The sequence below is a fragment of the Oncorhynchus keta genome, chromosome 22 (assembly GCF_023373465.1).
Source record: "Oncorhynchus keta strain PuntledgeMale-10-30-2019 chromosome 22, Oket_V2, whole genome shotgun sequence".
Classification (NCBI taxonomy): Eukaryota; Metazoa; Chordata; class Actinopteri; order Salmoniformes; family Salmonidae; genus Oncorhynchus; species Oncorhynchus keta.
Window position 1 is genome coordinate 33,893,953 of NC_068442.1, and position 60,948 is coordinate 33,954,900.

The window sequence follows — 60,948 nt, forward strand, 5'->3', positions numbered from 1 at the left end:
TTGTTTTACCACTATACTATTTATTACTATTATACATCAATAACCGTTTTTCTTGACAGATCTGAACAAACATGAAGAGACTCACTAGGATAACTGTTCTGCTCAGAGAGAGAGAGAGGAGTGACTTTGAAAATCGGACAACAAAGAGCAAAAACAAAGTAAAAGGTTTTTCAGGAAATCTAGAACTAGGACATTTCAACAGATGATTGTCTTTGGTGACATTGCATGAGCGAGAGAGAGAGTTCCTATGGCTGTGCCACTGAAATGCAGCAGTCCATTCCTAACATCCAGAGACCACCCAATAGTCCTTTCTGATATAATGACTATTCAGGCTTCATGCCTATTCACAGACCTGTCTGTCTCTCAGCTCTGCTCTGTTCTGGGCGGTAGGGTGGAGGGCCTTGTGTTGTGTTGTGCTGAGGGGATCTTGGCTGGGGAATGAGGAGAGCTGGACTGGCTATACGCTGCGGGCTGCCTCAGCAGGCTTGAGTCAGGGCAGGGGGGGGGTGACTGTGGGTTGAGTGAGTACAGATAGTTTACTGAGTAACTGTTGGGTTTAACTGTGTGAAGACAATGGGACAAATGCATTTCTAAAAGTGTTTCAGTGTGTGGGTGAACACATGATAGGGGTGAGTGAGTTTATTTTTGACTATTAATTTAGTGCATTCATATTTACGACATGGGGAGCCCAGCCGGGGCCCTTGAGGCCCTTGCAGATGGGAGCAGGGGCCACCTGAGTGGAGCTTCACATTTCTTCTCCCAATGGCTGGCATTAGGGGCATTAGGGGAAACCATGCAGCAGCTAGATCGGAAATTGATTCAGATGGTGTGCATCGAGAACGATGACCTAATTACCTTCCAATGCATCTGTGAAAGCATCCTCCACCAACCCCCTAACACCACCCCAATGTCCCGTCAAAACATTTGAATTTCCTCCCTCAGATTAAAGGCCTGTGTGATGTTTCCTGCGGTACCTGACATCAAGCCACGGAGTTACAGAATCCTGTATGGTGGGTTCATGTTTCAGTGCAACTTCAACTCAAGGTGAAGCAGAACAGACCAGCAGTCAATCTTAGAAGCCACAGTAACTCTAATGATCAATATTCCTCCAGAAACAGACCTTGTGTAAATGAAGTGATCATGGAGTTAACTGTCAGTTTAAGAGGACATGGCATTAGTAGAGGAGGGATAAAGATTGATTCCAGTTGCAACAATGGTAGCTCTGTTCAAGATGGAATAGGAAACTTGGAAACTGTCAGTATGCGTAGCTTGGAATCACTTCAACATAGCCTGTAATTGAGTCTTACAGATAGATTTTACTGGCTGTTCTTAATCGCTCTCCACTCCATTGCATGCATCCATACCATGGAGACAGTGAAACATCTTCAACTACCTGTATGGACTGGAGAATGCAGTGTACAAGTGCATGTTCACTGAGTAGTTATTGTTTTGTAGTTTGTTATGTTGATCATTTTCAATGTAGTGATGGATATACTGTATGCTGTATCATTGTTCTGTGGGGAAGACTGAATTAAGAAAGGACTCGCCTTTCCTTCCGTGTGGACCGACCAAGGGTGAAGTGGGTGACCAAGATCTTATCTGGAATAACCGGAAGGCGGAACGAACAAAGCCTTGCCTATAGTTTTCACATTTAGCATCAGCTTGAATACACACACAGACACAAACGTAGCCACACACCTAGACACACACCTAGCAACATACCTAGCCACATACCTAGATACACACAAGCAGGCAGGAAAGGACGCATGCACACCAGCACACACACAGACACACACATACCTACACACATAGATTGCATACTGATTAGTGCTCTGTCTGGTGGGAAAGCTGATGTCTACAAATATTTTATGTTGAAGCAGTACTGCAACAGCTAGTGTATTGTGAAGAGATATCAGGGCTTCATTCAGTGTGGGGTTCAGTGAGTGCGTGTGCATTTGGTCCTGTGTGGCATCTCCAAGCCATGCAACGTCACCCAAGAAATACATTCTTTAAAAAGGCCCATCTCTCAGTCCCACCCCAGGAGAGAGACCCCCCCCAACACAACCAGCAGCCCTCTCCTTGAGTAACTAGCCCCAGAATGCTGATCAGTCCACCATTCTACCCCGGTTGGATCATATTTATGTGGAGGGTCCATTGAGGTCAGTCTCCTTTTCAGGCTAACTTTAATCCTTGCATCTGTGTCTGTGGTGGCTCTCCACAGAAGGCCTATTATTCCGGGCCTTATTACTGCGCCCCTCACGGCTTATCTCCTTCCTGGTGACAGTCTTTTCAAGCCCTTTCCCTAATGACCAGGGGAAGCTCACATGCTCAACTTCCCAGGGATGCGGGGGCCCCGGTGATGTCAGTGGGGGCGGCCCATGCGCAGGGGCTCCTGGGGGAAGAAAGGAGAGAGGAGTCCCGCAGCCTCACAGTCACAGTCACAGTCACAGTCTCTCTCTCTCTCTCTCTCTCTCTCTCTCTCTCTCTCTCTCTTTCTCTCTCTCTTTCTCTCTCTCTCTCTCTCTCTCTCTCTCTCTCTCTCTCTCTCTCTCTCTCTCTCTCTCTCTCTCTCTCTCTCTCTCTCTCTCTCTCTCTCTCTCTCTCTCTCTCTCTCTCTAGGACTCCTCGACCAAGGCTCAGGGAAACAGGTCACATTATGAGATGTACAGTACTACCATGTTTTGGAATCCAGTATAGTAATTAGCCATTAATTAGTTTGTTACCACTACAAACCTTTGACTGTTATTCAACATTTCTCATATTGTCCTTGTTTAAGTCATTCCTCAAATGTTACAGGCACTGCTTTATATTGAAATTCAGGAGCAGCCCAAGTTCTGTGATGCACATAGTAACTTTATGTCTTGATCATGTCTCAGTCAATGGATCTGTCTTAGTCAATTACATCTGTATGAGTGAATGCTATTCATTCTGCTTACATGGAATTCTGTGTTCCAGTAAATGAAAAGAACAGATCCTCCCCAGCAGGACCTCCTCTACAATTCATTCTATAGAAAAGTAGATTACTCCCTCGAATAACTTAGTATTACTAATATCCTCTACTTAAAATCGTTTGAAATTACTAGCACAGTTCCAACTGTCTTTATCCATGTGATGGTGATTGTGAGTTAACAGGAGTTCCAACTGGTGCTTGCTGTGCACTTACTCATTATCATCACCATCTCCCAGTCAGCTACCCCACTGCCAGGGGCTATATAGGGTTTGGGTTGAGCAGAGCTCCTCTATTATCCACTCATTCTATATGAGCTGGGCCCCTGGAGGGCATACTGACAGATTGGACCTGTGTTAAGACTGTCCTTATCACGACTCAGGATATGACCCAGATGCAGACACAGCAGGCGGATAGTTCGATACTCAGAATATTTATTATACAAAGGGGCAGGTAAAGGGCAAGAGGGGTGGCCCTGGAAACAGGAGACAAAGGGCTGTGAGACAGATGTTTAATCCTAGACACATGGAAAGTGGGATGTATATGTATGTGTGGGGCAACAGAAGATGAACAGCAGTGGGGCTAAGGACTTTAGAGATAAAGGGCCGATAAAGAGGGGGGAAAGTTTACGGGACTCCAGCCGGAGGGGCAGATCCCGAGTGGAGAGCCATACCCTCTGCCCAAGACTATAGTGGGGAACTGGGGTTCTGGTTCTCTTCCAGGTACACCGACAGCGACAAACGAACATCTGAGCCAAGAGTATGTTGACCTCTTCCACTTGCTCAGTGAAGAGCGGGGGCTAATAACCCACCGAGCACTCGAAGGGCGAGAGACCAGTGGCCGAGCAGGGAAGGGTGTTCCGGGCATGCCCCACCCACATGAGTTGCTGGCTCCAGGTGGTGGAGTTGGCAGAGACGAGGCACCGAAGAGTCGTCTCCAGAGTAAACGGCATCAAAGAAAGGGGTGTGTTCCTGCACTGGAGTAAACGGCATCAAAGAAAGGGGTGTGTTCCTGCACTGGAGTAAACGGCATCAAAGAAAGGGGTGTGTTCCTGCACTGGAGTAAACGGCATCAAAGAAAGGGGTGTGTTCCTGCACTGGAGTAAACGGCATCAAAGAAAGGGGTGTGTTCCTGCACTGGAGTAAACGGCATCAAAGAAAGGGGTGTGTTCCTGCACTGGAGTAAATGGCATAAAAGAAAGGGGTGTGACAATAATGGAAATAGTTTTGACATCCAGGATTAAGTAATTATTGGATTTAAATAAGAGGGGAATCCCATCCGATGTAAGGTAAAACAAATAAAACCGGGGAATGCATTTTATTCCACAGGCAGAAGTGCCCCCCCTCTAGCCTCTAGCCAGGGATGTTAAATGTTATATCATGTACAGTATGCCATCAAATTACAAACAATGGAAACTTGCATTTACATCCTTGTAGTCTATCTGAAAGGTCAGCAATGGGAGACAAGACAAGCTCTCAGATATGTCCTACATGAGTGAAAAATAAATTTCTAATAGGAAATGGTAACTTTACAACAGCAGGGTGTTGACATCATACGGAGGGAGACCAGTGGCAAAGTCCAGGGAGATATGGGACCAGGGGCGATGAGGAACAAATCAACTCAAATTTTATTTGTCACATACACATGGTTAGCAGATGTTAATGCGAGTGTAGCGAACAAGGGGTGGTTGAAGGAGGCCGGCTGGAGCTTGCTGCGGAGTCTAATTCTGAGCACACACCATGCATGCGGCGGCGAATGCGGAGACGTCAGAAACCATAGTGGGCCACCAAAAATGTTGTCGGAGGAACGCCAGGATGGTAGGTTGGATTGGAGGAATGAGCCCATTCCAGCACCGGGGACTGGGAAGAATCCGTGACAAACAACAGCTGCGCCTTGCTTGAGCAGGCCCTTCGACACCCCAGATGAGTGTCACTGATAGACAGGAGGTAGGGAGGATAGTCTCTGGGTCAGACAGAGTAGCAGCGGAGCTTTACAAGTGAGAGAGGGCATTAGAATTCACATTCGTGTACCCAGGGCGGTAGGTGATGGTGAAATTGAAAAGAGTGAACTTCAGAGTCCAAAGAGCCTGCCTTGAGTTGAGACGCTTGGCAGTGTGGAGATATTCCAGATTTTTATGGTCAGTCCACAATAGGAATGGAAGTTCCGCCCCTTCTAGCCAGTGTCTCCATTCCTCCAGTGCTAACTTGACCGCAAGAAGTTCCCAGTTACCAACATCATAGTTCTCCTCCGCAGGATTAAGACGATGGAAAAGGAAAGCATAGGGATGCAGCCTTTGGTCCTGGGCAGAACGCTGGGCAGAACGCTGGGCAGAACGCTGGGCAGAACGCTGGGCAGAACGCTGGGCCCCCACTCCAACATCTGAGGCGTCGTCCTCCACCACGAACTGATGGGACGGGTCCGGATAGATTAAGATGGGGGAAGTAGTGAACCGATGCTTGAGATCCAAAAATGCCCGGTCAGCAGCTGGGGATCACGTGAGAGGAACCTTGGGTGAGGTGAGTGCTGAGAGGGTGAACGCCAGGGTGCTGTAGCCCCGAATGAAGCGGCGGTAGAAATGAGCAAATCTCAGGAAACATTGCAGCTGCACTCTGGATGTGGGTTGGGACCAATCCACCACCGCTCTCACCTTGTCAGGATACATCTGAATGTGCCCGCTAGCTGTGTTAAAGGCTGTCTTCCATTCGTCTCCTTCCATTCGTCTCCTTCCCGTATCCGAACCAGATGGTAGGCATTCCGAAAGTTCAACTTAGAGAATACGGTAGCCTCTTGGAGAGGCTCAAAAGCCGAGGAGAGGAGTGGTAGCGGGTAATGTCATTAAGGCCCTGGTAGTCCATACACAGTCGCAGGGTGTTGTCCTTCTTCTCCACAAAGAAGAACCCTGCGCCAGCAGGGTAGGAAGAAGGACGAATTAACCCTGCCCTCAGAGAGTCCTCAATGACTCTTCCGTGGTCTTGGTCTCCGGACCAGACAGGGAATAAAGCTGCCCACGAGGCAGTGTACTGCCAGAGAGCAGGTCAATGGCACAGTTATAGGGTCGATACGGAGGAAGAGATGTGGTGCGGGCATTGTTGAAAACCTCTCGGTGGTCCTGATACTCCGCGGGAACGGCGGAGAGCTCTGGGGGTTTACCCAACCCCGCAGGAAGACATCCAGGGGCGGGCTGCATTTCCTTAAGGCAATGCGCATTGCAGAACAGGCTCCAACCCAGGATAGAACCCATAGCCCCGTCGATCAGGGGGTTGTGCCTCAGGAGCCACGGCAATTCCAAAACCATGGGTGAATTAGGAAATTCAATGAACAGCAACCACATGGACTCACTGTGATTCCCTGACACTCGCAGGTTAATTGGAATCGTACTGTGAGTGACCCTGCCAATAGAGTGTCCGTCCCATGCTCTGGCGTCCATGGGAATGGAGAGGAGTTGTATGGAGATACCCAGCTCTGACACCAGGGTAGTGTCCATAAAGCTCTCGTCGGCCCAAGAGTCCACGAGCACCCAGAGAGATTTCGACCGGGCGCCACACAACAATATAGCATGGAGAAGAGTATGAGTAATGGGAGCTGGGAGACTCCCTGTATACATATTTACCTGGTTTGTTTGATTTTAATAGTTAGAAATGAATACTTAACAAATAGGACATTTCTGTTCTGTTTAATTTTGTGTTTTCATGGGCTCCACTCTAGTTCCCTGCAGCTAACCTGGGCATATGGTCACAAGATATGGCTTGAGTTGAAAAACGAGTTAAAGACTGCATTACATAGACAAGAATGTGTTTTACTAGAGATAGCTTAGGAGTAGAACAATCCCTCATTGTCTCAAAATCATCCTTGCATCTGGCAAACTAAGCCAGGGTGGGTTTAAGACAACAACCCACGTGCAGATAACAACAGGATGAACCCAGAGTGGCTTATGATGCTCCTTGTTCTGCATGAGGGGGGTTGAACTAACCATGACTGACCATTGTTAGTGTCAGCTATATGGAGTACTCTGCCTTTGTGTAAAGGTTAGGTTACTCGGTCCAACACTCAAGGGTGAGAGGACGACCAGCCACAATATTTCAATAATTAATCAATATTAAATAAAGATGATTGTTTGAAGAAATGACCGAGTCTCTCTCAGTACTGAATTTCCGCGACACAAGACGAACTGGCAACAAAAAAACAGAAAACGCAGGTATAAATACACAGAGGATAATGGGGAAAAATAGGAGACAGCTGGTGGGAGGTGTGGAGACAAGCACAAGACAAGTGAAACAGGTCAGGGTGTGACAGTCCTGGGCCTGGCCGCCGCTAGCTGCTCCTCCACAGGAACCCTGGGGAATGTGGCGCAGGAACTCCATTGTTCCTCTCTCTCTCCCTTTCTCTTTCTCTCTATCGCAGATGTCACACAGGCCCTGTGCTGTGTGATTGTTTCTTTAAAATGTAAACTACTTAAGATCTTGTGAAAACATGCTGAATTGGTCCAGCAAGTAATGACTTTAGTGAAGATATTTACAGCATAGAGTGAGAGAGACATAATATAACACTGTACATAGCCATAATATACCATTTCAAATGTCTCTATCCTTTTGAAACTTTTGTGAGTGTAAGGTTTATTGTTCATTTCTGATTGTTTATTTCAATTTGGTTTATTATCTATTTCACTTGCTTTGGCAATGTAAACATATGTTTCCCATGCCAATAAACCCTTTACATTGAATTGAGAGGGGGCAGGAAACATTCAAGGCAAGTCCTGGAGGAAGACTGGGCATCACGACATCTCTGCCAGCCTACTCTCTCTCCATCTGGTTAGTCTTTAGAGCTGTGAGACACACTGTATGTACCGTAGTGTTACTCTACTGTACTGTAAAAACTCACAGGGGGTGTATACACGACGGTAGCAAATATTTATTTATCAAAATCTTAGCTGACAAAAGCAAAGGATATTTAATTTTGTTACGTTTGAAAGGAAGCTTTTGTTAAACAGCTTTTCCATAGCTAGGGGACAGACAGTAAGGAGTGGTTTAGGAAGTGATGACATTGCTGGAGGATACCAAGACATGAGCCTGTAAGTAGATATGTACAGCTTTATTAATTATTTTTCAAGTTCCGTCCAGGTGCGATCTTCATTCCAAAAGGTGGTGGTCATTGTTTTGAGGTTCTGTCATAAACACAAAGCAACAACCACCATCATCGTCTCCCACCCTTACAACTATCATATCACACGCTACATTGCCTTCCATCTGCAGAAAATGGAACCGCTCAGTGTTGGAATCAGCAAAGCCTCTTGGAGCGAACCCATCAATGACCTTTATGCTTTAACTGAGTTGGTGCTTTTATCCCAACCTAAACCCACTTGACCTCTACATCAGCAAGCGTGCCGGAGGTACAAAAGAATGCACCGCCACAAAAGTGAGGAAACAAGATAATGTTACAGGCAAGATGTGATGGTGAATAGAACTAGCCCGTAATTTCACACCCAATCAATGGTTGCTCAAACCACAAACCCAAAACCTTAACAATACACCTAAACATTTGTGAAAGGAGAAGGATTATGCTTAAAAAGCACTATTAGGTTATTTTAATTGTGACACTCCATTACTGGTGGGAATCATTGGGACCTTGTACAATCTAAGTAGCTTCTCTTAGAATTGGTAAGTGCCACATGAATAAGTGCTATTAGTTATGTGCATCACTAGCTGAATTTACAAGAGACACAAGACAGTTAAAGTCTTAAATGTTTAATTAGCTCTCTGAAGCCTGAAGGGATTTTCCACAATTTAGAGTGATAGTTACATAAATAAAGACTAAACATTGCATCCTATTTACTATAAGAAACAACGTTCTCATTACAAAAATACAACATAACTCCTCATAAATGATGGCATAGTGCCAGAGGTACTTTTTGTTTATTTGTTTTTCGTATCACAGACTCTCTGCATTGTATTTTTAAGAACCTCGAGAGCACAATCGCTCTACATACCACTCAGTAATTCACAACTCATTTCTTGGCACATTTAACCAACATGGAAAATAAACACAAACAACATCTCTGAAACACTTAATTATGCATTAAACCTTAAAATATTCAGTTAAAGAAATATTGTCAAGTAAGCAATCTATCCTGAGATCAGAGGCATATCCCTTGGGATGGACATAACAGCTGTGGTTATGAATCTTGACAAGTGAGCTGAGCTAACAAAGGCCTTGGGAGTGTGTTCCTGCACTGGAGTAAATGGCATCAAAGAAAGGGGTGTGTTCCTGCACTGGAGTAAACGGCATCAAAGAAAGGGGTGTGTTCCTGCACTGGAGTAAACGGCATCAAAGAAAGGGGTGTGTTCCTGCACTGGAGTAAACGGCATCAAAGAAAGGGGTGTGTTCCTGCACTGGAGTAAACGGCATCAAAGAAAGGGGTGTGTTCCTGCACTGGAGTAAACGGCATCAAAGAAAGGGGTGTGTTCCTGCACTGGAGTAAACGGCATAAAAGAAAGGGGTGTGACAATAATGGAAATAGTTTTGACATCCAGGATTAAGTAATTATTGGATTTAAATAAGAGGGGAATCCCATCCGATATAAGGTAAAACAAATAAAACCGGGGAATGCATTTTATTCCACAGGCAGAAGTGCCCCCCCTCTAGCCTCTAGCCAGGGATGTTAAATGTTAAGATTACATCATGTACAGTATGCCATCAAATTACAAACAATGGAAACTTGCATTTACATCCTTGTAGTCTATCTGAAAGGTCAGCAATGGGAGACAAGACAAGCTCTCAGATATGTCCTACATGAGTGAAAAATACATTTCTAATAGGAAATGGTAACTTTACAACAGCAGGTCTAGTTTGGACCAGCAGCTATGAGAAGTTTGTGTGTAAACAAGACACTGTATTTCTTTGGACCACCTGTGGCTGCGCTATTCCGTTCCCTGCAGTACGGTATTTTTGAAATGCAACCAACTCTGACTAATCTTTTTCCATATTCTCTACGGTGTGTTCTTTAATTAAGAATCTTAGATCTAAAATGTAAAACAGCAACGAGTAATCATCGACCTGTGAACCATTTGTCTATTTTTCTAGAACTTTCACAAGCAGCTGGAGACAAATATAAAAGAAACTCTGACTACACACACACACATACAAACATACAAACACACACACACACACACACCGAACTACAGAGCACAGCTTGCCATTGAAATACACCTAATCTAAATCAGAGCCATACATTTATCTACAGTGCATTCGGAAAGTATTCAGACCCTTCTACCTTTTCCACATTTTGTTAGGTTACAGCCTTATTCTAAAATGGATTAAATTCATATTTTTCCTCCTCAATCTACACACATTAGCCCATAATGACAAAGTGAAAACAGATGTTTTGAATTTTTTCAAATTTAATCAAATATAAAACAGAAATAACTTATTTACATAATTATTCAGACCCTTTGCTATGAGACTTGAAATTGAGCTCATGTACATCCTGTTTCCATTGATCATAGTTGACATGTTTCTACAACTTGATTAGAGTCCACCTGTGGTAGATTAAATTGATTAGACATGATTTGGAAAGGCACACACCTGTCTATATAAGGTCCCCGAGACAGGATTGTGTCGACGCACAGATCTGGGGAAGGACATCAAAAAAATTCTGCAGCATTGAAGCTCCCCAAGAACACAGTGGCCTTTCATTCTTAAATGGAATAAGTTTGGAACTGCCAAGACTCTTCCTAGAGCTGGCCGCTCGGCCAAACTGAGCAATCGGGGGAGAAGGGCCTTGGTCAGGGAGGTGACCAAGATCCTGATTGTCTCCAGATGGAAGCCACTCCTCAGTAAAAGGCACATGACAGCCCGCTTGGAGTTTGCCAAAATGCACGTAAGGACTCTCAGACCATGAGAAACAAGATTCTCTGGTCTGATGAAACCAATATTGAACTCTTTGGCCTGAATGCCAAGCGTCACATCTGGAGGAAATCTGGAACCATCCCTAAGGTGAAGCATGGTGGTGGCAGCATCTTGCTGTGGGGATGTTTTTAGCGGCAGGGGCTGGGAGACTAGTCAGGATCAAGGGAAAGATGAACAGAGCAAGGTAAAGAGAGATCCTTGATAAAAACTTGCTCCAAAGCGCACAGGACCACAGACTGGGGCAAGGGTTCACCTTCCAGCAGGACAACGACCCTAAGCACATAGCCAAGACAATGCAGGAGTGGCTTCAGGACAAGTCTCTGAATGTCCTTGAGTGGCCCAGCCAGAGCCCGGACTTGAACTCGATCGAACATCTCTGGAGAGACCTGAAAATAGCTGTGCAGCGACGCCCCATCCAACCTGACAGAGCTTGAGAGGATATGCAAGGATATTTACTAAGTAAAGGGTCTAAATACTTATGGACGTGATATTTCAGCTCTTTATTTTTATTAACTTTTCAAAACTGTCTAAAAACCTGTTTTTGCTTTGTCATTATGGGGTATTGTATGTAGATTGAAAACAATTTAATCCATTATAGAATAAGGGTGTAACATAAAAAAATGTGGAAAAAGTCAAGAGGTCTGAATACTTATGACGCCGATCTAGTCTATGTAAAAAGTATGATAGTCATAATTAATCCCATAAAGAATGTAGATTTCTTGTAATCTTGACACCAGACATTAACATCAGATGTTGCTGTTTGTTTCTTCTCAGAGTTCACTGCGGTCTAAATTATGTAAATAAGGTTATAAGGAACAAGCAACTTCAAACAACAAGAATAACCAAAGTGTCAGGAAACTTCAAAGTCATATGATGGTCATAATCAGTCATGTAAAGGATTTTGATGTCTTGTAGAAATGTACTTAAGCTATCTAACCTGGCCTGTTTGTTTTTTCTCCGAGTTCACTGAGGTCTGCATTGATTCAGTTCCAGTTTTGGAACACATCCTCAAACAGAAAGGGCATATGCGACCCGGTGCTTTGGCAGAGAGGTCAGGGGGACCCAAACAAAGATATGAGCAAGCTAGTAAACTCTCGGTTCCGGGTTGGAGCGAGCGGTCGCATTCGCACTTCGCTCTGCAGGTTGTATAACTTTTTCATTACATTTCATTATAGTACAACGGTTGATTTGTCTAATCTTAGCAATTCTTCTTAGCTAGCTACATAGCCGTCCTTGTATCAGAGATAATTGCATAATTATCGTATTTCGTCGCCCTAACGTAGCCTTCACTGCTATTCGCCCAGGAGCTAGCAAACGCTAGCTAACGCACACAGATTAGCATCAATGTAGTGCTATTCACTCAACTGTACGACTTGATTAGTTTAGTGTTAGCTAGCTACATAATCTTAGCAATTCTTCTTAGCTAGCTACATAGCCGTCCTTGTTTCAGAGATAATTGCATAATTATCGTATTTCGTCGCCCTAACGTAGCCTTCACTGCTATTCGCCCAGGAGCTAGCAACGCTAGCTAACGCACACAGATTAGCATCACTGTAGTGCTATTCACTCAACTGTACGACTTGATTAGTTTAGTGTTAGCTAGCTACATAGCTGTCTTTGTTTCCAAGATAATTGTGTAGTTTAGTGTGTGTAGCCTTGGAGTGATTATCTTAATTCACTGAGGTTCGCTAGCCAGCTATTTGTCGTCCTTAACGTAGGAGACTCTGCTAGCTAGCCAACAGCTAACAGCTAACAGCTAGCCAACGTCACCACACGTCTACTGATTCGAATTCAATCACCGGTCAGGTAGTATCACATTTTCATTTCATTTCATTACAGTACAACGGTTTGATTTGTTTGATCGTAGCTAGCTACATAGCTAGCTACATAGCCGTCTTTGTTTCAAAGATAATTGTGTAGTCTAGAGCGATTTCCTAGGTTAGCTAGCCAGCTATTGTCGTTCTTTTAACTCAACGTAACGTAAACAACACTGCTAGCTAGCCAGCTAGCCCCCGAATAGTAGCACTGTAGAAACTATTACACTCAACGGAACGACTTGATTAGTGTAGTGCCAACAACGCAGCTACTGCCAGCTAGCCTACTTTAGCAGTACTGTATCATTTTAATCATTTTAGTCAATAAGATTCTTGCTACGTAAGCTTAACTTTCTGAACATTCGAGACGTGTAGTCCACTTGTCATTCCAATCTCCTTGCATTAGCGTAGCCTTTTCTGTAGCCTGTCAACTATGTGTCTGTCTATCCCTGTTCTCTCCTCTCTGCACAGACCATACAAACGCTCCACACCGCGTGGCCGCGACCACCCTAATCTGGTGGTCCCAGCGCGCACGACCCACGTGGAGTTCCAGGTCTCCGGTAGCCTCTGGAACTGCCGATCTGCGGCCAACAAGGCAGAGTTCATCTCAGCCTATGCCTCCCTCCAGTCCCTTGACTTCTTGGCACTGACGGAAACATGGATCACCACAGATAACACTGCTACTCCTACTGCTCTCTCCTCGTCCGCCCACGTGTTCTCGCACACCCCGAGAGCTTCTGGTCAGCGGGGTGGTGGCACCGGGATTCTCATCTCTCCCAAGTGGTCTTTCTCTCTTTCTCCCTTACCCATCTGTCTATTGCCTCCTTTGAATTCCATGCTGTCACAGTTACCAGCCCTTTCAAGCTTAACATCCTTATCATTTATCGCCCTCCAGGTTCCCTCGGAGAGTTCATCAATGAGCTTGATGCCTTGATAAGCTCCTTTCCTGAGGACGGCTCACCTCTCACAGTTCTGGGCGACTTTAACCTCCCCACGTCTACCTTTGACTCATTCCTCTCTGCCTCCTTCTTTCCACTCCTCTCCTCTTTTGACCTCACCCTCTCACCTTCCCCCTACTCACAAGGCAGGCAATACGCTTGACCTCATCTTTACTAGATGCTGTTCTTCCACTAACCTCATTGCAACTCCCCTCCAAGTCTCCGACCACTACCTTGTATCCTTTTCCCTCTCGCTCTCATCCAACACTTCCCACACTGCCCCTACTCGGATGGTATCGCGCCGTCCCAACCTTCGCTCTCTCTCCCCCGCTACTCTCTCCTCTTCCATCCTATCATCTCTTCCCTCTGCTCAAACTTTCTCCAACCTATCTCCTGATTCTGCCTCCTCAACCCTCCTCTCCTCCCTTACTGCATCCTTTGACTCTCTATGTCCCCTATCCTCCAGGCCGGCTCGGTCCTCCCCTCCCGCTCCGTGGCTCGACGACTCATTGCGAGCTCACAGAACAGGGCTCCGGGCAGCCGAGCGGAAATGGAGGAAAACTCGCCTCCCTGCGGACCTGGCATCCTTTCACTCCCTCCTCTCTACATTTTCCTCCTCTGTCTCTGCTGCTAAAGCCACTTTCTACCATTCTAAATTCCAAGCATCTGCCTCTAACCCTAGGAAGCTCTTTGCCACCTTCTCCTCCCTCCTGAATCCTCCCCCCCTCCTCCCTCTCTGCAGATGACTTCGTCAACCATTTTGAAAAGAAGGTCGACGACATCCGATCCTCGTTTGCTAAGTCAAACGACACCGCTGGTTCTGCTCACACTGCCCTACCCTATGCTCTGACCTCTTTCTCCCCTCTCTCTCCAGATTAAATCTCGCGTCTTGTGACGGCCGGCCGCCCAACAACCTGCCCGCTTGACCCTATCCCCCCTGCCCGCTTGACCTTCTCCCTTACCTCACCTCGCTCATCAACTCATCCCTGACCGCTGGCTACGTCCCTCCCGTCTTCAAGAGAGCGAGAGTTGCACCCCTTCTGAAAAAACCTACACTCGATCCCTCCGATGTCAACAACTACAGACCAGTATCCCTTCTCTCTTTTCTCTCCAAAACTCTTGAGCGTGCCGTCCTTGGCCAGCTCTACCGCTATCTCTCTCAGAATGACCTTCTTGATCCAAATCAGTCAGGTTTCAAGACTAGTCATTCAACTGAGACTGCTCTTCTCTGTATCACGGAGGCGCTCCGCACTGCTAAAGCTAACTCTCTCTCCTCTGCTCTCATCCTTCTAGACCTATCGGCTGCCTTCGATACTGTGAACCATCAGATCCTCCTCTCCACCCTCTCCGAGTTGGGCATCTCCGGCGCGGCCCACGCTTGGATTGCGTCCTACCTGACAGGTCGCTCCTACCAGGTGGCGTGGCGAGAATCTGTCTCCTCACCACGCGCTCTCACCACTGGTGTCCCCCAGGGCTCTGTTCTAGGCCCTCTCTTATTCTCGCTATACACCAAGTCACTTGGCTCTGTCATAACCTCACATGGTCTCTCCTATCATTGCTATGCAGACGACACACAATTAATCTTCTCCTTTCCCCTTCTGATGACCAGGTGGCGAATCGCATCTCTGCATGTCTGGCAGACATATCAGTGTGGATGACGGATCACCACCTCAAGCTGAACCTCAGCAAGACGGAGCTCCTCTTCCTCCGGGGAAGGACTGCCCGTTCCATGATCTCGCCATCACGGTTGACAACTCCATTGTGTCCTCCTCCTAGAGCGCTAAGAACCTTGGCGTGATCCTGGACAACACCCTGACGTTCTCAACTAACATCAAGGCGGTGTCCCGTTCCTGTAGGTTCATGCTCTACAACATCCGCAGAGTACGACCCTGCCTCACACAGGAAGCGGCGCAGGTCCTAATCCAGGCACTTGTCATCTCCCGTCTTGATTACTGCAACTCGCTGTTGGCTGGGCTCCCTGCCTGTGCCATTAAACCCCTACAACTCATCCAGAACGCTGCAGCCCGTCTGGTGTTCAACCTTCCCAAGTTCTCTCACGTCACCCCGCTCCTCCGCTCTCTCCACTGGCTTCCAGTTGAAGCTCGCATCCGCTACAAGACCATGGTGCTTGCCTACGGAGCTGTGAGGGGAACGGCACCTCAGTACCTCCAGGCTCTGATCAGGCCCTACACCCAAACAAGGGCACTGCGTTCATCCACCTCTGGCCTGCTCGCCTCCCTACCACTGAGGAAGTACAGTTCCCGCTCAGCCCAGTCAAAACTGTTCGCTGCTCTGGCCCCCCAATGGTGGAACAAACTCCCTCACGACGTCAGGACAGCGGAGTCAATCACCACCTTCCGGAGACACCTGAAACCCCACCTCTTCAAGGAATACCTAGGATAGGGTAAGTAAGGGTAAGTAATCCTTCTCACCCCCCCCCTTCTCCCCCAATAAGATTTAGATGCAAGTGGCTGTTCCACTGGATGTCATAAGGTGTATGCACCAATTTGTAAGTCGCTCTGGATAAGAGCGTCTGCTAAATGACTTAAATGTAAATGTAAATGTAAACAAACCCATGAAGGAAGCAGACTGCAACAGTCCCACATTTATTTGCTTTGTTGCTGAAACACATCCATGATAAAAGTTACTGGCCTGTGGAATGTAATCACTGAGAGGTCTGGGTTTGATGTTCTCTGCTCTCTCTCTTTCCAATATCATGTGTGCTGTCATCCTCAGTACTGTTATAAAAAATATTTTGGACAATTTGAATGGAAATCTATTACATTAAGGTACTTCATTGTTACCCAGAAATGATTTCATTTTGATATAAAAATGGCTGCATTGGGCCTTTAAAGAACAGCTGATACATGAGATCTCTAAGGGCCACAACACCTCAATTTGTCTTCCTTGGTCCCTGAGGGTGAGTGTAAAGCATGTCTCTATAGAGGGGATATTATGTGCTTACGACAGATAATGAATGATCTGCTTTGCAATGACTAGTCTGACCGGAGGAAGAAATACGTTTAGGCTACAGTTGTCGTGAGAGACGTTGAACATCTGAGGATGAGGATGACACATGCACCACCAGTCCAAGCTCTTCTCTATCCTGGCACCTCATGAAGTTAGGACAGCATCCCTACCCATCTTCCAAAAGCACCTGAAACACCTCTTCAAAGAGTATCTTAAATAGTCACCTCAACAACCCCCCTCCAAAAGAAATATTTCCTGAATCAGCACTTGCACTTGACCCCCCCCTCCTTCTAGCTTCGACTTTGCTGATAGCTACTGTGTTGAGGAAAGGTGTAGTTACTATGCCTGTGATATGGAATGGTCCCACCTAGCTATCTTAAGATGGATGCACTAACCGTAAGTCGCTCTGGATAAGAGCATCCGCTAAACGCCAAAAAATGTAAATCTAAAAATGGTTGAAGGTTCACTGGTTCGAATCCCTGAGCCAACTCGGGGAATCATTGGTTGATGTGCCCGTAAGCAAGGCACCTAAACATAATTGCCCCTGTAAGTGGCTCTGGATAACAGCATCTGTTAATTTACTAATATGTACAAAACATTAGGAACACCTGCTCTTTACATGACCTAGACTATCCAGATAAAGCTATGATCCCTTATTTATGTCACCTGCTAAATCCACTTTAATCCATGTAGATAAAGGGGAGGAGACAGGTTAAAGAAGGATTTTTAAGCCTTGAGACAATTGAGACATGGATTGTGTATGTGTACAATTCAGAGAGAGGGTGAATGGGTAAATCAAAAGATTTAAGTGCCTTTGGACTGGATATGGTAGTAGGTGCCAGGCGCACTGGTTTGAGTGTGTCAAGATCTGCAATGCTGCTGGGTTTTTCACGCTCAAAAGTTTCTCATGTGTATCAAGAATGGTCCACCACCCAAAGAACATCCAGCATTGGTGTAAAAATGGGCCAGCATCCCTGTGGAACGCTTCCGACACTTTGTAGAGTCCATGCCCCGACAAATTGAGGCTGTTCTGAGGGCAAAAGGTGGTGGAACTCAATATTAGGAAGCTGTTCCTAGTGTACATTTCTGCTCGTGGTCCAGAGTCCTGGTTATAGCGTTCTAACATTATCTGTTATCTTGGGGCTCAGATCTGGAGCCCTCCCCTGTCTCTAACAACCAGGAAATGAGAGGCGTCCAGTGCAATTAGGAGCAGCTAATAAATAAACCCCTGTCCTGTCCAGCAGCGTGGCTGCAAGACATTCCTGATACTGATAGGATCTGTACAGTGTCGGCTCTCGCCTTTTGCAGCCAAAACTCAACAGCACGCGCCACCAGGCAAGATCTACCTTTATGCTTTGATTGAAACAAAATACAAGAAATGTTAATAGTTTGTTAATACCATCTAATTCGCTCATTCGTCATTCAGGAAGATCTAAATGCAAATTCCAATAAAATTGATTGAGATCAAATTATTGGCATGCAGATGCCATTTGGACAGGGAAGCAGGGGTGTGTAATGATGGTGGCAGGAGTGCGTAGTGCTGGGCAACCAGGCACCCTCAAGCGACAGGGAGGGAGAGAGGGAGCAGGCGTGACAAACTTGGCGTTTGACGGTATGAACATAACATGTTCTTGAGACAATATGTGTGGGCATAGGCAGACGTTTCAATTGGAGGATGCATTTTATGCATACTTTATAATTATATTCAATAGGCTACATCTGTCAGTACAAACTTTGATTGATGATGACATTGTAAAACATTTTGGGGAGCTACCGTTCCTAAAAAAAATTGCACTATACCACTCCTCAGGGGCAAAACATTTTAGTGGCCCCCAATTGACAGCAGAGATAAACATTTACGTTTTAAAGTACATTTCCTGCAGTTCTACAAATTTTGCCATGGGGCGTAGAGAAAATCTTGCAATTTTATAACACATTTCATGCAATTCTACACATTTTGCCATGCGGTGTAGAGAACGTTTTTCAGTTTTAAAGCTAATTCACTGCAACTGTCCGCCTGGAGGTCAGGGCCCCTGGACATGTGCCCTGCGTGCCCGGTCGGTACTCAGCTATGATTATTACAAGTTTAGTTGGCTAGACTAATTTACCAATCTAAAAATTGTTAGCTGACATGGATAATTGAGTGACTGTCAGTGACTGACAAGAAAAAATGCATGATGCACTACCAAACTTGCACCTTGTGTATTCTACTATTCTAACTCTCAACAATAAGTTAAAACCCTGACTGAGTTTCTAAAAAAACATATATATTTGTTTTGGGGGGGATCTGGGGCCTAAAGCGACAGTGTTTATGCCCAGAGCTAGCCATGGATCTGCACACTCTCACAGCCAGGAGCAATGACAGACAGGGTGTGTCCACTGCCTCAGACAGAGCAGAAGAGCTAAGGGGCTGAAAGACTGACTGGAGGGGCTAGAGCAGGACAGGCCATTCAATGCGATTCATCTCCAGTCTACTCTCTGAGGAAATTGGCCCACCGACCATAACTTACACTAACCCACACTTTGAAGTGGTTGTGAATTTAGCCTACCATTTACATTCTTGTGACCACGTGTGTAACAACCTCTCAACTTCTGGGAAATGGTAAAACACAGACCATGGTAGTTATGTTGTCTAAACATCACGTGATGAGCATAAAAGATAATGGAGGTGAATCTCCGGTTGACTGCTTCTTTACGGGAATGACAGGAACTGAGACACACAGACGTAGCACAGATTGACTCTAATGAATAGGATTTTTTGAAGACATTCTGACTCACCTATGACAACTTTAACCTATCTTTAGTCCTCCCAGAGGTTTCTCATAACACTTCTACAGATTGGCCAGGTTAGAGGAGGATTTGCACCTCATTCAGCTACAGTAATGATATTCTAAGGCCGATTATCTCCTGAACACAGGCATGTTCCCAGCAGTCCTACTGCACCTCTGTCTCTATACTGGCCTGGCTGACACTTCTGGTACCACTGCTGGCTGTGCTTTTGATCTACTCATCAATTACAGAACTTCCAGGACAAAGATGTTTATTGAAGTTAAAAGCATCCACACTGATAATTTAGCAGCATGCTCTGGGTATTTTAAACATCCTTCTTGTAAAGTATTGGGTTTCGGTTAATTTATCTACTATAAGAGGAATTATACAACAACTTTACAGAATGGATAAATGGGCAGAAGAACAGTTCAAAGCAGCACCACAGCAGTCAAAAAAACCTCTGGCTTTGAGATGACAGCCAGGCTGTGGAAAATGGGTCCCTTGGTTTGCTCAACTACAAGCCTTTCTTTCTTTATGTGCTATGTTTTCCAAAGATGCAAATGTGAACATCTGATTGACTGTTGGCCTATTGAAAGACATTACCCTTTCTCTGGAGACAGCATGGAGTTCAGGTACATGAAAGCATGGCTGGATTAGAAATCTAAACGTTTTTGAAGATTGTGCAAGGGTGATTTTACATATCAAACTGTGAAGAATCCCCCTATGTCAGACAACAAAAGTCTCCTCCTATTAACACATTGGGGGTGAAAAAGGACATAAGGGCCCCGTTTTCCAGGACCCTGATTAAGCCTACACTTGGCCAAAAGAATGCTCAATGGAGAATCCCCGTTGGACATGAATAGGCTTAATCTGGGTCCAGGAAACCCGAAACCCAAGAAGATTAATGTGCATACTGTACGGTACTACCACATGGACCATAACCATGCTGGTTGTGTAGATTAATCCATAGACGTAGAGGTGTGTTAAATCCTCCATATCATCAGAAGACCACCATTATATTCCAGTCTATACTGATTTCCCCTTCACCACAAATGTGCCCATTAAGAGAGTGTTTTGTATGAAGAAGGATCAGCGTTGGGTGGGATTAGGTCGACTCAGCAACGGGGTGCTGACGAGACTTTGGGCGGCCGGCGTTAACGATAAGCGTTAACGATACGCAAGAGAAGGCTTTGGTGTTTGGAATCAGCTAGGATGTAAACACTCGGACACGGCTGGTTTAGCGTCATAATCTCTTCCGTGCTACATAGAAACTCAAGAGCCATGCCCCATGCTGTGGTCGAGTTTCAGGCTCACGTCACTTCTGTGTCAAGCATCTTTTAAACCTGAATAATACACAAGACAAGGCCATTTGACAGAGAAATTATACAGTATGTGTGCTCTCTGGTGATTATACAGTATGTGTGCAGTATGTGTGCTCTCTGGTGATTATACAGTATGTGTGCTCTCTGGTGATTATACAGTATGTGTGCAGTATGCGTGCTCTCTGGTGATTATACAGTATGTGTGCAGTATGCGTGCTCTCTGGTGATTATACAGTATGTGTGCTCTCTGGTGATTATACAGTATGTGTGCTCTCTGGTGATTATACAGTATGTGTGCTCTCTGGTGATTATACAGTATGTGTGCAGTATGTGTGCTCTCTGGTGATTATACAGTATGTGTGCTCTCTGGTGATTATACAGTATGTGTGCAGTATGTGTGCTCTCTGGTGATTATACAGTATGTGTGCTCTCTGGTGATTATACAGTATGTGTGCAGTATGTGTGCTCTCTGGTGATTATACAGTATGTGTGCTCTCTGGTGATTATACAGTATGTGTGCAGTATGTGTGCTCTCTGGTGATTATACAGTATGTGTGCTCTCTGGTGATTATACAGTATGTGTGCTCTCTGGTGATTATACAGTATGTGTGCTCTCTGGTGATTATACAGTATGTGTGCTCTCTGGTGATTATACAGTATGTGTGCTCTCTGGTGATTATACAGTATGTGTGCTCTCTGGTGATTATACAGTATGTGTGCTCTCTGGTGATTATACAGTATGTGTGCTCTCTGGTGATTATACAGTATGTGTGCTCTCTGGTGATTATACAGTATGTGTGCTCTCTGGTGATTATACAGTATGTGTGCTCTCTGGTGATTATACAGTATGTGTGCTCTCTGGTGATTATACAGTATGTGTGCTCTCTGGTGATTATACAGTATGTGTGCTCTCTGGTGATTATACAGTATGTGTGCAGTATGTGTGCTGTATAGTAAGCTACAGTAAACAGATGTGTTCCTAAACCCTTTCCCTCCTACCTACATTAGTGCACCAGATGGACACAACACAACTCTATGACGAACTCTATGAACTCAATGATGTTTCAACACAATATTTTATGTTGGTTCAGAAAACTCAGTTATGGATGATTGAAATAGCATATCCATGGGAAAAACCATGGGATATTGTTCAACCAATTCATTCTACCTTCATTCTCAAGGTGTGGAAAGAGACCATTAGCCAAACTAAATCCATTTACAGGTTCTGACAGGTTTCCAAGGGAAAGTGAGGAAGAACCAATAATACGGTACATTGTTTTATTGTTTGAAGAATAAACCACCTGTGTCTCTCTTTTGTAATATGTGAGCCCATCATGTTCCTAAGACTGAGGGTCTTGAACCTGCAGCTTTGAAGTCTCAGTCAGAGCCCTATAAGCTAATGGAGGGTAACCAGTCCAATTCTCCCTGGGATATTTACTCAAGGAAAGATAAGTAACCATCTCCTTTCAAAATGCTACAATTGAGGTGACAATGAAAAGAACGAGAACCGCAGGAACAATAGCTGAAAGGGTAATGCCAACAAAAGAACAAGATAAAAAATTATGGAGAGCAATTTGGCTAGACGTTTAGATTGCAAGAAAACAAGTTATTGTAAGGGAGGGAGGTTGACTTTTGAGATGGGAAGGTAGGTTAACAAGCCCACCTGGAGAAGAAAGCATCTACATAACCTGAGTCAAACATGACCTCACTAAATACTCTCTTAAAACTATTGCTTATTCTATTTCTATTCAAGACTGCTAGAGAAACAATGAACAACATCTAGTCCTAAATCGGAAGTGTATTTTTCTTCCCCTCAGAAAAACTACAATTGAAAGAGGCACCCGGACACTTTGTCTAGGCTTGGGACAAAACTACAGCACATTATATTTTGAACTTAATTTCAACTCTCATGGCTCAATGTGCAACAGGGAGATGGAGAAACCAACTCAGATGTTACAGACTGGACCCTTGACCTCTAACAGGGCTTGGGCACCCAACCAGAGTAGGGTTTAGTTTTCGTGAATTAGAAAAAAAATATCTCTGTATCTTTTCTCTGCTTAACCAAACAGTTAGCAACTTAACAATTGGGTTTTGGAGTGTCCCCATTGTGAGAGTGTGTGTGTTTGTGTGTGTGTGCATGCGTGTGTTTGTGACTATGTGTGTGGTGAGGGATATTTGCGTGTGGGTGTGCGTGCATGCATTTTTGTTTACTCTCTTGCTAACTCATCATCTCTATGGTGGGGGAATGTTGTGTAGGGTAAATGTGTCCAGGGTCTTTGTAACTGGGGAGACCAGGATTAGTATTGACGAGCCCCTGGATTACATGGTCCCCGCTGGGATGTCAAAGAGCCACGCAGGCTCCTTTCACCTCCCCCTCTGAGGAGAAAAGCACCACTGCCAGGGGTCACGTACCATCAAGGACTTGCCTAAGAAAATCAGAAGAGCCTTTGAATGATCTGGGTCACTGTTGACCTGACACCCCTAGATTCCCATAGATTACCCTGGGCGAGTCTATATCCTGTCAGGTCCTCCTAATCACTAACTACGAGCCCCACAAAAGGACCCCAAACAAATCTGTCCCTCACAATGGGGGTTATAAATTCAAGCTCCACGAACTACAAAGCACTTTTCTGGAGTTGACCCTCAGGAAGTGGAGCATTGTGGTGGAACAAAGGGATCTGGCAACTGTCATTAAAAAATATTTGTAGGACAAGCTATTGTTGTATCACTTCTTGTCTGTAGTTGTTAATATCGTCTCTCTAGACCCTTTTTTACGTGGTTGACATGATATACTAAAAGGCCTTGTGTGTGTATGACCTTCAAGATGTTTTAACCAATTTGCCCGGCCTTCTCTATGGCTAACGTGTGCCCTCAGAGTAGTGAGGGTGACAGCCAGGGAGGGAGGGTGACTCGCTTCAATGGACAGATCATTTGGGATCTGAGCCAGAGGTTTAGTGGGAAATATGAGAGACCAACCTCCTGCAATCATGCAGTGTCGGTGACTACTGGACTGCGACGCACCAGAGAGCTGCCTCTCAATCCCCGGCAACTGTGTCAGAAAGCTTTGGCTGCTTTCTCTGTATTTATCTTTGGTGATTATGAGTTGTAGATGATCTAAATGCTTTGTACTTTTTGGTCAGTCAGTGTTACAATACAGGTAGAATATATGCAGGCCACTACTGCCCTCTATGTCTACCCTTGACAACTACAATAAGTCATATAAAGCTCTGCTAACAAGAACAAGGCGTGTGTTATTAAAAGGGTCTGTACAGTGTGACAACAATAAACATTTGATAGCACCCTAATAAAACACATTTTAATACAAAAACATATAAAATACATCAGTACCTAAGATAATGAATGCAATGTAAGGTTTTCCTAACAGACTTCTAAGTGCCTTTACATTAAGGTACTGCTTGTACAGTATGTAGCATGACAGCGTAGTAAAGCCATTATCAAAACAAGACAACAGAATGGTTTTCAGATCATTATGATAAATAAGAGAGAGAGAGAGAGAGAGAGAGAGAGAGAGAGAGAGAGAGAGAGAGAGAGAGAGAGAGAGAGAGAGACCAGGAAACATAGTTGAGGACCTTAAATGTCTGTCAGTGGTATTCTGCCAAGCCCTTCATATGACAGTCTTCATACAGACTCCTCTATGGTTCTGACACGGTGTCCTATCCCCTGTTGCTCACTCTCTGTACAAATGAGTCTTTCCATTCAGTTGGCTCATTTACATTCTCAGATAAAGGAATTCTGATCCAGCCTATTGACCTGTTACATCGCCTGACATGACTTGATTTCCCTACATACATAGCCAACGTATACAGTATGTTAAAGCTGTTAGATGTCTGGTAAATGTATCTATAAATCACATGTGCTTGAAAGCAACACAAGTGTGCATACAACACCTGATTTCATACCCTAACAAACCAGCATGGTCATAGAGCAAGGTAAGGTCAAAGAGTCAAATTCTGTATCTCTATACATGAGAGTAGAGTATCATGGTCCTTCATTATCTTGTTCTATGTACTCTGCATGCTCTGTTCAAATGGAGTGAGAGGTGCCAGAAAATGACTGATATCACAAGGGCCATGTACGAATACCCATACTTGCGTACTACATACTTAAACTGCACACCATTTACTCATTGTTGCATTCTATTTAGCAAGCACTGCTTAGTAAAAATAATGCAGTACGCCAAGGCCGCAACACAGTAGCGGCTCCTGGCTGCCTGAGTAGGTGGGGCTGGGTCGAATGCAGGTGGATTTTTCCAAATTCAACAGACATGCATCACATTAACCAGCCTGGTCATTGCTCATTTCCAATCTTTGAAAAGACTCTGGTCTTTGCTGGTTATAGGCAGACTATCACATTTCGCCTACACCGTAGTAGAGCATATAGCTCATCTATCCTATTTAAAATAATAATAATAATAATAATATATGCCATTTAGCTGACGCTTTTATCCAAAGCGACTTACAGTCATGTGTGCATACATTCTACGTATGGGTGGTGCCGGGAATCGAACCCACTACCCTGGCGTTACAAGCGCCATGCTCTACCAACTGAGCCACAGAAGGACTGAAAGGACTGAAGACAGAAACGGATCATTTGATTCCATACACGGGGTGTACAAAACATTAGGAACACAGCTCTTTCCATGACATACAGTAGACTGACCAGGTGAATCCAGGTGAAAGCTATGATCCCTTATTGATGTCACTTGTTAAATCCACTTCAATTAATGTAGATGAAGGGGAGGAGACGGGTTAAAGAAGGATTTTAAAGCCTTGAGAAAATTGAGACATGTATTGTGTATGTGTGCCATTCAGAGGGTGATTGGGCAAGACAAATATGGTAGTAGGTGCCAGGTGCACCGGTTTGAGTGTGTCAAGAACTGCAACGCCGCTGGGGTTTTCACGCTCAACAGTTTCCTGGGTGTATCAAGAATGGACATCAAAAGGACATCTAACCAACTTGACACAACTGTATGGAAGCATTGGTGTCAACATGGGCCAGCATCCCTTTGCTTCCATGTTGCTTTCGACACCTTGTAGTCCATGTTGCTTTCGACACCTTGTAGTCCATGTTGCTTTCGACACCTTGTAGTCCATGTTGCTTTCGACACCTTGTAGTCCATGTTGCTTTCGACACCTTGTAGTCCATGTTGCTTTCGACACCTTGTAGTCCATGTTGCTTTCGACACCTTGTAGTCCATGTTGCTTTCGACACCTTGTAATCCATGTTGCTTTCGACACCTTGTAGTCCATGTTGCTTTCGACACCTTGTAGTCCATGTTGCTTTCGACACCTTGTAGTCCATGTTGCTTTCGACACCTTGTAGTCCATGTTGCTTTCGACACCTTGTAGTCCATGTTGCTTTCGACACCTTGTAGTCCATGTTGCTTTCGACACCTTGTAATCCATGTTGCTTTCGACACCTTGTAGTCCATGTTGCTTTCGACACCTTGTAGTCCATGTTGCTTTCGACACCTTGTAGTCCATGTTGCTTTCGACACCTTGTAGTCCATGTTGCTTTCGACACCTTGTAATCCATGTTGCTTTCGACACCTTGTAGTCCATGTTGCTTTCGACACCTTGTAGTCCATGTTGCTTTCGACACCTTGTAGTCCATGTTGCTTTCGACACCTTGTAGTCCATGTTGCTTTCGACACCTTGTAGTCCATGTTGCTTTCGACACCTTGTAGTCCATGTTGCTTTCGACACCTTGTAGTCCATGTTGCTTTCGACACCTTGTAGTCCATGTTGCTTTCGACACCTTGTAGTCCATGTTGCTTTCGACACCTTGTAGTCCATGTTGCTTTCGACACCTTGTAGTCCATGTTGCTTTCGACACCTTGTAGTCCATGTTGCTTTCGACACCTTGTAGTCCATGTTGCTTTCGACACCTTGTAGTCCATGTTGCTTTCGACACCTTGTAATCCATGTTGCTTTCGACACCTTGTAGTCCATGTTGCTTTCGACACCTTGTAGTCCATGATGCTTTCGACACCTTGTAGTCCATGTTGCTTTCGACACCTTGTAGTCCATGTTGCTTTCGACACCTTGTAATCCATGTTGCTTTCGACACCTTGTAGTCCATGTTGCTTTCGACACCTTGTAGTCCATGTTGCTTTCGACACCTTGTAGTCCATGTTGCTTTTGACACCTTGTAGTCCATGTTGCTTTCGACACCTTGTAGTCCATGTTGCTTTCGACACCTTGTAGTCCATGCCCGGTCGTTCTGAGGGCTAAAGGAGCTGCAACTCAATATTAGGAAGGTGTTTCTAATATTTTGTACACTCAGTGTATTTATTAGTGAAACCACACACCAACATTTTTCAACTCTTCAAATCAAAAGGCTATTGCACAGAAAAACGTGTCTGGTGCGTTGCAAATTCAGAACCGCAGGACAGCACCATAATAAACTAAAGCAATGATCATTGGGAACGACATCAGAATGACTACTAAGGCTTGATACATACAGTTGAAGTCAGAAGTTAACATACACTTCGGTTGGAGTCAATAAAAATATTTTTTCAACCCTCCACAAATTCCTTGTTCACAAACTATAGAATTTGGCAAGTCGGTTAGGACATGTACTTTGTACACAACACAAGTAATTTTTTCAACAATTGTTTACTGACAGATTATTGCACTGTATCACAATTACAGTGGGTCAGAAGTTTACATTCACTAAGTTGACTGTGCCTTTAAACAGCTTGGAAAATTCCAGAAAATTATGTCATGGCTTCATAAGCTTCTGATAGGCTAATTGACATAATCTGAGTCAATTGGAGGTGTACCTGTGTATTTCAAGGCCTACCTTCAAACTCAGTGCCTCTTTGCTTGACATCATGGGAAAATCAAAAGAAATCAGCCAAGACCTCAGAAAAAAAATTGTGGACCTCCACAAGTCTGGATCATCCTTGGGAGCAATTTCCAAATGCCTGAAGGTACCACGTTCATCTGTACAAACAATAGTACGCAAGTATAAACACCATGGGACCACGCAGCCGTCATATCGCTCAGGAAGGAGACGGGTTCTGTCTTCTAGAGATTAATGTACTTTGGTGCGAAAAGTGAAAATCAATCCCAGAACAACAGCAAAGGACCTTGTGAAGATGCTGGAGGAAACAGGTACAAAAGTATCTATATCCACAGTAAAACGAGGCCTATATAGACATAACCGGAAAGGCTGCTCAGCAAGGAAGAAGCCACTGCTCCAAAACCGCCATAAAAAAGCCAGACTACGGTTTGCAACTGCACATGGGGACATAGATTGTACTTTTTGGAAAAATGTCCTCTGGTCTGATGAAACAAAAATAGAACTGTTTGGCCATAATGACCATCGTTATGTTTGGAGGAAAAAGGGGGAGGCTTCCAAGCCGAAGAACACCATCCCAACTGTGAAGCAGCATCATGGTGTGGGGGTGCTTTGCTGCGGGAGGGACTGGTGCGTTTCACAAAATAGATGGCATCATGAGGCTGGAAAATTATGTGGATATATTGAAGCAACATCTCAAGACATCAGTCAGGAAGTTAAAGCTTGGACGCAAATGGGTCTTTCAAATGGAATGGGCCAAAATTCCCTCCACTTATTGTGAGAAGCTTGTGGAAGGCTACCTGAAACTTTTGACCCAAGTTAAACAATTTGAAGGCAATGCCCTTCAAATACTAATTGAATGTATGTAAACTTCTGACCAACTGGGAATGTGATGAAAGATATAAAAGCTGAAAGAAATAATTCTCTCTACTATTATTCTGACATTTCACATAAAGTGGTGATCCTATTGGTTAGAGCCTTTCATTGTAAGCCTTTCATTGTAACGTGACAAATAAACTTTATTTCATAACTGACCTAAAACAGGGGATATTTACTTGGATTAAATGTCAGGAATTGTGAAAAACTAAGTTTAAATGTATTTGGCTAAGGTGTATGTAAATTTCCGACTTCAAAGACCCCAGCCACCCCAGTCATAGACTGTTCTCTCTACTACCGCATGGCAAGCGGTACCGGAGTGCCAAGTCTAGGACAAAAAGGCTCCTCAACAGTTTTTTCCCCTAAGCCATAAGACTCCTGAACAGGTAACCAAATGGCTACCCAGACTATTTGCATTGTGTGCACCCCCCCTCCCCCAAATACTACCTCAATTGGGCCGATCAACCAGTGTTCCCGCACATATGCTAACCGGGCTATCTGCATTGTGTCCCGCCACCCGCCACCCGCCACCCACCACCTGCCAACCCCCTCTTTTACGCTACTGCTTTTACGCTAGTGCCTAGTCACTTTAACCATATCTACATGTACATAGTACCTCAATCAGCCTGACTAACCGGTGTCTGTATGTAGCCTCAAAACTTTTATAGCATCGCTACTGTATATAGCCTGTCTTTTTACTGTTGTTTTATTCCTTTACTAACCTAGGATAAGTAATCCTTCTCACCCCCCTAAAAGATTTAGATGCACTATTGTAAAGTGGCTGTTCCACTGGATGTCATAAGGTGAATGCACCAATTTGTAAGTCGCTCTGGATAAGAGCGTCTGCTAAATGACTTAAATGTAAATGTAAATGTTCTCCTAACACCTTTTTTGCACTATTGGTTAGAGCCTGTAAGTAAACAGTTCACTGTTAGCTCTACACCTGTTGTATTCGGCGCACGTGACAAATAAACTTTGATTTGATTTGAACTCTAAGTTAAATAATTATATACGTACCCTAGCATACAAAACTAAAACAATCCATTTGTTCCAGAGTCCCAGGCGCCGACAGATTCAGAAATCAAAAGATGGTTTATTATTTAGTTTAAAAGCTCTGACGAAGGCCAAGAGAACAGGAAACACTTTTCAGTGAGAACAGAAATCCACTTTGGATAAAAATAAATAAAAAATACTTCTGTTTTCAAAGATGTAGCCTATGATGCAATACTTGTGATCATTCTAAGGAGAACAAAATATACTTAGCATATATTAAAACACCACCGTACAAGCTTCGGGCATATTTAAGCAATAAGTCCCGAGGAAGTGTGGTATGGCCGATATACCACGGGCTGTTTTTGCACAACACAACGCAGAGTGCCTGGATACAGCCCTTAGTCATGGAATATTGGCCATAAAACACAAACCCGCGAGGTGCCTTATCGCTATTATAAACTGGTTACCAATGTAATTTTTTTTGTCATACCCATGGTATACAGTCTGATATACCATGGCTTTCTGCCAATCAGCTTTCAGGGCTCAAACCACCCATTTTATAATTAAGAAATAAGACCCGAGGGTTGTGTGGTATATGGTCAATATACCAGGGCTAAGGCCCGTTCTTAGGCACAACACAATTTGGAGAGCCTGGATACAGCCCTTAGCAATGGTATATTGGCCATATACCACAAACCCTGAGGTGCCTTATTGCTATTATAAACTGGTTACCAACATAATTAGAACAGTAAAAATAAATGTTTTGTCACACCTGTGGTATACAGTCATAAATACCACAGCTTTTAGCCAATTAGCATTCAGGGCTCGAACCACCCAGTTTATAATCCCAATTAAGAAGCCTAGTTTTGGCGTTGGCTACTTGAAGAGAACTAGGGCCTATCACTCGCAGCCCAACTTTTCCAATGCATTGTGGAAAAAAGAGCCAAAAATAGTATTACAGGCGGGAGACTCCGGCAGCAGCGCCGGACAGGCGGGAGACTCCGGCAGCAGCGCCGGACAGGCGGGAGACTCCGGCAGCAGCGCCGGACAGGCGGGAGACTCCGGCAGCAGCGCCGGACAGGCGGGAGACTCCGGCAGCAGCGCCGGACAGGCGGGAGACTCCAGCAGCAGCGCCGGACAGGCGGGAGACTCCGGCAGCAGCGCCGGACAGGCGGGAGACTCCGGCAGCAGCGCCGGACAGGCGGGAGACTCCGTCAGCAGCGCCGGACAGGCGGGAGGCTCCGGCAGCAGCGCCGGACAGGCGGGAGGCTCCGGCAGCAGCGCCGGACAGGCGGGAGGCTCCGGCAGCAGCGCCGGACAGGCGGGAGGCTCCGGCAGCGCTGGAGAGGAGGAAGGCTCCGGCAGCGCTGGACAGGCGGAACGCACTGTAGGACTGATGCGTGGTGCTGGCACTGGTGGTACTGGGCCGAGGACACGCACAGGAAGCCTGGTGCGGGGAGCTGCCACCGGAGGGCTGGTGTGTGGAGGTGGCACTGGATGGACCGGACCGTGAAGGCGTACTGGAGATCTTGAGAGCAGGGCTGGCACCAACCGCCCTGGCTGGATCTTCACCCTAGCCCGGCAGATGTGGGAAGCTGGGCTGTAGCGCACCGGGCTAAGCACGCGTACTGGGGACACCGTGCGAACCACCGCATAATACGGTGCCTGACCAGCACCACGCCTGCCACGGTTAGCACTGCTAGGAGCACTGTAGTGCTGAGATGGCACAGGACGTGCAAGGCTAGGGAGATGCACAGGAGGCCTGGTGCGTGAGGCTGGCACAGTCTTCACCAGACCCCTAGCACGCACCTCAGGATGAGTATGGAGAGCTGACCCAGGTGCCATTAAATCCCTGACACGCTCCGTCGGGCGAATGTCGTGCCTCATGCACCAAACCAGCAACTCCCTCATATCTCTCTTCTCCAATTTCCCCATTAACTCCTTCACAGTCTCTGCTTCGCTCACCTCCAACACCAGCTCTGGTTCTGAGCTCCTCCTTGGCTCCTCACGATAAACGGGGGGAGTTGGCTCAGGTCTGACTCCTGACTCTGCCACACTCCCCTGTGCCCCCCCCCCCCCAATACATTTTTGGGGCTGACTCTCAGGCTTCCGTCTGCGCCGACGTGCTTGCTTCGCCAACCTCATTCTCCTGTAACCTTCCGCGCACTGCTCCATCGAATCCCAGGCGGGCTACGGCACGCTCCCTGGGTTGACCGCCCACCTGTCTATTTCCTCCCAAGTAGTATAGTCCATATTCTCCAAGTAGTGCAGCCTCACCCACTGCTGCTGCTGCTGCTCCTGCTGCTGCTCGTTACCACGCCGCTTGGTCCTGTTGGGTGTGTGATTCTGTAACAGTTTTCTGTATGTGAAGGAGAGTCAGACCAAAATGCGGTGTGGCTGTTGCGATCCATGTTTAATGAAACAAAGTAAACACGAATCAAATACAAAAACAATAAACGTAACACGAAAACCAAAACAGCCTAATACTGGTGCAAAGTAACACAGAGACAGTAACAAGGACCCACCCACAAAAGCCCAACACCAAACAGGCTACCTAAATATGGTTCCCAATCAGAGACAATGACGAACACCTGCCTCTGATTGAGAACCATATCAGGCCAAACATAGAACTAAACAAACTAGACATGTAACATAGAATGCCCACTCAGCTCACACCCTGACCAACCAAAACATAGAAACATACAAAGCAAACTATGGTCAGGGTGTGACAGCAAGTGAGATAAACAATAAACAAAAGTGAGAAGACACAAAACAACATCAACAAAAATGAGAATTTAACAGTAAATATTGCACTCAAGAAAGTTAAAAAAGATGGACATTTCAAGTGTTATGTTATCAGCTATGTACAGGGTTTTATCAATGTGCAAATAGTTGTAGTATGAATAATAGGGGAAGATAAATAAACAGATAAATATTGGTGGTATTTACAATGTTGTTTGTGCTCCACTTGTTGCCCTTTTCTTATGGCAACGGGCCACACATCTTGCTGCTATCGTTGCACAACTGCAATATTTCACCTAACAGAATTGTGAGTTTATCAATGTTTGATTTGTTTTCAAATTCTTTGTTGGTCTGTGTGATCTGTGGGAAATACAGTATGTATCTCTAATGTGGTCATACATTTGGCAGAGGGTTAGGAACTGCAGCTCAGTTTCGATCTAATTTCGTGGGCATTGGGCAGAAAGCCTGTCTTCTGCTGTCAATAACAAGGCTATGCTCATTGCCCCAGAGTCTCCCTCCTCTCTCCTTAGAGTTCCCCCTGTTCTCTCCTCAGGCTTTTGTTCACTGTGAATTAGAACCCTGCTCTGGACCCAGACTGAGTCCCACTACTCACTCCTCACTACTCAGGTCCTCAATTATGTTTCCTGGTCTCTCTCTCTCTTTCTCTCTCTCTCTCTCTCTTCTCTCTCTCTCTCTCTCTCTCTCTCTCTCTCTCTCTCTCTCTCTCTCTCTCTCTCTCTCTCTCTCTCTCTCTCTGTTGTTTATCTCTTCCTCTCTTCCTCTTTCCCCATTTCTCCCTCTTCCTCTGTCTCTCTCTCTCTCCCTGTCTCCCTCTCTCACTCTGCTCCAAGAATTAACACAAAGAAGAAACCAGAGCTGGCCTTACTCCCTGCATCTGGGACTTTGCGTGTGAACGGTAGTGAGATCCTTGGGGAAAAACACAGGAGACAGTTAGGGACTTCAAAGGGGTCCTGTGTGCAGATGTGAGGGCCGTCTGACACAGAGCTCTACTCTGAGGGCCCTGTGTGCAGGTGTGAGGGCCGTCTAACTCAGAGCACTAATCTGAGGGCTGCTTGTCAGTTGCACACCCCTGTCAAACATGGAACTCCTTTGAAGGTCTCTCAAGCATAATGCAATATCTTTACATTCCAAACAACACACCTAGTTGGTTGCACCCTCCAGCTTGTACACACACGCACGCACACACACACGCGCACACACACACACACACACACACACACACACACACACACACACGCACGCACGCACGCACGCACACACACACACACACACACACACACACACACACACACACACACACACACACACCTGCACAGCAAACACACACATGCTCTTGAATATATAGTACACAGCAAACAAACCCAGAACAATGAACTCATAAACGCGTTGTATTTTGTCAAGGAAGGCCTCTATGAGAGACCCACATTTTCGGCCTCCGCCATTCTGTTAATGGTTTAAACTATGTTGTTTCATAGAAAATTAAAAATAAATAAAAACAATTTTACACATGGATGGTTTGCATTGTTAATTCAGTCCTCATATGAGTTATTGTTGGTAGATGTAATCAGTAGTAGTCTCTCTGAGGTGTCGTAGAAATAATTATGGCCCCTGTGGGAACAGATACAAATACAGTGTTGACAACGGAGAGTGTCACTTGGTCCCTTATGCAGGCTTAGTAAACAGAGTAGAGCATGTCAGTATTTCTCTGTCCTATTAGTATGGGTAAAGTACATACATCTGTATTCATAGGTGGCCATGGGTGGCCCTGTGACCTCAGGGTCACAGTCAAGTTATGATTGTACTTCCACATATCAAATCAACCACAAGGTTCATAACCAGACACTGAGGCTATGAATCATATGCACAGCACAACATTGTAACGGCTCTCTTCTATCTCCTCCTCTGACGAAGAGGTAGAACAAGGATCGGACCAAAATGCAGCGTGATGATGATTCATGACATATTTTAATGAAGGAAAAACTATAAATACAGAAACTACAAAAAATAACTAAATGAAATAACGAAAACCGAAACAGCCCTATCTGGTGCAAACACAAAGACAGGAACAATCACCCACGAAACACTCACAGAATATGGCTGCCTAAATATGGCTCCCAATCAGTTACAATGATAATCACCTGACTCTGATTGAGAACCGCCTCAGGCAGCCATAGACTACGTAGACACCCCACAAAAGCCCAAGACAAAAAACACACCACAATGACCCATGTCACACCCTGGCCTGACCAAACAAATAAAGAAAACACAAAATACTATGACCAAGGCGTGACAAACATCTCATCTATTCCATCTACAGAGTGGACCCTGGGCCTCTCCTTCACTCTCAACCACTCAGTCAGCCATACAACCTACCAGCCAGACCTACCCACCCACAACTCCAGTCATCCATCAAGCCAGCCAGCCACCCTGCCAGGCTACCAGAACCCAGCATCAGCATGTGTAACTGATCATAAATCCTCAACCAACACACTCAGAGCAAAAAGCAACTAGCAGGCCATAAACAGATCAGGTACTGCTTATAAAGAGAGAGATAATTAGTCTCACTAACTTCCAATTAACAATCAAAGAGCAAGCATGCACAGCATTCTGTCATGGTTATTTCATCATAATTGTTGATGTGTAAGTATGCGCCAGACCTCTGGACCTAATCACAACAGCATCTTTACTTGCATGCTTCCAACATTAATATCAGATACAGGAATGGAAAGTCTGTCTTCTATACTATACTGGTGGAGAATAGTGGAACTTTAAAATCCCTGCAGATATTGCAAGATTTCTCACAGGAGGGCACTGATGTTAACCTACATGCTACAGTAATGACGAATGTGAAACCATGTCACATGGTGAGCCTATAATGTTACACTTTAGGGATATTGCTATATTTTTTTTAAGAGTACCTCAATGAACAAGGAAATAAATTATTTAGATTTCTACTCCATGAGTTTGCAAAATTGTAACATGACATTGTAACGCTTGCCTTTGCAGTGAACCTTCTCGTGTAAAAAGGAACTGTCCAACCAACATGTGTGATCATTATTTTCCAGGATGAACAATACAATAAAGTCAGCTACATTTATTCGGAACCTCCACTATGGGGTTCAAAGAAAATTCTCAGACTTCTTGGACCCTCAAGAGAGCTGGAAAGACATTCTTGTTTCTATTCACAAACCCACAGGGGAGCCGAAGTACTCTCAGGTACTCGCATTTAAGGGCATGTGCTGGTCATCTACAGTACTTCACTGATAGGAGTGACACCAAAGTTGTCATCTTTGATGACAAAATTGTTACCTTCTGTCAAAGCTGTCTGTTACATTGCAACATTAGCATTGTATTCATCAGATGCTGGTTTTTGGTTGTTCCGGTCATGGTCTACTCTATTCTTGAACCTACCTTCAAATGACAGGAGATTTGAAGCTGGGGGACATCTAACAGCACTGTGGGAGAGGTGGCATCTTGATGAGCCACAGGCTAATGGCTGCAGCCAGGATTCTGCTACTGGGTATGCTACGGTCAACGTGTGTGTTTCAGCAAAGAACTTGTATTGACTGTCTATTCCACTCGCTGGTTTTGATCGTCTTGTATAGATTTCTTATCTATGATTTCACCCAAACATAAAAAACCTCCGCTCAACCATCCCCCAGCCACACCCCAGCCACCTGTGTCTCCTGGGGGAAAATAGACAGTAAACAACACTGAAACCAGAACCTTGGGAAGGACAGAGGAACAGCCACTTCCAGACAGCACCTCAGAGCAGCAGGAGGTTGAGGAACCCAATGACAGGTTTGGACTAATGTTGTATGACTTTCATATGCATGTGTTATAACCACTTGAGGTGTTATGAGCGCCCAAAACATAGTAGTACATGGGGTTATATAGATTATAGGTTATTTTACTGGTGGTTTAATTACATAGATGTGGTGACAAGAAGCTATTATAGATTGTGTTGAGTGAAATTTGACTGATCGTTTGATCCTGTTCAGAAATGTGTCGCAATGCACACAATATCCAGTAGATGGCAGCATTTACCTCATAAAAAATGATGGTAATATACCAAGACTGTCCCTTATGAACAGGTTAATAATCCATTGATTCTCAGGTTTTCTAAGGCTTTCTTTCCACTCACTGGCCTTGGTGAGGGCAGCTATGGAACGGTCTACAAAGGCCTCATCAATGGTAAACCCGTGGCAGTGATGAAACTACTCTCAGTAGGTGCCAATATTATCTGTGGCAATAACACTATTCATATTGTACACAGAGTATACAAAACATTAAGAACACCTGCTCTTTCCATGACATAGACTGACCAGGTAATCCAGGTGAAAGCTATGATCCCTCACTTGTTAAATCCACTTCAATCAGTGTAGATGAAGGGGAGGAGACAAGTTAAAGAAGGATTTTTATACCTTTAGACAATTGAGACATGGATTGTGTATGCATGCCATTCAGAGGTTGAATGGGCAAGACAAAAGATTTAAGTGCCTTTGATAAAGATGTTCTTAATGTTAGGGTTAATTTTTGGTGTATTCAGTGTGTGTATGATTTAATTAAACAGCACATTCTAAAAGGTTACCAAAACTTCAGTTTCTTACTCTTTTAGATGGAAGACATCTCACTAGAGGAGCTGCAAAAATCTCTGAAGCTGGAGACTCATATCTCCCTCACTAGCTTTAAGCACCAGCTGTCAGAGCAGCTCACAGATCACTGCACCTGTACATAGCCCATCTGTAAACAGCCCATCTATCTACCTACCTCATCCCCATACAATATTTATTTATTTATCTTGCTCCTTTGCACCCCAGTATCTCTACTTGCACATTCATCTTCTGCACATCTACCATTCCAGTGTTTAAATTGCTATATTGTAATTACTTCTCCACCATGGCCTATTTATTGCCTTAACTCCCTTATCTTACCTCATTTGCACTCACTGTACATAGACTTTTGTTTTCTTTTGCTCTGCTATATTATTGACTATGTTTTGTTTACTCCATGTGTAACTCTGTGTTGTTGTATGTGTCGAATTTATATGCTTTATCTTGGCCAGGTCGCAGTTGCAAATGAGAACTTGTTCTCAACTAGCCTATCTGGTTAAATAAAGCTGAAAAAAATATATAAAAAAAATGTAAAAATGTTCAGTTCATTCAAGAGGTCCAAATTCTTATGGCATAAGTGTCTATTTTCTGCTCTTCCATTGTCCTATTGCAGGGAGTCCTTATAAACTAGCTGACCTACTGTGTGACCACTTCATAACCATTGCAGCTCTATTTCTTTAACAGAAGCAATAGCTAGTGTGTACTCAATATCTCAATAAGGCAACTTAATGGCTCTCTACTGTAATAAAATCAACAGAGAAATGTCCTGCGAGAATGGCTTTTACTTAGGAGCTGTCCAGATATCGGTTTTAGATTGAATGGATATTACTAGATTTGATTTAGCTTGAATTGTCTTTATGGTTTGAAGAAAAGACTACTGTTTATCTGATGATAGGCTTCTTGTTCCACAGGTTGAAACATGAAAACCTGGTAGACATAATCACCCTTGTTTTGTGTATGCTTACATGTCTAATGGGTCGTTGCCAGACCGGCTGGCTTGCTTGGTAAGCATGCACACTGTACAATATCAGTATCAATATCAATATTGATTGTAGCTACCTTCATTTGTACATAATCAATTAAATAAAATAGATTTTGGAAGAGAGATGTTTTACAGGTGCTTTCTCTTTAGGATGAATATGTTTGTGTGGTTGTAGGACCGTAGTCCTCGTATGTCCTGGTACAGATGTCTGACCGCCTTGGGAACAGCCAGAGACTTGGATTATCTGCACAGCAGCAACCATGTCCACGGAGATGACAAGAGGTAACTGGAAGTTTTTAATAAATGCCTTTCTTATGCCACTTGATCAAATATTTGACATTTGAATCATAGTCAGACATGAAAATGAGTCTCCGCACACTCAGGATCAATGCACAATTTTCAATTTATTTAGGCTGAGTTTTCGGTCATCAGACCTTCACCAGAGTATGACAAAATACATTTTAAATTGTGTATTAATCCTGAGTGTGCGGAGACCTTTTTATTTCAGCATTACTCTTTATCCCCTGCACCCTAGCTCGGGTCGGATGTGCGACAGATCCTCTTAAAACCATAGACAGACAACCTTGTCATATCAGTCTCAATAGTAGTTATTCATGAGTTATAAACATAAGTGTCTGGCTGCAGACATATTTTTCTGGATAAAGCACTTGTACCGAAAATCTCTGACTTTGGGCTGACACGGGCCTCGGCCATGCGGTCGTCTTCCACAGTGATGACCGAAAAAATCGAATCAAACAGTTTTTGGGTGGTACGTTGTACTTTTCACCAACACACATCTATGGAACTAACACAATATGAAGACATTATACAATGTTGTGTGAAAATCCACACCAGCAATGATTTGAATATCACCTGAGTGACACTACATGACTGTCACGCCCTGACCGTAGTTATCTTTGTTTTCTTTATTATTTTGGTTAGGTCAGGGTGTGACGAGGGTGGTTTGTTTAGTTTTGTATTGTCTAGGGGGTTTGCTAGTCTAGGGGTTTTGTAAGTCTAGGTGTTTATATGTCTATGGTTGCCTAGATTGGTTCTCAATCAGAGGCAGCTGTTTATCGTTGTCTGATTGGGGACCATATTTAGGTAGCCATATTCCTTGGGTAGTTTGTGGGTTCTTATTCTATGTTAAAGTTGCCTGTCTGCACTAGCCATATTAGCGTCACGGTTCGTTTTGTATAGTTTGTTCATTGTTCTTTCTTTCATTAAAGAAGTATGTACGCTTACCAAGCTGCACCTTGGTCTCCTCCATATGACGACAATGACAAGCAATTGAGACAGCACCTCATGTGGCTACACCCCTAAACATTATGCCAAACAGGTCAAGCCTTTCACACTATCACTTTAAATACCTAAATATAACCCAGAAGATACAGTGACAACAATATTGAATTGATGATGAAACTGCAACGTAAGTCAAACTCATAAAATTGAATTGCCAGTTCAGCCCTTTACCTCAGTGCCAGACTCCAAAACCTACTGACACACAATTGTTGGACCTTTAAGTGAGAATTGTTTTATTTTTATTTATTTTATTTAACTATCCAAGTCAATTAAGAACTACCCTGGCCGAACCCTCCCCTAACCCGTACGACGCTGGGCCAATTGTGCGCCGCCCTATGGGACTCCCGATCACGTCCAATTGTGACACGCCTCTAGCACTGCAATAGTGCCTTAGACCACTGTGTCAATCGGGAGAACTGCACTGAAACATGCACCTGTGCCCGTCTACCAGCCAATTAATTTCAAATGAAATACCAACAAATGAAAGGTTACTGCTCCTCAATGATAAATAAAGAAAACATGTTGGTAAATGTTGATGGAGGCTTATAATGGAAAGTGTGGGAACAGTACTGTATGACATAAATGATGTACTCTACTGTCAGCAGTCCAATATGAGGTCAGGTCTTCTGTGTGTTGAACTGATTGAACCTCATCATAAACCAACAGCTACTGTCAGTGTTCAGCCTGAACCCTGGGAACAGTAGCGTACAGTATCTAGACATAGCCTGCTATATTATTAATGAAGAGTAATAGAGGGCTGTTGTTGGCTAGAGCCGGAGCCAGCCAGGTGGTTAATTTAAGGTCTCTGTCATCCACAGGTGTTGCTAGAAATATTGTCTGGAGTCCTGCCAGTTGATGAAAATTGTGATCCTATGATCCTGGTGAGCAAGCAGAACAATGGAAGCTTTCTCTTTAGTACTCGTCTGTCTTCATCATACAGTGGGATGAATGCATATGATCTGAAGAAAGAAAATATTTCACTTTTTGTATTTACTATGCAGTGTCAATCAAAAAGCGAATTACGCAGCATTACTTAGTTTCTACTCTTTGCTTCCCTGTTGAGCATAAGGCCACATTTGTACAGTATACAGTAGATGGCAGACAGTGTTGTATATCTCATCTGTCAGTGTAGTTACCACTGCAAGCAGTAGCTGAAGGATGTGTTGCTGCTGTTGATTGGTATGATTTGTTATGACTGTCACAGATGAACATGAAGGATGAGATAGATGAGGAAGGAATGGCCCTGGAGGACAAGAGGATGCTGTCTTAATGACAGAAAGAACAAACAGCCACTGATGAAAGAGGTGTGTGATGCCAGTACAGTTGCTAGCACTTTAGTTGACAGTACTGTCTCCACTGGTATATCAATGGGTACTTTGTGCTTTTTAGTTATAGCTGGGAGCCAACGCTTACTACTATGTGCTTAATTGTCTTTATCGCATTGAAATAATGTAAATATTTTAATAGGTCATGACGGAGCTTGAAGATGTTGTCAAAAGCATTTCACTAGAACAGCTGGGGCCTAAGGAAGCAGACAACATGGGAGACGACCCCTTGTCTCACACTTTTTCCTTAAACAAGGCTACTTTGCTCTCGAGCAGTGACCAACATTTTTACAAAGTCTTCTGTATTTTTTTGTTGCTTTAGGAATAAACAGCATTTTTTTTAATATATATATATTTGGAAAAACAGAGCATACTGTATGTTTGATGTAAATATTTTTATTTTCCTTTTTAAAAAGCAGCTGTTTTAAGAAAAATAAACAACTTAAGACCAAACAAGACAGTTCTCATGAGAGTGTATTCCCTTGTCCGAAGATGAGGTGTTAAACTAGTGATTTGCCATACAATAAATCAGTAGACAAGTGACTGTGGCAGAAAGAAATTCCATTTGGAATCACTGTCTCTGGGACTCCCACCCTGCATTCACACCATAGGAGCTGGCACAGTAGCATACTTAGCTTCCTCGAATGCTAATCAGAGCTATGAAATAGTGGAAGCCCCTGTTCTCTCCGTTACGTGACCCTCATTGACACTATAGATAAACAGATCAGTACAGACAATACCTTTTCATCACAGACAGAGCAGAACACCTACAACATGTACAGCACTTGCATAGAAAAATACATTTCTCAGCAGATGTGTTTTATGTAAACCACAGTTATCAAAAAAATATTTTTTTTTAAAGAAGAAAAATGACAGGAGCAAATATTACATCTTTAAGTGGGGTTTGGACCTCTTCATAGATGTGCCCACATATTGATGGAGACATTTGATCAACTTTAGGTACAGGAAACACATAACAAATTGGCATTGATCTAAGAGGAATGCAAGGAATGATTGCAAGCATGTGAACTCAACTCATGGAGGATTCATCACATTGGCACAATTCACATTAGTCGCACTAACATATTTTTTTATTCTCGGCAACAGTGTAAAAACCTTTCTTACTTAACTTGTTCTAACCTCTGAATAGCTCAGTAAAATACTTTGAATGAATCACAGGCTACAAATGGACATTCTCAAGTGTGTTTCAGCTCAGTTGTCCATTGGCGTGCATAGTTCAGTCTCTGGGTGAGCTTCGAGCGTTTAGAAGTTTTTTTATTTAATTTTTATTTAATTTATTTTTTACAAGAGGTTGTTTCAAATAATCTTTCCCTCCATCACTTGGAATGTTCCATTATGGAGCGTGTGTGTGTGTGTGTGTGTGTGTGTGTGTGTGTGTGTGTGTGTGTGTGTGTGTGTGTGTGTGTGTGGGGTCTGTTTAGTCATCCTCTTCTCCATCTCCGGGCGGTCTGGTGATGCGGCGTCCTCCCTTCTTCCCAGCGGGGCCCTTGGGCTTCGCAAAGGCCTGCTTGTGTGCGTGCTGCTTGGGATGGACTTCCTCATACAGGAAGTCACCAGTCAGCTCTTCCCCACTTTCAATCTCGAGCTATGAACAGTCACACACGAATAGTGAGGCGTTGGACTGTTAACCAAACCAGGGTTGGAGTCAATTCCATATAAATTCAGTAAATTTAGGAAGTAAACGCATTGAGAAAAATATGTAATAATAGTGTCAGTTTACATCCTGAATTGAAACAAAATTAACCTGAACCAAACCTACTGACTTTTTTAATGAACCCTAAGACACATGGAACACTTGTATTGGTGTTAACACCAATTGTCTGATCTTTCGGTCCTTACCTTCTTCAAAATGTCAATTTGCATGTTGTTTTCCACCATGTCTACCAGGGGATTTTTGCAACTGGAATAGAGCATCCTCTCTTTGATGCTGCACTTGTACCCCGGCATGGAATAAATGAACACTGCAAAAGGCAAAATAACAATGGAGGATGTCCCATCACAATCACAGATATACAATGCAGTAAATATGAAAGATATATTTCATATATAGGTATGATGCTTGGTGTCTTCAGTTGTTGGTCTCTTCTATTGTTCTTTGTGAAAACAGTGAATGTAAATATATTCACCTGTGGACTCCAGGTAGTCTCCCTCGTGGGAATGATTGTAGCGGAAGAAGTGATAGCGAGCAGACTCTGTGGGGATCCTCTTGGGCAGGTCTTTCACCTCGGTGGGTTCAGTGTTAGACAACCTAATGAGTTCTTTGGCAAAGTCTATTTCCTATCGAAAGTAGATATGAAACCGTACTATGAATTAACCAGATATGACAGTCGGACAATTACGCTCTAATAAAATGTCATTTCATCTTTGTGTGATTTATTGAATAGCTCTTTTGATAACATGCCCATTATGAGAAAAAGGCAGAGCCGGTTCGACGTGTCACAATTATGCCTTTGTCCCCAAATGTGATCTTGTGACACAGGCCCTCGAATTTCAATGAGAACTGACACAATGACACTTTGGTAAACAAAGAAGAACCACATCGTACTGTTCTCAATAGAACTCCTGACTCCAAAATTCCTTTGACAGTCTACAGAGAAGCCTGAGGATAAAAGAGGAACAGAACTTGTTCTTAACTGACTCACCTGGAAAAGCGACAGAGGAAGAGAAGTACTTACAAGTTGTACGTAGTTGACTTGCTTGTCTCTGAATCGTTTGAGCGCCTCGAACGCGTCTCCATGCATGGGGAACGCCACCCCCTGCAGTGTCTGCTGCTTGGTGTCTACACTGATGTCAGTCTGCACCTGAACACAACACAGAGAAAACGACGTAAGACAACTTAACCTTTACCATAGTCAGCACACAGCTCGCTAGTGGTAGTGCTAGTGCTAGTGATTCCATCAATATTTGATTTAACCAGGAAGTCCCTTTGAGGATAACTGGCCACCTTAAATTAATATGAAGTAGATATGAGGCAAACAAATCCATAACATTTACTTCCTTACTTCCTCCTGTTCAGATTCTCCACATTGGGGATAATGACTGATGTGGCTGATGTTTCTATTTCTGGACAGGAGAGACAGGAGTGATGATAAAAATCACCTTAAAGACTGGAAATGGAAGGGGAGGATACTGATGGATTGCACCTATTTTTAGAGCCCTGCTGGTTCCCTCGGAATTAGAGGCTCTGTCGTGTACACATGATTGAGCAGCAGTGCACCCACCTCATGGACCAGAAGGATTGTGGGGTTTATCCATCAATTTAGTCAAGGCAGTCTCTCTCTCTCCAGGCACATAAATGATAAATACAGTTGAAGTCGGAAGTTTACATACACCTTAGCCAAATACATTTAAAAACTCAGTTGTTCACAATTCCTGGCATTTAATCAGAGTAAAAAATCCCTGTTTTAGGTCAGTTAGGATCACCACTTTATTTTAAGAATGTGAAATGTCAGAAAAATATTAGAGAGAATGATTTATTTCAGCTTTTATATTTCTTTCATCACATTCCCAGTGGGTCAGAAGTCCTTCTGTAGCTCAGTTGGTAGAGCATGGCGCTTGTAACGCCAGGGTAGTGGGTTCGATCCCCGGGACCACCCATATGTAGAATGTATGCACACATGACTGTAAGTCGCTTTGGATAAAAGCGTCTGCTAAATGGCATATATATATATATGGCATATATATATATACATATATATTGACATACACTCAATTAGTATTTGGTAGCATTGCCTTTAAATTGTTGAACTTGGGTCAAACGTTTTGGGTAGCCTTCCACAAGCTTATTACAATAAGTTGGGTGAATTTTGGCCCATTCCTCCTGACAGAGCTGGTGTAACGGAGTCAGGTTTGTAGACCTCCTTGCTCTCACACGCTTTTTCAGTTCTGCCAGGTTTGTAGGCCTCCTTGCTCTCACACGCTTTTTCAGTTCTGCCCACAAATTTTCTATAGGATTGAGGTCAGGGCTTTGTGATGGCCACTCCAATACCTTGACTTTGTTGTCCTTAAGCCATTTTGCCACAACTTTGGAAGTATGCTTGGGGTCATTGTCCATTTGAAAGACCCATTTGCGACCAGGCTTTAACTTCCTGACTAATGTCTTGAGATGTTGCTTCAATACATCCACATAATTTTCCAACCTCATGATGCCATCTATTTTGTGAAACGCACCAGTCCCTCCCACAGTAAAGCACCCCCACAACATGACGCTGCCACCCCCGTGCTTCACAGTTGGGATGGTGTTCTTCGGCTTGCAAGCCTCCCCCTTTCCCCTCCAAACATAACGATGGTCATTATGGCCAAACAGTTCTATTTTTGTTTCATCAGACCAGAGGACATTTCTCCAAATAGTACAATCTTTGTCCCCATGTGCAGTTGCAAACCATAGTCTGGGTTTTTCATGGCGGTTTTGGAGCAGTGGCTTCTTCCTTGCTGAGCAGCCTTTCAGGATATGTCAATATAGGACTCGTTTTACTGTGGATATAAATACTTTGTACCCGTTTCCTCCAGCATCTTCACAAGGTCCTTTGCTGTTGTTCTGGGATTGATTTGCACTTTTTGCACCAAAGTATGTTAATCTCTAGGAGACAGAACGCGTCTCCTTCCTGAGTGGTATGACGGCTGCGTGGTCCCATGGTGTTTATACTTGCGTACTATTGTTTGTATAGATGAACGTGGTACCTTCAGGTGTTTGGAAATTGCTCCCAAGGATGAACCAGACTTGTGGAGGTCTACAATTTTTTTTCCTGGGGTCTTGGCTGATTTCTTTTGATTTTCCCATGATGTCAAGCAAAGAGGCACTGAGTTTGAAGGGAGGCCTTGAAATACATTCACAGGTACACCTCCAATTGACTCAAATTATGTAAATTTGCCTATCAGAAGTTTCTAAAGCCATGTCACCATTTTCTGGAATTTCCCAAGCTATTTAAAGGCATAGTCAACTTCTGACCCACTATAATTGTGATACAGTGAATGTAAACAATTGTTGGAAAAATGACTTGTGTCATGCACTAAGTAGATGTCCTAATCGACTTGCCAAAACTGTAATTTGTTAAGAAATTTATGGGAGAAATGCTAGCCTGTTTTCACCTGTCTAGCTTTTTATTGGTTGTATTTAGGAGTGTGACTGAACGCTTCTCAGACCACTTCCTTATACAGAGTTGGAGACATTGTTCATGTCAGACAGTCACAGCAACTAGGTTGTTTCCTCTTTAAGAAGGCTGACTTTGGTTTGGTTGGAATCATGAGCCACTGTGTGTTACTTTCTCTTTGGTTAATCACATCTCACAACTACCAAGAGAAAAGCAAACGTTACAAGCTTCATCGTTAGTAGCAAGTCAAGCACTGGCTATCACATAACAGTTTACCAGTCTTATCAGTGGAGCCAAGCCCAGGCAGTGGTGTGACCTTGTCCAAGTGCTTTCCTGGACAGAATTATTGCAAAGTATCAATGGAAATTAATGATCATTCATCAACTTTCAAAGGTGGCCCCTCGTGTAGGCTGACTATACAGAACATTTTAGTTCAAGACCAGTGTATTTAGTGGAAGATCTCAACAACAACATCCTATTGCTTACAGTGCATTGTGACTTTTTTTTTTTAACACACAAAAAACACCTATTTATATAGCTGAGTCTCGACCCATACAGGGGAAATAGAGAAAGGGGATACCTAGTCAGTTGTACAACTGAATGCATTCAACTAAAATGTGTCTACCGCATTTAAAACAACCCCTCTGAATCAAAGAGGTGCGGGGGCTGCCTTAATCGATGTCCGCGTCAGAGAATCGTTTCTGGTTGGAGGTTAACTGCCTTGTTCGAGGGCAGAAGGGCATTCGAACCAGCAACCTTTCGGTTACTGGCCTAACGCTCTTAACCGCTAGGCTACGTGCTGCGGTTAGTTGTCCATCTGCCAACTTCCTGTAGTTCTAATGAATCACAGCACCTATCCAGTGACTCTTAGTGCCAGTTTGGCATTTTGCACAGCTGTATTGCTGACCTTGTGGTCTTATGGGGGTTAGGTATCACCAGCAGTCATTAATATTCAAGACTGTCTTTTGGATTGAACACAATTCAAAGCATATGCTATGAGTTTACCGTACATGTTGCTATGAGTTGCTCAGAATCACTCCCACTATTAAGAGAAATTTGTCTAGATGTATTGGTTTCAAAGCTTAAAGGTTTGAAACGACACCCATTTAACAATGACACTTTCAACCAACATAATTACTTTTGCACATAATCACTTTTAAACATCACAGGAAGTGTGAATACTGTTCTCTCTCTGTGTGTGTGTGTACCTCACTGAGTTTAATCTGTCTCAGTTCCTCCTCAGCAGCAGTGAGTGGTAGTGGTGCGGCCTTGGTCACCAGGTACTTCTTGTAGCCACTCAGAGACACATCCTCCTGGGGGAGTGGGGATAATCAGGAGGGGAGAGAGGATCACATACCAGTTAGCCTTTTATATACACTATTATAAACTGGTTGGTTCGAGTCCTGAATGCTTATTGGCCGACAGCCATGGTATATCAGACCGTATACCATGGGTATGACAAAACGTTTAGTTTTACTGCCCTAATTACGTTAGTTACCAGTTTATAACAGCAATAAGGCACCTCGGGGGTTTGTGATATAAAATAATTTCCATTACAACAACCTGAATGACAAAGCAGACAGAAAATCTGATCTTCAAAGTTCATTTCAGAAAGGCATAAGAGGATTTCACAACACAATCTAGGCTAATACAGATAATCTAACCAACCTTTGTAGTGCCAAAGAGCTCATCTTTGATAAGCCCCCCACCAAATTCCTTCTTTAGTGTGGCCCTGGTAGCAGCGTATAACATCTTATGTCGCACCTGTTTGAAATAGAATGTATTAGTGAATACACAAAGGGTACTGGGAAAGCAGTCTGTTTACATTTAACTATACTATCCACTTTCTATAACTCAATGACATTCACTGATTTTATTAATGTGTTTTATTGATTTCTAATTCTTATCTTGCTGCCGCAACATAAGCCCCCATTCTTTTTCCCCATAGGAGAGTAAACTGTGCCTGGATAAACACTAAATAAATGCATCCCATTTTACATGCCATAATCAGTTTAATATAGAAATGATTAGTGTGCAGTAGGCAGATTATGCAATAGTAATGTAAACAGTATCTCAAATTGGAGTAAGGTCAAAATCGAAGTAAGCATACGCCGATTAAAATACCTGGTTTTCTGTGAAATCTTTTGAATTATTAGGACATGTGAACAGCTTAATTCACGTTGCAGCGATGTATTTGATCTGCGCATGTGTGAGCAACAGCCGAGCAGCCTCCCTCTTTAGCGCGAGTGCAGTGAGTTCGGAACAACTGAACGTATGCATCTTAGAAGTAGTTCACAAACTTTATATGTCCGAACTCAGAATAAAATTTGCTTCACAAAAATAGTATGGTCGCTGTGTTATAACGTTTATTTTGATTGCCAATTTTCTGCATCAAGTGGCCTGATTTCAGATGTGTCCGTGTAAACAGGACTATTAGGGAAATCATTATTCTTGAAAAGCATGTAAACGTTTTAATGAAAGTATTATATTAATCTCACTATCCACAATAAATCTGGAGTATTGTTTCCGTTATGAAAAGGTGGCACCAGGCAATTGAGAAATTTCCCAGACCCATATGCATTGGGTGTGTACCCTGATTAGGGTGTCCACCCACGGTGTTCAGAATGACAGAAATCCCCTTTACATTATGGTAATTATTTGTAACACAACATGCAAATCGAGGATGCAATGACGTGTCCTTACCGCCAACTTTGAAGATGTTAGAATAACTGTCCACATTCACTTTTCCTCAGCCAACAAGACGAGTAGCGGAGAGTAAAATCACTAGCTTATGCATAGGCGGCGGGTGAGTTTCTAGTTTGAGGAAGCAAATTTGCAGATCCTCTCAAGCTCTGTCAGGTTGGATGGGGATCGTTACTGCACAGCTATTTTTAGGTCTCTCCAGAGATTTTAGATCGGGTTCAAGTACGGGCTCTGGCTGGGCCACTCAAGGACATTCAGAGACTTGTCCCAAAGCCACTCCGGCGTTGTCTTGGCTGTGTGCCTAGGGCCGTTGTCCTGTTGGAAGGTGGACATTCACCCCAGTCTGAAGTCCTGAGAGCTCTGGAGAAGGTTTTCACCAAGGATCTCTCTGTATTTAGCTCTGTTCATCTTTCCCTCGATCCTGACTAGTCTCCCAGTCCCTGCTGCAGAAAAACATCCCCACAGCATGCTGCTTCCACCACCATGCTTCACCGTAGGGGTGGTGCCAGATTTCCTCCAGATGTGACGCTTGGCATTCAGGCCAAATAGTTCAATCTTGGTTTCATCAGACCAGAGCATCTTGTTTCTCATGGTCAAAGTCCTATAGGTGATTTTTGGCAAACTCCAAGCGTGCCGTCATGTGCCTTTAACTGAGGAGTGGCTTCCGTGTGGCCACTCTACCATAAAGGCCTGATTGGTGGAGTGCTAGAGATGGTTGTTCTTCTAGAAGGTTTTCCCATCTCCACAGAGGAACTCTGGAGCTCTGTCAGAGTTACCACCGGGTTCTTGGTCACCTTCCTGACCAAGGCCCTTCTCCCCCGATTGATCAGTTTGGCCGGGAAGCCAGCTCAAGGTAGTTCCAAACTTTTTCCATTTAAGAATGATGGAGGCCACTGTGTTCTTGGGGACCTTCAATGCTGCAGACATTTTTTGGTACCTTTCCCCATATCTGTGCCTCGACACAATCCTGTCTCAGAGCTCTATACAGACAATTCCTTCGACCTCATAGCTTGGTTTTTGCTCTGACATGCACTGTAAACTGTGGGAACTTATATAGACAGGTGTGTACCTTTCCAAATCATGTCCAATTGAATTTACCACAGGTGGACTCCCATCAAGTTGTAGAAACATCTCAATGATGTTCAATGGAAACCGGATGCACCTGAGCTCAATTTTGAGTCGCATAGCATAGGGTCTGAATACCTATGTAAATAAGGTATTTCTTTTTTATTTATTTTTTTTACAAATTTGCACACTTTTAATTTTAATTGCTTTGTCATTATGGGGTATTGTGTGTAGATTGGATTAAATAGAAGTTTCCTCATCATTTCAGAATAAGCCTGTAACATAACAAAATGTGGAAAAAGTCAATGGGTCTGAGTACCTTCCGAATGCACTGTAAATATAACTAAATCACTGTTCGCAAAAAAAGACAGTTTTTTGCATGGCTGAGCACTTATAGCGTAGAATCCTGGGCTATAGGCTATATCAGATACATTTCTTATTTCTTTGCGTGAGAATTACACATTTCATGCAATGCTACTACACTTTATATGAACGGAGACATTAGCAGAATCTTAATTTCTTAAAACAACAAATTATAGGGTAGCCTGCTCTGCTGACACTGACAAACAGACCAATAAAAACGCCGTTGTCCATATAGTAGGCCTACGAAAAGGGGAGACACGAATAGAATATGACGTCCATCTAAACTGGCTATAGGCTTACTGTTGTTCGCTCAATTAAGTTACAATTTTGATAACTAAAAGACAGATTATAGTATTTTCATCGTCTTCTCTTTAAAGCAATAACTATTTGCTTTCCAAACAATGTTTTCCCGCGATTTAATTTAGAAATATTGCGATACACCTGGTTGGGTCTCTCTACTTTTCACTGACAGTCTCAACTCAGCAATCATCTATTTGGTATTTGCCGCACACAATGCCCAAATTGAGCATGCTGCCTTTCCTTCCGACTTTAGGCAATGCGATTTAAAACAACTTATTCATGTTTTAAGGCTAGGGGAAGGTAATGATCCACTGTATCCTAATCATGCTTCAGTAGTAAGGTTTGAATTATTTTATTTAGCTCTGTATAGACATGAGTAGGCTATATAATTTTGGCAATTTAATTCAATTTACTTAGGGAAAGCTCAGTTTCCCCTAGCCTTATGGACATGCTATATGTTTCCAAAGTGGTGTGTGACGCGCTGATGAAGCCTGCCTTCCGTTGCTTATGCATTTGAAAGGCAAGTAAATGGGAAGCATGCTTCAATAACCAGTTGGGAAATAAAAATAGTAGCTATTTTTAATCTTTGCCCAAAAACTATTTTTAACACAGGATTGCATTTAGAATTGTTGCACAATGATTGGGCTTATAAAAGCGCTGACTGACAGATTTTCTGCTCAAAGGCTTTGATTCTGTATACTGTGCATGTGTGATATTTACATTTATATATATTTTTATTTAACTAGGCAAGTCAGTAACCAAGATGTAATGAATATACATGCACCAATTCAATTCCACTAAAATTATGCAAATTAACCCACAGACCGGAATGCATGACCAGTTAAATGTATTTACATAAACTGCCATTTCCATCAATGAATAGACTAAAGAGTATTATTATTTCGCAATGGGACTTTATTTCTTCTCCCAGACAATTGGCCAATGCCAATATTATTTATCAGATTTTCAAAAAAATAAAAAATTCTTCGAAAAGCCAGCTATTGGAAACTCTGGTGTAACTGTACTCAGTCTTAGAACATGTGCAAGTGTTTTGAAACCTCTGCAGCTTTCCAGACAAGCCTGGACCTGTGGCACTCAGCCTACGGATAGTGGGTAGGAATGTCGATCCCTGTCTGTTAGAGTAGGATGCAGTCAGTACTCCCTCAGTCTCTAGTCTCTGCCCCATGTTATTCAGCCTGGTACAGCCAGTGTAGGCCAGGGCACATTTCTCTCCTTTTCTGTGCATCATTCATTTATTTGTCTTAACTGTGCCAACTCATTCAATCTGGTAATGCTAAATTCCTTTCAGTCTCTGCAATTACATCAATTTGCAACAGTTGTGATGGTATCTGTATCAAGAGTTGGTCAAAAAGTTAAATGTCACATTTGCACTTAAGTACAAACTACATATAACCAACAACAATCAGTAATAAACACAAAACATGTTTGCTACGGGTCTGTGAGTCGTGAGCATGAAGAGACTTGTCATTGACATGAACGTGCAACATAATTAGCAAATGGAAGCTGACATCTGTGTGTGAGAGGAGTTGCTTACAGGAGAGTGGTCAGGTGACCAGGCCATGAAGATCCACTCATAGCCCTGGTTGTTGGAGGAGTCCAGTCGGTACAGGATATAAGATGGCAGGTCGTCCTGTAGTAGAGGCAGGACTAACGAGTCATACTCTTGGTCCCATGTTTTTGATGCTTGCCTGGTCTCGCCCAAAGCGAGCTGCTCTGTAACACAAATATTATCAGAATTTAGTGGCTGAAGATTCAAAGTGAAAACATAATTTTGGTGAATAGAATCTCTCTGTGCTTTCCAACATTTCAGAAACTGTTTTACCTCTAAAAAAAGATCTGTAATATATCCTTGAGAGACAGCCTTGGTGACAAACATTAGATATGTTTATGGTCAGATCAGTAAAACAAACACATCTTACCATCCTCAATCACAATCTTTAAGAGTCGATATTGGTCTCCACACCTCGCACTGGCAAAGATGTCCTTCACGTCGTTACCAGCTAGAAAAACAGTGGGGGAGTGAGTTTGGTATCGGCACAAACATGCAATGTGTTCTAATATGGATGTTTGATAGTAGAAGCCTCATCACTGAAATTGGGCTTAAAGAAACATTTCAAGCTGTTAAACCCATGTTAAAACCTTCCAAAGAACAAACCATGTAATTATCTTCAGCCTTATCTATTTAAAACAATCTTTGCCACAGAAGTTTGGTCAACATATACAGTTGAAGTCGGAAGTTTACATACACCTTCGCCAAATATATTTAAACTCAGTTGTTCACAATTCCTGACATTTAATCCTGTCTTTGGTCAGTTAGGATCACCACTTTATTTTAAGAATGTGAAATGCCAGAATAATAGTAGAGAGAATGATTTATTTCAGCTTTTATATTTCTTTCATCACATTCCCAGTGGGTCAGAAGTTTAAATACACTCAATTAGTATTTGGTAGCATTGCCTTTAAATTGTTTAACTTGGGTCAAACCATTTCGGGTAGCTTCCCACAATAAGTTAGGTGAATTTTGGCCCATTCCTCCTGACAGAGCTGGTGTAACCGAGTCAGGTTTGTAGGCTCCTTGCTCGCACACACTTTTTCAGTTCTGCCCACAAATGTTCTATAGGATTGAGGCCAGGGCTTTGTGATGGCCACTCCAATACCTTGACTTTGTTGTCTTTATGCCATTTTGCCACAACTTTGGAAGTTTTGGAAGACCCATTTGCGACCAAGCTTTAACTTCCTAACTGATGTCTTGTAATGTTGCTTCAATATATCCACATCATTTTCCACCCTCATGATGCCATCTATTTTGTGAAATGCACCAGTCCCTACTGCAGCAAAGCACCCGATATTGGATTTGTTTTACTGTGGATATATATACTCAGTGATCTCCACAAGGTCCTTTGCAGTTGTTCTGGGATTGATTTGCACTTTTCACACCAAATTATGTTAATCTCTAGGAGACGGGAACGTGTCTCCTTCATGAGCGGAATGACGGCTGTGTGGTCCCATAGTGTTTATACTTGCGTACTATTGTTTGTACAGATGAACGTGGTACCTTCAGGCATTTGGAAATTGCTCATAAGGGGCCACAGTGGGTCTGCGTACCAACATCCATACCCCCCTTCCCCTCGTGATACATACATTTAGTTTTAAAGTTAATTTCCTGCAATTTTATAACTAATTTAATGCAATTCTACTAATGTTTCCATGGGGTGGAAAGAAATGTGCAGTTTCACAGCTAATTTCCTGCAATTCTATACATTTTTGCCATAGGGTGGAAGCAAATGTTTGCCGTTTTTAAGATGACAACTGATGGTCAATGGGCTCCTCCCTGGTTGGTAATTAGACCATGCTTATTACAAGTTCAGATAGCTGGCCGCTAGACTAATTTACCAATCTAAAAATATTTTGCTAACATGGGCTAATTGAGTGACTGCTGATGGACAATCACATTTCTAAATTGCAGCTTGTATATTCTATTATTTTAACTCTCAACTGTATATCACGACCCCGACTGAGTTGCCCATCCCTCACATAAGTCCATACTGAGCAAATAGTAGGATGAACGCATGCGACCCACAGCAATCTCCTTCCCACTCATAGATTTGAACAATGTGGCACACCACTATTTTACATGCATGTCATCAAGTTCACCATATGAACCTTTTAACCCAAGTCGCGTGCGTGTTGCTTGATGAGTAGGATCCTCACTCATCCATGTTGTCAAAACCACCCACACACACACACACACACACACACACACACACACACACACACACACACACACACACACACACACACACACACACACACACACACACATTTCAACAATTGTGCAAATGAAAAATACAATATTGGTATCTGTCATTGGGTTGAAAGCACTCAGATACTTTGGTTTAGGCTATTTGTCAGCTCATTTTTTTATGTAAATGTCTGTTACATTTGAGTGCCAGATGTTTCAATGAAGGCGTTGCCCAAGCCAAAATGTTGTTTTTTTACTCGAGTAGAAGCAGAGACAAACACACACGGTTCTTTTAGGACACCTAGCTACATAACTACCGTTGCTACTTCTTAGCAGAGCATCGAATCAATTATGACAGATAGTTGCTAGCTAGCTACCGTCGCTAGCTAGTACTTAACGTTACTGTACTACAGTACATAAATAGTAAAATATTGCACATCAACAGATTTTTCAATTAAGATGTATACAGTTCAATCATGCTAAGATAGCGACAATATAACTCAAATGAAATAGCTACCTTGTATGCCCGTTTGGTGGGACATTTTGTATTTTTATCGCAAGAAAGGTTGAAGCAGAGAACCAAGCCAGGATAAGGAAGTAGGAAGCGGACTAGGCTAAATTCATGTGTCGTCATCATCAGCAAGGTCACGTGGTTCAACGGTGCAGGGGTGACGACGAGGAATACAACAAATCGTATTATTAAATTCCTGCGTTAATTAAATGGTAAACAACAAATGCGCTTTGACCTCGGGAAGTCTATTGACATTCTACACATACACGCTGGACTGGAGGAGCTAGCTATTTTATAGGCTACTACCAATGACTGTATATATGAAGTCTAACGTTACTACTCTGTCTAGCATGAGGGATGCCACATTTGTTCCATTGTTTCCACTCCAGTCTAGACTGAAATGCAATTTTACATTTACAATGTTACATTCTGCAATGTTACATTTGTAACTTTTGTAATGTAGCCTATTGTTTGTGATGCAATGCCACCAGGGGCAGACTGGGACAAAAATTCGGGCCAGGCATTTCAGCCACACCAGCCCACATCACACTTCTACATTCATGTGGATGCTAACATGATTATGGATAATCCTGAATGAATTGTGAATAATAAATTACAGACATACAAATTATATATGATATTTATGCCTCTATAACTTTCTCAATCATCAATATTCATGAATTTTTCTGAATTATCCATAATCAGGGTAGCATCCACATTAATGCATAAGTGTTTAGAAACATATTATATTCTTATTTACAATAAAAGTGACACATGACACAATAGATTATTTACCATTAATTTCTTTTGGGCACAAAATTATTCGAAACAACCAAAACAAACAGCAAATGCATCCAACAAATTTGTAGTCACAAGCTTCATGTAATTATTGTGTGCTTGGAATATGGGACCAAACACAAAACTTTTGACTACTTTAATACACAAATACGTGAATTTGTCCCAATACTTTTGGTTCCCTAAACTGGGGGACTTTGTAGTAACCTCATTGTATCATTTCAAATCCAAAGTGCTGGAGTACGGGGCCAAAACAACAACAAAATATGTCACTGCAAAAAAATGTGGCAAAGAAATGTACTTTTTGTCCTGAATACAAAGCGTTATCTTTGGAGCAAATCCAACACCACACATCACCGAGTACCGCTCTTCATATTTTCAAACATGGTGGTGGCTGCATCATGTTATGCATATGCTTGACATCACAAGGACTATGGAGTTTTTTGGGATAAAAAGAAAATGAATACAGCAGGAAAAATCCAATAGGAAAACCTTGTTCAGTGTGCTTTCCAACAGACAGAGGGAGACAAATTCACGTTTCAGCAATAACAGGACAATAACCTAAATCACAAGGCCAAATCTACACTGGAGTTGCTAACCAAGATAACATTGAATGTTCCCGAGTGGTCTAATTACAGTTTTGACTTAAATTGGCTTGAAAATCTATGGCAAGATTTGAAAATGGCTGTCTCGCAATGATAAATTGTTCCTGTAGGTTCATGCTCTACAACATCCGCAGAGTACGACCCTGCCTCACACAGGAAGCGGCGCAGGTCCTAATCCAGGCACTTGTCATCTCCCGTCTGGATTACTGCAACTCGCTGTTGGCTGGGCTCCCTGCCTGTGCCATTAAACCCCTACAACTCATCCAGAACGCTGCAGCCCGTCTGGTGTTCAACCTTCCCAAGTTCTCTCACGTCACCCCGCTCCTCCGCTCTCTCCACTGGCTTCCAGTTGAAGCTCGCATCCGCTACAAGACCATGGTGCTTGCCTACGGAGCTGTGAGGGGAACGGCACCTCAGTACCTCCAGGCTCTGATCAGGCCCTACACCCAAACAAGGGCACTGCGTTCATCCACCTCTGGCCTGCTCGCCTCCCTACCACTGAGGAAGTACAGTTCCCGCTCAGCCCAGTCAAAACTGTTCGCTGCTCTGGCTCCCCAATGGTGGAACACACTCCCTCACGACGCCAGGACAGCGGAGTCAATCACCACCTTCCGGAGACACCTGAAACCCCACCTCTTTAAGGAATACCTAGGATAGGATAAAGTAATCCTTCTCACCCCCCTTAAAAGATTTAGATGCACTATTGTAAAGTGGCTGTTCCACTGGATGTCATAAGGTGAATGCACCAATTTGTAAGTCGCTCTCGATAAGAGCGTCTGCTAAATGACTTAAATGTAAATGTAAATGTAATAAATTAAATTAAATTGTATTTTTCACATGCGTTGAATACAACCTTACAGTGAAATGCTTACTTTACAACCCTTTAACCAATGACGCAGTCTTAAGAAACTTCCTAAAAAATAAAAATGAAAAAAAAGTTAAGAGATAACAAAAACAAATAATTAAAGAGCAGCAGTGAATAACAATAGCGGGGCTATATACATGGGGTATTTGTACAGAATCAGTGTGTCAATGTGCGGGGGCACAGGTGTCGAGGTAATTGAGATAATTATGTACATGCAGGTAGGGTTGTTAAAGTGGCTATGCATAGATAATAACAGAGAGTAGCAGCAGCATGGGGGGTGGGGTAGCAAATAGTCTGGGTAGCCATTTGATTAGCTGTTCAGTAGTCTTATGGCTTGGGGGTAGAAGCTGTTTAGAAGCCTCTTGGACTAATACTTGGCGCTCCGGTACCTCTTGCCGTATGGTAGCAGAGAGAACAGTCTATGACTAGGGTGGCTGGAGTCTTTGACGATTTTTAGGGCCTTCCTCTGACACCGCCTGGTATAGAGGTCCTGGATGGCAGGAAGCTTGGCCCCAGTGATGTACTGGGCCGTTCACACTACCCTCTGTTGTGCCTTGCAGTCGGAGGCCGAGCAGTTGCCATACCAGGCAGTGATGCAACCCGTCAGGATGCTCTTGATGGTGCAGCTGTAGAACCTTTTGAGGATCTGAGGACCCATGCCAAATATTTTCAGTCTCCTGAGGGGGAATAGGTTTTGTCATGCCCTCTTCATGACTGTCTTGGTGTGCTTGGACCATGTTAGTCTGTTGTTGATGTGGACGCCAAGGAACTTGCAGCTCTCAATCTGCTCCACTACAGCCACGTCGATGAGAATGGGGGCGTGCTCGGTCCTCTTTTTCCTGTAGTCCACAACCATCTCCTTTGTCTTGATCACGTTGAGGGAGAGGTTGTTGTCCTTGCACCACATGGTCTTGTCTCTGACCTCCTCCCTATAGGCTGTCTCATTGTTGTCAGTGATCAGGCCTACCACTGTTGTGTCATCATTGTTGTGGTCTCATTGTCCTGAGACCACATTTTTTTCAGTTGATACTGGCAAATTGGGACACCTTGGTTGGCAAAGAGGTACACTTAATTCTTTATTGTAAAGAAGGATAAATCAGAGAGTATATTAGTCATTTTAATATTTTAATGATAAACTTGAATTATAAATACAAATTAAATGTATTAAAACATTCTTTAAATCAAATCAAATCAAATGTTGTTGGTCACATACACGTGAATAGCAGATGTTAGTGCGGGTGTAGCGAAATGCTTGTGTTTCTAGAGCCAACAGTGCAGTAATATCGAACAAGTGGTATCTAACAATTTCACAACATTACAAACAATACACACAAACCTAAAGTAAAGGAACGGAATTAAGAATATATAAATATTTGGACGAGTAATGTCAGAGCGGCATAGACTAAGATACAGTAGAATATAATATAAAACAGTAGACATATGAGATGAGTAATGCAAAATATGTAAACACTATTAAAGTGACTCATATTCTTTTATTAAAGTGGCCAGTGATTTCAAGTCTATGTATATATGGCAGCAACCGCTTAGGTGCTACTGGTGGCTATTTAACAGTCTGATGGCCTTGACATAGAAGCTGTTTTTCAGTCTCTCAGTCCCAGCTTTCATGCACCTGTACTGACCTCGCCTTCCCCCTTCTAACGGGGTGAACAGGCAGTGGCTCAGGTGGTTGTTGTCCTTAATGATATTTCTGACATTCCTGTGACATTGGGTGCTGTAGGTGTCCAGGAGGGCAGGTGGTTTTCCCCCGGTGATGCGTTGGGCAGACCGCACCACCCTCTGGTGAGCCCTGTGGTTGCGGGCAGTGGAGTTTCCGTACCAGGCGGTCAGCCCAACAGGATGCTCTCAATTGTGTATCTGTAAAAGTTTGTAAGGGTTTTAGGTGCCAAGCCAGATTTCTTCAGCCTCCTGAGGTTGAAGATGTTCTGTTGCACCTTCTTCACCACACTGTCTGTGTGGGTTGACCATTTCAGTTTGTCAGTGATGTGTACACCGAGGAACTTGAAACTTTCCACCTTCTCCACTGCGGTCCCATCAAAGTGGATAGGGGGGTGCTCCCTCTGCTGTTTCCTGAAGTCCACGATCAGCTCCTTTGTTTTGGTGACATTGAGTGAGAGGTTATTTTCCTCGCACCACACTCCCAGGGCCCTCACCTCCTCCCTGTAGGCTGTCTCATCATTGTTGGTAATCAGGCCTACTACTGTTGTGTCATCTGCAAACTTGATGATTGAGTTGAAGGTGTGCGTGGCCACGCAGTCATGGGTGAACAGAGAGAACAGGAGGGGGCTGAGAACGCACCCTTGTGGGGTCCTAATGTTGATGATCAGCGAAGTGGAGGTGTGGTTTCCTACCTTCACCACCTGGGGGTGGCCCATCAGGATGTCCAGATCCCAGTTGCACAGGGCGGGGTTCAGACCCAGGGCCACGAGCTTAATGATGAGCTTGGAGTGTACTATGGTGTTGAATGCTGAGCTAGTGTCAATGAACAGCATTCTTACAGTACATAGGCATTCCTCTTGTCCAGATGGGATAGGGCAGTGTGCAGAGCGATGGCAATGGTGATTGTATCGTCTGTGGATCTATTGGGGCAGTAAGCAAATTGAAGTGGGTCTAGGGTGTCAAGGTAAGGTAGAGGTGATATAACCTTGACTAGTCTCTCAAAGCACTTCATGATGACATAAGCAAGTGTTACAGATAGTCATTTAGTTCATTTTCTTTTGTTTTTTGGGTACTGAAACAATAGTGGACATCTTGAAGCATGTGGAGACAGCAGACTGGGATAGGGAGAGATTGAATATGTCCGTAAACACTCCAGCCAGCTGTTCTGTCCATGCTCTGAGAATGTCACGTTCTTTCAAAATCCAACCCAGAAGCAGACCAGGACAAGGAGAGTAGGAAGAAGGTGAGTATTTATTTACAAGTGAATGTGAATGGGTAGATATATCCAGGTGGCGTAGCGGGCAGCGGTGGTGAGTTGATGGGAGTAAATAGGTGGATCCAATGGGGTAGCGGAATCCTCCAACGACCAGGCGGGAATGGGGTAAATGATCCGGGTGAGTAACTGAAGACAGACCAAATGGAGGTAAGTTTAAGGCAAGCAATACGTAAAAAAACAACAAAACAAATTCTATCCAACTTGAGGCTGATACTATGGCACAACATACTGTTCATGGCTAACGATCCGGCAGGGAATGGATGTCAGGTCCGGGCTTATGAAGAGGAGAGATGATGATCAGGACCAGGTGTGCAGATAGCTGATGGGATACAGGTGCGGGTAATCAGAACTCCCAACTGGCTACATTGCCCGGCAACCAGACAGGGTGCGTTCCAGGACACCGGGAAAAACACTCCAGGACAGAACACAGGCAAAAAACAGACTCAGGAAACGGGATTCGTGACAGAGAATGCGGCTAGGGATACCGTCTGGGCCGGCAGCCTTGCAAGAGTTAACACACTTAAACGTCTTACTTACGTCAGACACGGAGAGGAGAGCCCACAGTCCTTGGTAGCAGGCCATGTCGAAATACGGACTCCACTTTGTCTCTATACTGACGTTTTGCCTATTTGATTGCCTCACGGAGGGAATAACTGCACTATTCGTATTCGGCATATTCCCAGTCACCTTAAATGCAGTGGTTTGCACGTTCAGTTTTGCGCAAATGCTGCCATCTATCCACAGTTTTGGTTAGGGTGGGTTTTAATAGTCACCGTGGGTACGTTCGGTGACTATACACTTCCTGATAAACTTGGTCACCGTATCAGTGTATTCTTAAATGTTATTTATAGCTTCCCTGAACATATCCCAGTCCGCATGATCAAACAATATTGAAGCGGGGATTCCGATTGGTCAGACCAGTGTTGAATAGTCCTTAGCACTGGTACTTCCTGTTTGAGTTTCTGCCTATATAAAGGGAGGAGGAAAATGGAGTCGTGACCAGATTTGCCAAAGGGAGGGCAGGGGAGGGCCCGTTCGGTATCGCAGAAGTTGGAGTAGCAGTGGTCAAGTGTTTTAGCAGTGCGAGTACTACAGTCAATGTGTTGATAGAACTTCAGTAGCATTTTTCTCTAATTTGCTTTGTTAAAATCCCCAGCTACAATAAATGCAGCCTCAGGATATGTGGTTTCCAGTTTGCATAATGTCCAGTGAAGTTCTTTAAAGGCTGTCGTGGTATCGGCTTGAGGGTGAATATGTGACTATAACCGAAGAGAAGTCTCTTGGGAGTTAATACGGTCGGAATTTGATTGTGATGTATTCTAGGTCGGGTAAACAAGGACTTCAGTTCCTGTATGTTATCACAATCACACCCTAAGTAGTTAATCATAAAACATACACCCCCGCCCTTCTTCCCGGAGAGATATCTATTCCTGTCTGCGCGATGAACTGAGAACCTAACTGGCTGTACGGACTTAGACAGTATATCCCGAGAGAACCATGTTTCCGGGTAACAAAGTATGTTACAATCCTTGATGTCTCTCTGGAAGGAAATCATCGGCTTGAGCTCGTCAAC

The 60,948-nt window shown here is 43.6% G+C and overlaps 1 protein-coding gene, 1 long non-coding RNA gene and 1 pseudogene across 5 annotated transcripts; 1 reads left to right on the forward strand and 2 right to left on the reverse strand.

The window, feature by feature from the left end:
• Positions 1–25,518: 25,518 nt before the first annotated feature.
• LOC127910829 (uncharacterized) lies at positions 25,519–26,949 on the reverse strand. Of its 4 annotated transcripts, none has more exons than XR_008076283.1 (3): positions 26,805–26,949; positions 26,675–26,752; positions 25,519–25,894 (listed from the first exon to the last, which is right to left on the reverse strand). It is a non-coding gene; the product is annotated as an uncharacterized LOC127910829 (long non-coding RNA). The 4 variants fall into 4 exon arrangements; XR_008076284.1 differs by lacking the exon at positions 25,519–25,894 and adding an exon at positions 25,909–26,076; XR_008076286.1 differs by lacking the exon at positions 25,519–25,894 and adding an exon at positions 26,091–26,206.
• A 6,888-nt stretch (positions 26,950–33,837) lies between these two features.
• Positions 33,838–40,286, forward strand: LOC118400866 (interleukin-1 receptor-associated kinase 4-like; annotated as a pseudogene).
• A 431-nt stretch (positions 40,287–40,717) lies between these two features.
• Positions 40,718–54,330, reverse strand: LOC118401375 (twinfilin-1-like). The gene is made up of 9 exons (XM_035798836.2): positions 54,164–54,330; positions 51,824–51,904; positions 51,439–51,617; positions 47,121–47,216; positions 46,661–46,765; positions 43,038–43,163; positions 42,489–42,639; positions 42,202–42,323; positions 40,718–41,947 (listed from the first exon to the last, which is right to left on the reverse strand). The coding sequence occupies exons 1-9, from the start codon at positions 54,186–54,188 to the stop codon at positions 41,780–41,782; spliced, it is 1,053 nt and encodes a 350-aa protein (XP_035654729.1). The 5' UTR covers positions 54,189–54,330; the 3' UTR covers positions 40,718–41,779.
• Between the last annotated feature and the right edge of the window lie 6,618 nt (positions 54,331–60,948).

What these genes read in the sequence shown, in the direction of transcription:
- LOC118401375 (XM_035798836.2), bottom strand. Translation starts at nt 54,188, where the DNA reads ATGTCCCACCAAACGGGCATACAAG. An exon ending in CCACCAAACGGGCATACAAG is followed by an intron (nt 51,905 to 54,163) that starts GTAGCTATTTCA and finishes CTGTTTTTCTAG; the next exon opens with CTGGTAACGACGTGAAGGAC. An exon ending in AAATTGACATTTTGAAGAAG is followed by an intron (nt 41,948 to 42,201) that starts GTAAGGACCGAA and finishes GACTGTTCATAG; the next exon opens with CTCGAGATTGAAAGTGGGGA.